This window comes from Schistocerca gregaria, chromosome 10 (assembly GCF_023897955.1).
Source record: "Schistocerca gregaria isolate iqSchGreg1 chromosome 10, iqSchGreg1.2, whole genome shotgun sequence".
Taxonomy (NCBI): domain Eukaryota; kingdom Metazoa; phylum Arthropoda; class Insecta; order Orthoptera; family Acrididae; genus Schistocerca; species Schistocerca gregaria.
In genome coordinates this window covers 60368379-60440467 of record NC_064929.1, presented here as the reverse complement: position 1 = coordinate 60440467, position 72089 = coordinate 60368379, and positions in this window count along the sequence as shown.

The window sequence follows — 72089 nt, the reverse complement described above, 5'->3', positions numbered from 1 at the left end:
GAGACATTACTCCCATATAGAAAACTCTGCACGGTGTCTGTTGTATTCAATCCTGATGCAATTTCTGTGTTTCATCAACACTCTGAAGCTCCACACATTACAGAATGCCTCCAGATGTGCTTCGGAAACTACTACTGGTCTTCCATTGAACGATCAAAGCGTAGAGAGTTTGAGACGTTACTCCTATGGAGAAAAGTCCGCATGGTGCATGTTGTATTCAATCCCGATGCAATTTCTGTGTTTCATCAACACTCTGAAGCTCCACAGATTACAGAATGCCTCCAGATGTGCTTAGGAAACTACTACTGGCCTTCCAGGGAAAGATCAAAGCAAAGACAGTTTGAGACATTACTCCCATGGACTAATCTCCGCATGGTGTCTGTTGTATTCAATCCCGATGCAATTTCTGTGTTTCATCAACACTCTGAAGCTCCACAGATTACAGAATGCCTCCAGATGTGTTTCGGAAACTACTACTGGTCTTCCAGGGAACGATCAAAGCAAAGACAGTTTGAGACATTACACCCATGGAGAAAAGTCCGCATGGTGCCTGTTGTATTCAATCCCGATGCAATTGCTGTGTTTCATCAACACTCTGAAGGTCCACAGATTACAGAATGCCTCCAGATGAGCTTCGGAAAATACTGCTGGTCTTCAGGGAACGATCAAACGAAGACAGTTAGAGACAATAATCCAGTGGAGAAAACTCCGCATGGTGTCTGTTGTATTCAATCCCGATGCAATTTCTGTGCTTCATCAATATTCTGAAGCTCTACAGATTACAGAATGCCTCCAGATGAGCTTCGGGAAATACTGCTGGTCTTCCAGGGAACTATCAAATGAAGACAGTTTGAGACAATACTCCAATGGAAAAAACTCCGCATAGTGTATGTTTTATTCAATCCCGATGCAATTTCTGTGTCCACAGATTACAGCATGACTCCAGATGTGTTTCGGAAACTACTACTGGTATTCGAGGGATCGATCAAAGCGTAGGCAGAATCAGACATTACTCCCATGGGAAAAAGTCCGCATGGTGCCTGTTGTATTCAATCCCAGAGCTATTTCTGTGTTTCATCAACACTCTGAAGCTCCATAGATTGCAGATGCCTCCAGATGTGCTTCGGAAACTACTACTGGTCTTCCAGGGAACGATCAAAGCAAAGACAGTTTGAGACATTACTGCCATGGAGAAAAGTCCGTATAGTGCCTGTTGTATTCAATCCCGATGCAATTTCTGTGTTTCATCAACACTCTGAAGCTCCACAGATTACAGAATGCCTCCAGATGTGCTTAGGAAACTACTACTGGTCTTCCAGGGAACGATCAAGGCAAAGACAGTTTGAGACATTACTCCCATGGACTAATCTCCGCATGGTGTCTGTTGTATTCAATCCCGATTCAATTTCTGTGTTTCATCAACACTCTGAAGCTCCACAGATTACAGAATGCCTCCAGATGTGCTTAGGAAACTACTACTGTTCTTCCGGGGAACGATCAAATCGTAGAAAGTTTGAGACGTTACTTCCATGTAGCTAAGTCCAAATCGTTCCTGTTGTATTTAATCCCGATGCAATTTCAGTGTTTCATCAACACTCTGAAGCTCCACAGATTGCAGAATGCCTCAGGATTTGCTTCGGAAACTACTACTGGTCTTCCAGGGAACGATCAAAGCGAGGACATTTTGAGACATTACTCCCATATAGAAAACTCCGCACGGTGTCTGTTGGATTCAATCCTGATGCAATTTCTGTGTTTCATCAACACTCTGAAGCTCCACTGATTACAGAATGCCTCCAGATGTGCTTCGGAAACTACTACTGGTCTTCCAGGGAACGATCAAAGCAAAGACAGTTTGAGACATTACTCCCATGGAGAAAAGTCCGCATGGTGCCTGTTGTATTCAGTTCCGATGCAATTTCTGTGTTTCATCAACACATGCCTCCAGATGAGCTTCGGAAACTACTACTAGTCCTCCAGGGAACGGTCAAAGCAAAGACAGTTTGAGACATTACTCCCTTGGAGATAAGTCCGCATGGTGCCTGTTGTATTCAATCCCGATGCAATATCTGTGTTTCAACAACACTCTGAAAGTCCACAGATTACAGAATACCTACAGATGTGCTTTGAAAACTACTAATGGTCTTCCAGGAATCGATCAAAATTTAGTCAGTTTGAGACATTACTCCCATGGGGAAAAGTCCCCATGGTGCCTGTTGTATTCAATCTTAGAGCAATTTCTGTGTTTCATCAACACTCTGAAGGTCCAGAGATTACAGCATGCCACCATATGTGCTTCGAAAACTACTACTGGTCTTCCAGGAAACGATCAAAGCGTACACAGTTTGAGACATTACTTCTAAGGAGAAAAGTCCGCATCGTGCATGTTGTATTCAATACTGATGCAATCTCTGTGTCTGATAAACGCTCTGAATGTCCACAGATTACAGAATGCCTCCAGATGTGCTTCGAAAACTACTCTTTTTCTTCCAGGAATCGATCAAAAGGTAGTCAGTGTGAGACATTACTCCCATGGAGAGAACTCCGCATGGTGTCTGTTGTATTCAATCCCGATGGAATTTCTGTGTTTCATCAACACTCTGAAGGTCCACAGATTACAGAATGCCTACCAGATGTGCTTCGGAAACTACTACTGGTCTTCCATTGAACGATCAAAGCGTAGAGAGTTTGAGACGTTACTCCTATGGAGTAAAGTCCGCATGGTGCATGTTGTATTCAATCCCGATGCAATTTCTGTGTTTCAACAACACTCTGAAAGTCCACATATTACAGAATGAGTCCAGATGTGCTTCGAAAACTACTAATAATCTTCCAGGAATCGATCAAAATTTAGTCAGTTTGAGACATTACTCCCATGGGGAAAAGTCCGAATGGTGCCTGTTGTATTCAATCCCAGAGCTATTTCTGTGTTTCATCAACACTCGTAAGCTCCACAGATTACAGAATGCCTCCAGATGTGCTTCGAAAACTACTCTTTTTCTTCCAGGAATCGATCAAAAGGTAGTCAGTGTGAGACATTACTCCCATGGAGAGAACTCCGCATGGTGTCTGTTGTATTCAATCCCGATGGAATTTCTGTGTTTCATCAACACTCTGAAGGTCCACAGATTACAGAATGCCTACCAGATGTGCTTCGGAAACTACTACTGGTCTTCCATTGAACGATCAAAGCGTAGAGAGTTTGAGACATTACTCCTATGGAGAAAAGTCCGCATGGTACATGTTGTATTCAATCCCGATGCAGTTGCTGTGTTTCCTCAACAGTCTGAAGGTCCACAGGTTACAGAATGCCTCCAGATGAGCTTCGGAGAATACTGCTAGTCTTCAGTGAACGATCAAACGAAGACAGTTTGAGACAATAATCCAGTTTAGAAAACTCCGCATGGTGTCTGTTGTATTCAATCCCGATGCAATTTCTGTGTTTCATCAACACTCTGAAGCTCTACAGATTACAGAATGCCTCCAGATGATCTTTGGAAACTACTACTGGTCTTCCAAGGAACGATCAAATCGTTGACAGATTGAGACATTACTCCTATGGAGAAAAGTCCGCATGGTGCATGTTGTATTCAGTCCCGAAGCAATTCTGTGTTTCATCAACACATGCCTCCAGATGTGCTTCGGAAACTACTACTGGTCTTCCAGGGAACGATCAAAGCGTACACAGTTTGAGACATTACTTCTAAGGAGAAAGGTCCGCATGGTGCATGTTGTATTCATTCCCAATGCAATCTCTGTGTTTCATAAACGCACTGAATGTCCACAGATTACAGAATGCCTCCAGATGTGCTTCCAAAACTACTTTTGGTCTTCCAGGAATCGATCAAAAGGTAGTCAGTTTGAGACATTACTCCCATGGACAAAAGTCCGCATGGTGCCTGTTGTATTTAGTGACGATGCTTCTTCTGTGTTTCATCAACACACTGAAGCTCCACAGATTACAAAACGCATCCAGATGTGCTTCGGAAACCACTACTGGTCTTCCAGGGAACGATCAAAGCGAAGACAGTTTGAGACATTACTCCCATATAGAAAACTCCGCACGGTGTCAGTTGTATTTAATCCCGATGCAATTTCCGTGTTTCATCAACACTCTGAAGCTCCACAGATTCCAGAATGCCTCCAGATGTGCTTCGGAAACTACAACTGGTCTTCCAGGGAACGATCAAAGCGAAGACAGTTTGAGACATTACTCCCATGGACTAAACTCCGCATGGTGTCTGTTGTATTCAATCCCGATGCAATTTCTGTGTTTCATCAACACTCTGAAGCTCCACAGATTACAGAATGCCTCCAGATGTGCTTCGGAAACTACTACTGGTCTTCCAGGGAACGATCAAAGCAAAGACAGTTTGCGACATTACACCCATGGAGAAAAGTCCGCATGGTGCCTGTTGTATTCAATCCCGATGCAATTGCTGTGTTTCATCAACACTCTGAAGCTCCACAGATTACAGAATGCCTCCAGATGAGCTTCGGAAACTACTACTGGTCTTCCAGGGAACGATTAAACGAAGACAGTTTGAGACAATACTCCAATGGAGAAAACTCCGCATGGTGTCTGTTGTTTTCAATCCCGATGCAATTTCTGTGTTCCATCAAAACTCCGAAGGTCCACAGATTACAGAATGCCTACCAGATGTGCTTCGGAAACTACTACTGGTTTTCCAGGGAACGATCAAATCGTTGACAGATTGAGACATTACTCCTATGGAGAGAAGTCTGCATGGTACATGTTGTATTCAATCCCGTAGCAATATCTATGTATCATCAACCCTCTGAAGGTCCACAGATTACAGAATGCCTCCAGTTGAGCTTCGGAAAATACTACTGGTCTTCCAGGGAACGATCAAACGAAGACAGTTTGAGACAATACTCCAATGGAGAAAAGTAAGCATGGTGCATGTTATATTCAATCCCGATGCAATTTCTGTGTTTCAACAACACTCTGAAAGTCCACAGATTACAGAATGAGTCTAGATGTGCTTCGAAAACTACTAATAATCTTCCAGGAATCGATCAAATTTTAGTCAGTTTGAGACATTACTCCCATGGGGAAAAGTCCGCATGGTGCCTGTTGTATTCAATCCCAGAACAATTTCTGTGTTTTATCAACACTCTTAAGGTCCACAGATTACAGAATGCCTCCAGATGTGCTTCGGAATATACTACTGGTCTTGCAGGGAACGATCAAATCGTACACAGTATGAGACATAACTTCTAAGGAGAAAAGTCCGCATGGTGCATGTTATATTCAATACCGATGCAATCTCTGTGTTTCATCAACACTCTGAAAGTCCATAGATTACAGAATGCCTCCAGATGTGATTCGAAAACTACTTTTGGTGTTCCAGGAATCGATCAAAAGGTAGTCAGTTTGAGACATTACTCCCGTGGACAAAAGTCCACAAGGTTCCTGTTGTATTTAATGAATATGCTTTTTCTGCGTTTCATTAACACACTGAAGCTCCACAGATTACAAAGCGCATCCAGATGTGCTTCGGAAACTACTAATGGTCTTCCAGGGAACGATCAAAGCAAAGTCAGTTTGAGACATTACACGCATGGAGAAAAATCCGCATTGTGCCTGTTGTATTCAATCCCAATGCATTTGCTGTGTTTCATCAACACTCTGAAGGTCCACAGATTACAGAATGCCTCCAGATGAGCCTCGGGATATACTGCTGGTCTTCCAGGGAACGATCAAACGAAGACAGTTAGAGACAATACTCCAATGGAGAAAAGTCCGCAAGGTGTCTGTTGTATTCAATCCCAATGCAATTTCTGTGTTTCATCAACACTCTGAAGCTCTACAGACTACAGAATGCCTTCAGATGTTCTTCGGAAACTACTACTGGTCTTCCAGGGAACGATCAAATCGTTGACAGATTGAGACATTACTCCTATGGAGAAAAGTCCGCATGGTGCATGTTGTATTCAGTCCCGAAGCAATTTCTGTGTTTCATCAACACTCTGAAGGTCCACAGATTACAGAATGCCTCCAGATGAGCTTCGGAAAATACTACTGGTCATCCAGGGAACGATTAAACGAAGACAGTTTGAGACAATACTCCAATGGAGAAAACTCCGCATGGTGTCTGTTGTATTCAATCCCGATGCAATTTCTGTGTTTCATCTACACTCTGAAGGTCCACAGATTACAGAATGCCTACCAGATGTGCTTCGGAAACTACTACTGGTCTTCCAGGGAACGATCAAAGCGTAGAAAGATTGAGACATTACTCCTATGGAGAAAAGTCCGCATGGTGCATGTTGTATTCAATCCCGATGCAATTTCTGTGTTTCAACAACACTCTGAAAGTCCACAGATTACAGAATGCCTCCAGATGTGATTCGAAAACTACTTTTGGTGTTCCAGGAATCGATCAAAAGGTAGTCAGTTTGAGACATTACTCCAATGGACAAAAGTCCACAAGGTTCCTGTTGTATTTAATGAATATGCTTTTTCTGCGTTTCATTAACACACTGAAGCTCCACAGATTACAAAACGCATCCAGATGTGCTTCGGAAACTACTAATGGTCTTCCAGGGAACGATCAAAGCAAAGACAGTTTGAGACATTACACGCATGGAGAAAAATCCGCATTGTGCCTGTTGTATTCAATCCCGATGCAATTGCTGTGTTTCATCAACACTCTGAAGGTCCACAGATTACAGAATGCCTCCAGATGAGCTTCGGGATATACTGCTGGTCTTCCAAGGAACGATCAAACGAAGACAGTTAGAGACAATACTCCAATGGAGAAAACTCCGCATGGTGTCTGTTGTATTCAATCCCGATGCAATTTCTGTGTTTCATCAACACTCTGAAGGTCCACAGATTACAGAATGCCTACCAGATGTGCTTCGGAAACTACTACTGGTCTTCCAGGGAACGATCAAAGCGTAGAAAGTTTGAGACATTACTCCTATGGAGAAAAGTCCGCATGGTGCATGTTATATTCAATACCGATGCAATCTCTGTGTTTCATCAACACTCTGAAAGTCCACAGATTACAGAATGCCTCCAGATGTGATTCGAAAACTACTTTTGGTGTTCCAGGAATCGATCAAAAGTTAGTCAGTTTGAGACATTACTCCCATGGACAAAGGTCGACAAGGTTCCTGTTGTATTTAATGAATATGCTTTTTCTGCGTTTCATTAACACACTGAAGCTCCACAGATTACAAAACGCATCCAGATGTGCTTCGGAAACTACTAATGGTCTTCCAGGGAACGATCAAAGCAAAGACAGTTTGAGACATTACACGCATGGAGAAAAATCCGCATTGTGCCTGTTGTATTCAATCCCGATGCAATTGCTGTGTTTCATCAACACTCTGAAGGTCCACAGATTACAGAATGCCTCCAGATGAGCTTCGGGATATACTGCTGGTCTTCCAGGGAACGATCAAACGAAGACAGTTAGAGACAATACTCCAATGGAGAAAACTCCGCAAGGTGTCTGTTTTATTCAATCCCGATGCAATTTCTGTGTCCACAGATTACAGAATGACTCCAGATGTGTTTCGAAAACTACTACTGGTATTCGAGGGATCGATCAAAGCGTAGGCAGAATGAGACATTACTCCCATGGAGAAAAGTCCGCAAGGTGTCTGTTGTATTCAATCCCGATGCAATTTCTGTGTTTCATCAACACTCTGAAGCTCTACAGACTACAGAATGCCTTCAGATGTTCTTCGGAAACTACTACTGGTCTTCCAGGGAACGATCAAATCGTTGACAGATTGAGACATTACTCCTATGGAGAAATGTCCGCATGCTGCATGTTGTATTCAGTCCCGAAGCAATTTCTGTGTTTCATCAACACTCTGAAGGTCCACAGATTACAGAATGCCTACCAGATGTGCTTCGGAAACTACTAGTGTTCTTCCAGGGAACGATCAAAGCGTAGAAAGTTTGAGACATTACTCCTATGGAGAAAAGTCCGCATGGTGCATGTTGTATTCAATCCCGATGCAATTTCTGTGTTTCAACAACACTCTGAAAGTCCACAGATTACAGAATGCCTCCAGATGTGATTCGAAAACTACTTTTGGTGTTCCAGGAATCGATCAAAAGGTAGTCAGTTTGAGACATTACTCCCATGGACAAAAGTCCACAAGGTTCCTGTTGTATTTAATGAATATGCTTTTTCTGCGTTTCATTAACACACTGAAGCTCCACAGATTACAAAACGCATCCAGATGTGCTTCGGAAACTACTAATGGTCTTCCAGGGAACGATCAAAGCAAAGACAGTTTGAGACATTACACGCATGGAGAAAAATCCGCATTGTGCCTGTTGTATTCAATCCCGATGCAATTGCTGTGTTTCATCAACACTCTGAAGGTCCACAGATTACAGAATGCCTCCAGATGAGCTTCGGGATATACTGCTGGTCTTCCAGGGAACGATCAAACGAAGACAGTTAGAGACAATACTCCAATGGAGAAAACTCCGCATGGTGTCTGTTGTATTCAATCCCGATGCAATTTCTGTGTTTCATCAACACTCTGTAGGTCCACAGATTACAGAATGCCTACCAGATGTGCTTCGGAAACTACTACTGGTCTTCCAGGGAACGATCAAAGCGTAGAAAGTTTGAGACATTACTCCTATGGAGAAAAGTCCGCAAGGTGCATGTTATATTCAATACCGATGCAATCTCTGTGTTTCATCAACACTCTGAAAGTCCACAGATTACAGAATGCCTCCAGATGTGATTCGAAAACTACTTTTGGTGTTCCAGGAATCGATCAAAAGGTAGTCAGTTTGAGACATTACTCCCATGGACAAAAGTCGACAAGGTTCCTGTTGTATTTAATGAATATGCTTTTTCTGCGTTTCATTAACACACTGAAGCTCCACAGATTACAAAACGCATCAAGATGTGCTTCGGAAACTACTAATGGTCTTCCAGGGAACGATCAAAGCAAAGACAGTTTGAGACATTACACGCATGGAGAAAAATCCGCATTGTGCCTGTTGTATTCAATCCCGATGCAATTGCTGTGTTTCATCAACACTCTGAAGGTCCACAGATTACAGAATGCCTCCAGATGAGCTTCGGGATATACTGCTGGTCTTCCAGGGAACGATCAAACGAAGGGAGTTAGAGACAATACTCCAATGGAGAAAACTCCGCAAGGTGTCTGTTTTATTCAATCCCGATGCAATTTCTGTGTCCACAGATTACAGAATGACTCCAGATGTGTTTCGAAAACTACTACTGGTATTCGAGGGATCGATCAAAGCGTAGGCAGAATGAGACATTACTCCCATGGAGAAAAGTCCGCAAGGTGTCTGTTGTATTCAATCCCGATGCAATTTCTGTGTTTCATCAACACTCTGAAGCTCTACAGACTACAGAATGCCTTCAGATGTTCTTCGGAAACTACTACTGCTCTTCCAGGGAACGATCAAATCGTTGACAGATTGAGACATTACTCCTATGGAGAAATGTCCGCATGCTGCATGTTGTATTCAGTCCCGAAGCAATTTCTGTGTTTCATCAACACTCTGAAGGTCCACAGATTACAGAATGCCTCCAGATGAGCTTCGGAAAATACTACTGGTCATCCAGGGAACGATTAAACGAAGACAGTTTGAGACAACACTCCAATGGAGAAAACTCCGCATGGTGTCTGTTGTATTCAATCCCGATGCAATTTCTGTGTTTCATCAACACTCTGAAGGTCCACAGATTACAGAATGCCTACCAGATGTGCTTCGGAAACTACTAGTGGTCTTCCAGGGAACGATCAAAGCGTAGAAAGTTTGAGACATTACTCCTATGGAGAAAAGTCCGCATGGTGCATGTTGTATTCAATCCCGATGCAATTTCTGTGTTTCAACAACACTCTGAAAGTCCACAGATTACAGAATGCCTCCAGATGTGATTCGAAAACTACTTTTGGTGTTCCAGGAATCGATCAAAAGGTAGTCAGTTTGAGACATTACTCCCATGGACAAAAGTCCACAAGGTTCCTGTTGTATTTAATGAATATGCTTTTTCTGCGTTTCATTAACACACTGAAGCTCCACAGATTACAAAACGCATCCAGATGTGCTTCGGAAACTACTAATGGTCTTCCAGGGAACGATCAAAGCAAAGACAGTTTGAGACATTACACGCATGGAGAAAAATCCGCATTGTGCCTGTTGTATTCAATCCCGATGCAATTGCTGTGTTTCATCAACACTCTGAAGGTCCACAGATTACAGAATGCCTCCAGATGAGCTTCGGGATATACTGCTGGTCTTTCAGGGAACGATCAAACGAAGACAGTTAGAGACAATACTCCAATGGAGAAAACTACGCATGGTGTCTGTTGTATTCAATCCCGATGCAATTTCTGTGTTTCATCAACACTCTGTAGGTCCACAGATTACAGAATGCCTACCAGATGTGCTTCGGAAACTACTACTGGTCTTCCAGGGAACGATCAAAGCGTAGAAAGTTTGAGACATTACTCCTATGGAGAAAAGTCCGCATGGTGCATGTTATATTCAATACCGATGCAATCTCTGTGTTTCATCAACACTCTGAAAGTCCACAGATTACAGAATGCCTCCAGATGTGATTCGAAAACTACATTTGGTGTTCCAGGAATCGATCAAAAGGTAGTCAGTTTGAGACATTACTCCCATGGACAAAAGTCGACAAGGTTCCTGTTGTATTTAATGAATATGCTTTTTCTGCGTTTCATTAACACACTGAAGCTCCACAGATTACAAAACGCATCAAGATGTGCTTCGGAAACTACTAATGGTCTTCCAGGGAACGATCAAAGCAAAGACAGTTTGAGACATTACACGCATGGAGAAAAATCCGCATTGTGCCTGTTGTATTCAATCCCGATGCAATTGCTGTGTTTCATCAACACTCTGAAGGTCCACAGATTACAGAATGCCTCCAGATGAGCTTCGGGATATACTGCTGGTCTTCCAGGGAACGATCAAACGAAGAGAGTTAGAGACAATACTCCAATGGAGAAAACTCCGCAAGGTGTCTGTTTTATTCAATCCCGATGCAATTTCTGTGTCCACAGATTACAGAATGACTCCAGATGTGTTTCGAAAACTACTACTGGTATTCGAGGGATCGATCAAAGCGTAGGCAGAATGAGACATTACTCCCATGGAGAAAAGTCCGCAAGGTGTCTGTTGTATTCAATCCCGATGCAATTTCTGTGTTTCATCAACACTCTGAAGCTCTACAGACTACAGAATGCCTTCAGATGTTCTTCGGAAACTACTACTGCTCTTCCAGGGAACGATCAAATCGTTGACAGATTGAGACATTACTCCCATGGAGAAATGTCCGCATGCTGCATGTAGTATTCAGTCCCGAAGCAATTTCTGTGTTTCATCAACACTCTGAAGGTCCACAGATTACAGAATGCCTCCAGATGAGCTTCGGAAAATACTACTGGTCATCCAGGGAACGATTAAACGAAGACAGTTTGAGACAACACTCCAATGGAGAAAACTCCGCATGGTGTCTGTTGTATTCAATCCCGATGCAATTTCTGTGTTTCATCAACACTCTGAAGGTCCACAGATTACAGAATGCCTACCAGATGTGCTTCGGAAACTACTACTGGTCTTCCAGGGAACGATCAAAGCGTAGAAAGTTTGAGACATTACTCCTATGGAGAAAAGTCCGCATGGTGCATGTTGTATTCAATCCCGATGCAATTTCTGTGTTTCAACAACACTCTGAAAATCCACAGATTACAGAATGAGTCCAGATGTGCTTCGAAAACTACTAATAATCTTCCAGGAATCGATCAAAGTTTAGTTAGTTTGAGACATTACTCCCATGGGGAAAAGTTTGCATGGTGCCTGTTGTATTCAATCCCAGAGCTATTTCTGTGTTTCATCAACACTCTGAAGCTCCACAGATTACAGAATGCCTCCAGATGTGCTTAGGAAACTACTACTGGTCTTCCAGGGAACGATCAAAGCAAAGACAGTTTTAGACATTACTCCCTTGGACTAATCTCCGCATGGTGTCTGTTGTATTCAATCCCGATGCAATTTCTGTGTTTCATCAACAATCTGAAGGTCCACAGATTACAGAATGCCTCCAGATGTGCTTTGAAAACTACTTTTGGTCTTCCAGGAATCGATCAAAAAGTAGTCAGTGTGAGACATTACTCCCATGGACAAAATTCCGCATGGTGCCTGTTGTATTTAATGACGATGGTTTTTCTGTGTTTCCTCAACACACTGAAGCTCCACAGATTACAAAACGCATCCAGATGTGCTTCGGAAACTACTACTGGTCTTCCAGCGAACGTTAAAATCGTAGACAGTTTGAGACGTTTCTCCCATGTAGAAAAGTCCAAATCGTGCCTGTTGTATTTAATCCCGATGCATTTTCAGTGTTTTATCAACACTCTGAAGCTCCACAGATTAAAGAATGCCTCCAGTTGTGCTTCAGAATCTACTACTGGTCTTCCAGGGAACGATCAAAGCGAAGACAGTTTGAGACATTACTTCCATGGAAAAACACCGCATGGTGTCTGTTGTATTCAATCCCGATGCAATTTCTGTGTTTCATCAACACTCTGAAGCTCCACAGATTACAGAATGCCTACCAGATGTGCTTCGGAAACTACTACTGGTCTCCCATTGAACGATCAAAGCGTAGAGAATTTGAGACGTTACTCCTATGGAGAAAAGTCCGCATGGTGCATGTTGTATTCAATCCCGATGCAATTTCTGTGTTTCAACAACACTCTGAAAGTCCACAGATTACAGAATGAGTCCAGATGTGCTTCGAAAACTACTAATAATCTTCCAGGAATCGATCAAAATTTAGTCACTTTGAGACATTACTCCCATGGGGAAAAGTCAGCATGGTGCCTGTTGTATTCAATCCCAGAGCTATTTCTGTGTTTCATCAACACTCTGAAGCTCCACAGATTACAGAATGCCTACAGATGAGCTTCGGATAATACTTCTGGTCTTCAGGGGACGATCAAACGTAGACAGTTTGAGACAATAATCAAATCAAGAAAACTCCGCATGGTGTCTGTCGTTTTCAATCCCGATGCAATTTCTGTGTTTCATCAACACTCTGAAGCTCTACAGATTACAGAATGATTCCAGATGTTCTTCGGAAACTACTACTGGTTTTCCAGGGAACGATCAAATCGTTGACAGATTGAGACATTACTCCTATGGAGAGAAGTCTGCATGGTACATGTTGTATTCAATCCCGAAGCAATTTCTGTGTTTCATCAACACTCTGTAGGTCCACAGATTACAGAATGCCTCCAGATGAGCTTCGGAAAATACTACTGGTCTTCCAGGGAACGATTAAACGAAGACAGTTTGAGACAATACTCCAATGGAGAAAAGTAAGCATGGTGCATGTTGTATTCAATCCCGATGCAATTTCTGTGTTTCAACAACACTCCGAAAGTCCACAGATTACAGAATGAGTCTAGATGTGCTTCGAAAACTACTAATAATCTTCCAGGAATCGATCAAATTTTAGTCAGTTTGAGACATTACTCCCATGGGGAAAAGTCCGCATGGTGCCTGTTGTATTCAATCCCAGAACAATTTCTGTGTTTCATCAACACTCTTAAGGTCCACAGATTACAGAATGCCTCCAGATGTGCTTCGGAATATACTACTGGTCTTGCAGGGAACGATCAAATCGTACACAGTTTGAGACATAACTTCTAAGGAGAAAAGTCCGCATGGTGCATGTTATATTCAATACCGATGCAATCTCTGTGTTTCATCAACACTCTGAAAATCCACAGATTACAGAATGAGTCCAGATGTGCTTCGAAAACTACTAATAATCTTCCAGGAATCGATCAAAGTTTAGTCAGTTTGAGACATTACTCCCATGGGAAAAAGTTGGCATGGTGCCTGTTGTATTCAATCCCAGAGCTATTTCTGTGTTTCATCAACACTCTGAAGCTCCACAGATTACAGAATGCCTCCAGATGTGCTTAGGAAACTACTACTGGTCTTCCAGGGAACGATCAAAGCAAAGACAGTTTTAGATATTACTCCCATGGACTAATCTCCGCATGGTGTCTGTTGTATTCAATCCCGATGCAATTTCTGTGTTTCATCAACACTCTGAAGCTCCACAGATTACAGAATGCCTCCAGATGTGCTTCGGAGACTACTACTGGTCTTTCAGGGAACGATCAAAGCAAAGACAGTTTGAAACATTACACCCATGGAGCAAAGTTCGCATGGTGCATGTTGTATTCAATCCCGATGCAATTGCTGTGTTTTATCAACACTCTGAAGGTCCACAGATTACAGAATTAATCCTAATGAGCTTCGGGAAATACTGCTGGTCTTCCAGGGAACGATCAAACGAAGACAGTTTGAGACAATACTCCAGTGGAGAAAACTCAGCATGGTGTCTGTTTTATTCAATCCCGATTAAATTTCTGTGTCCACAGATTACAGAATGACTCCAGATGTGTTTCGGAAACAACTACTGGTATTCGAGGGATCGATCAAAGCGTAGGCAGAATGTGACATTACTCCCATGGAGAACAGTCAACAAGGTGTCTGTTGTATTCAATCCCAATGCAATTTCTGTGTTTCATCAACACTCTGAAGGTCCACAGATTACAGAATGCCTCCAGATCTGCTTCGAAAACTACTTGTGATCTTCCAGGAATCGGTCCAAAGGGAGTCAGTTTGAGACATTACCCCCAAGGACAAAAGTCCGCATGGTGCCTGTTGTATTTAATGACGATGCTTTTTCTGTGTTTCATCAACACACTGAAGCTCCACAGATTACAAAACGCATCCAGATGTGCTTCGGAAACTAGTACTGTTCTTTCAGGGAACGATCTAATCGTAGACAGTTTGAGACGTTACTCCCATGTAGCTAAGTCCAAATCGTGCCTGTTGTATTAACCCCGATGCAATTTCAGTGTTTCATCAACACTCTGAAGCTCCACAGATTACAGAATGCCTCCTGATGTGCTTCGGAAACCACTACTGGTCTTCCAGGGAACGATCAAAGCGAAGACAGTTTGAGACATTACTCCCATATAGAAAACTCCGCACCGTGTCTGTTGTATTCAATCCTGATGCAATTTCTGTGTTTCATCAACACTCTGAAGCTCCACAGATTACAGAATGCTTCCAGATGTGCTTCGCAAACTACTACTGGTCATCCATTGAACGATCAAAGGAAAGACAGTTTGAGACATTACTCCCATGGAGAAAAGTCCGCATGGTGCCTGTTGTATTCAATCCGAATGCAGTTTCTGTGTTTCATCAACACATGCATCCAGATGTGCTTCGGATACTACTACTGGTCTTCCAGGGAACGATCAAAGCGTACTCAGTTTGAGACATTACTTCTAAGGAGAAAGGTCCGCATGGTGCATGTTGTATTCAATACCGATGGAATCTCTGTGTTTCATAAACGCACTGAATGTCCACAGATTACAGAATGCCTCCAGATGTGCTTCGAAAACTACTTTTGGTCTTCCAGGAATCGATCAAAAGGTAGTCAGTTTGAGACATTACTCCCATGGACAAAAGTCCGCATGGTGCCTGTTGTATTTAATGACGATGCTTTTTCTGTGTTTCATCAACACACTGAAGCTCCACAGATTACAAAACGCATCAAGATGTGCTTTGGAAACTACTACTGGTCTTCCAGGGAACGATCAAAGCGAAGACAGTTTGAGACATTACTCCCATGGACTAAACTCCGCATGGTGTCTGTTGTATTCAATCCCGATGCAATTTCTGTGTTTCATCAACACTCTGAAGCTCCACAGATTACAGAATGCCTCCAGATGTGCTTCGGACACTACTACTGGTCTTCCAGGGAACGATCAAAGCAAAGATAATTTTCGACATTACACCCATGGAGAAAAGTCCGCATGGTGCCTGTTGTATTCAATCCCGATGCAATTGCTGTGTTTCATCACACTCTGAAGGTCCACAGATTACAGAATGCCTCCAGATGAGCTTCGGAAAATACTGCTGGTCTTCCATTGAACGATCAAAGCAAAGACAGTTTCAGACATTACTCCCATGGAGTAAAGTAAGCATGGTGCCTGTTGTATTCGATCTTAGAGCAATTTCTGTGTTTCATCAACACTCTGAAGGTCCACAGATTACAGAATGCCTCCAGATGTGCTTCGGAAACTACTACTGGACTTCCAGGAAACGATCAAAGCGTACACAGTTTGAGACATTTCTTCTAAGGAGAAAAGTCCACATGGTGCATGTTGTATTCAATACCGATGCAATCTCTGTGTTTCATAAACACTCTGAAAGTCCACAGATTACAGAATGCCTCCAGATGTGCTTTGAAAACTACTTCTGGTCTTCCAGGAATCGATCAAAAAGTAGTCAGTATGAGACATTACTCCCATGGACAAAATTCCGCATGGTGCCTGTTGTATTTAATGACAATGGTTTTTCTGTGTTTCCTCAACACACTGAAGCTCCACAGATTACAAAACGCATCCAGATGTGCTTCGGAAACTACTACTGGTCTTCCAGCGAACGTTAAAATCGTAGACAGTTTGAGACGTTTCTCCCATGTAGAAAAGTCCAAATCGTGACTGTTGTATTTAATCTCGATGCATTTTCAGTGTTTCATCAACACTCTGAAGCTCCACAGATTACAGAATGCCTCCAGTTGTGCTTCGGAATCTACTACTGGTCTTCCAGGGAACGATCAAAGCGAAGACAGTTTGAGACATTACTCCCATGGACAAAACACCGCATGGTGTCTGTTGTATTCAATCCCGATGCAATTTCTGTGTTTCATCAACACTCTGAAGCTCCACAGGTTACAGAATGCCTCCAGATGAGCTTCGGAAACTACTACTGGTCTTCCAGGGAACGATTAAACGAAGACTGTTTGAGACAATACTCCAATGGAGAAAACTCCGCATGGTGTCTGTTGTATTCAATCCCGATGCAATTTCTGTGTTTCATCAACACTCCGAAGGTCCACAGATTACAGAATGCCTACCAGATGTGCTTCTGAAACTACTACTGGTCTTCCATTGAACGATCAAAGCGTAGAGAGTTTGAGACGTTACTCCTATGGAGAAAAGTCCGCATGGTGCATGTTGTATTCAATCCCGATGCAATTTCTGTGTTTCAACAACACTCTGAAAGTCCACAGATTACAGAATGAGTCCAGATGTGCTTCGAAAACTACTAATAATCTTCCAAGAATCGATCAAAATTTAGTCACTTTGAGACATTACTCCCATGGGGAAAAGTCAGCATGGTGCCTGTTGTATTCAATCCCAGAGCTATTTCTGTGTTTCATCAACACTCTGAAGCTCCACAGATTACAGAATGCCTCCAGATGAGCTTCGGAAAATACTGCTGGTCTTCAGGGAACGATCAAACGTAGACAGTTTGAGACAATAATCCAAAGGAGAAAACTCCGCATGGTGTCTGTCGTATTCAATCCCGATGCAATTTCTGTGTTTCATCAACACTCTGAAGCTCTACAGATTACAGAATGATTCCAGATGTTCTTCGGAAACTACTACTGGTCTTTCAGGGAACGATCAAGTCTTTGACAGATTGAGACATTACTCCTATGGAGAAAAGTCCGCATTGTGCATGTTGTATTCAATCCCGATGCTATTTCTGTGTTTCAACAACACTCTGAAAGTCCACAGAATACAGAATGAGTCTAGATGTGCTTCGAAAACTACTAATAATCTTCCAGGAATCGATCAAAATTTAGTCACTTTGAGACATTACTCCCATGGGGAAAAGTCCGCATGGTGCCTGTTGTATTCAATCCCAGAACAATTTCTGTGTTTCATCAACACTCTGAAGGTCCACAGATTACAGAATGCCTCCAGATGTGCTTCGAAAACTACTTTTGGTGTTCCAGGAATCGATCAAATGTAGTCAGTTTGAGACATTACTCCCATGGACAAAAGTCCGCATGGTTCCTGTTGTATTTAATGACGATGCTTTTTCTGTGTTTCATCAACACACTGAAGGTGAAGGCTGCCGGTCTTGCTTACGAGGTGAAGGCAGAGCTCACCATCTGCAGCATCGTTGACAGAACCGACTGCGGACCTTTGGTGCAGAGCCGGGTGGAGGGTCTGAATCAGAGGCTCAGACGGTTTTGCGACCGTATTGGCTGCAGATTCCTTGACTTGCGCCATAGGGTGGTGGGGTTTCGGGTTCCGCTGAATAGGTCAGGAGTTCACTACACTCAGCTGGCGGCTACACGGGTAGCGGAGGCTGTGTGGCGTGGACTGGGCGGTTTTTTAGGTTAGAAGGCCTCGGGAAAGTGCGGGATGGGCTGCAATGTCAAAGGGTGCTTGGCAATTACAGGACGTGCTTGGATCAAGGAACAGTCGGAATTATAATTGTAAATTGTTGTAGTTGCGCTGGAAAAGTCCCTGAGCTTCAAGCGCTAATAGAAAGCACAGAAGCTGATATCGTTATAGGTACAGAAAGCTGGCTAAAGCCTGAAATAAGTTCTGCAGAAATTTTTACGAAGTCTCAGACGGTGTTCAGGAAAGATAGATTAGGCAGAATTGGTGGTGGAGTGTTGGTGTCTGTCAGTAGTGGTTTATCTTGTAGTGAAGTCGAAGTAGATACTCTGTGCGAATTGGTGTGGGTGGAGGTTATACTTAACAGCCGAATTAAGTTAATAATTGGCTCCTTCTACCGACCCCCAGACTCCGATGATACAGTTGCGGAACAGTTCAGAGAAAGTTTGAGTCTCGTAACAAATAAATACCCCACTCATACGGTTATAGTTGGTGGGGACTTCAACCTACCCTCGGTATGTTGGCAAAAATACTTGTTCAAAACCGGTGGTAGGCACAAAACGTCTTCCGAGATTGTCCTAAATGCATTCTCCGAAAATTATTTAGAGCAGTTAGTCCACGAACCCACGCGAATTGTAAATGGTTGCGAAAACACACTTGACCTCTTGGCCACAAACAATCCAGAGCTGATAGAGAGCATCATGACTGATACAGGGATTAGTGATCACAAGGTCATTGTAGCTAGGCTCAATACCATTTCTTCCAAATCCATCAGAAACAAACGCAAAATAATTTTATTTAAAAAAGCGGATAAAGTACACCTAGAAGCCTTCCTAAAAGACAATTTCCATTCCTTCCGAACTGACTATGCGAATGTAGACGAGATGTGGCTCAAATTCAAAGATATAGTAGCAACAGCAATTGAGATATTCATACCTCATAAATTGGTAAGAGATGGAACGGATCCCCCGTGGTACACAAAAAAGGTCCGAACGCTGTTGCAGAGGCAACGGAAAAAGCATGCGAAGTTCAGAAGAACGCGAAATCCTGAAGATGGGCTAAAATTTACAGACGCGCGAAATTTGGCACGTACTTCGATGCGAGATGCCTTTAATAGGTTCCACAACGAAACATTGTCTCGAAATTTGGTAGAAAATCCGAAGAAATTCTGGTCGTATGTAAAGTACACAAGTGGCAAGACGCAGTCAATACCTTCGCTGCGCAGTGCCGATGGTACTGTTATCGACGACTGCGCCGCTAAAGCGGAGTTATTGAACGCAGTTTTCCGAAATTCCTTCACCAGGGAAGACGAATGGAATATTCCAGAATTTGAAACACGAACATCTGCTAGCATGAGTTTCTTAGAAGTAGATACCTTAGGGGTTGCGAAGCAACTCAAATCGCTTGATACGGGCAAGTCTTCAGGTCCAGATTGTATACCGATTAGGTTCCTTTCAGATTATGCTGATACTATAGCTCCCTACTTAGCACTCATATACAACCGCTCGCTCACCGATAGATCTGTACCTACAGATTGGAAAATTGCGCAGGTCGCACCAGTGTTCAAGAAGGGTAGTAGGAGTAATCCATTTAACTACAGACCTATATCATTGACGTCGGTTTGCAGTAGGGTTTTGGAGCATATACTGTATTCAAACATTATGAATCACCTCGAAGGGAACGATCTATTGACACGTAATCAGCATGGCTTCAGAAAACATCGCTCTTGTGCAACGCAGCTAGCTCTTTATTCGCACGAAGTAATGGCCGCTATCGACAGGGGATCTCAAGTTGATTCCGTATTTCTAGATTTCCGGAAAGCTTTTGACACCGTTCCTCACAAGCGACTTCTAATCAAGCTGCGGAGCTATGGGGTATCGTCTCAGTTGTGCGACTGGATTCGTGATTTCCTGTCAGGAAGGTCGCAGTTCGTAGTAATAGACGGCAAATCATCGAGCAAAACTGAAGTGATATCAGGTGTTCCCCAGGGAAGCGTCCTGGGACCTCTACTGTTCCTGATCTATATAAATGACCTGGGTGACAATCTGAGCAGTTCTCTTAGGTTGTTCGCAGATGATGCTGTAATTTACCGTCTAGTAAGGTCATCCGAAGACCAGTATCAGCTGCAAAGCGATTTAGAAAAGATTGCTGTATGGTGTGTCAGGTGGCAGTTGACGCTAAATAACGAAAAGTGTGAGATGATCCACATGAGTTCCAAAAGAAATCCGTTGGAATTCGATTACTCGATAAATAGTACAATTCTCAAGGCTGTCAATTCAACTAAGTACCTGGGTGTTAAAATTACAAACAACTTCAGTTGGAAGGACCACATAGATAATATTGTCGGGAAGGCGAGCCAAAGGTTGCGTTTCATTGGCAGGACACTTAGAAGATGCAACAAGTCCACTAAAGAGACAGCTTACACTACACTCGTTCGTCCTCTGTTAGAATATTGCTGCGCGGTGTGGGATCCTTACCAGGTGGGATTGACGGAGGACATCGAGAGGGTGCAAGGAAGGGCAGCTCGTTTTGTATTATCGCGTTATAGGGGAGAGAGTGTGGCAGATATGATACACGAGTTGGGATGGAAGTCATTACAGCATAGACGTTTTTCGTCGCGGCGAGACCTTTTTACGAAATTTCAGTCACCAACTTTCTCTTCCGAATGCGAAAATATTTTGTTGAGCCCAACGTACATAGGTAGGAATGATCATCAAAATAAAATAAGAGAAATCAGAGCTCGAACAGAAAGGTTTAGGTGTTCGTTTTTCCCGCTCGCTGTTCGGGAGTGGAATAGTAGAGAGATAGTATGATTGTGGTTCGATGAACCCTCTGCCAAGCACTTAAATGTGAATTGCAGAGAAGTCATGTAGATGTAGATGTCATGTAGATGAAGCTCCACAGATTACAAAACGCATCCAGATGTGCTTCGGAAACTACTACTGGTCTTCCTGGGAACGATCAAAGCAAAGACAGTTTGAGACATTACACCCATTGAGTAAAGTCCGCATGGTGTATGTTGTATTCAGTCCCGAAACAATTTCTGTGTTTCATCAACACTCTGAAGGCCCACAGATTACAGAATGCCTCCAGATGAGCTTCGGAAAATACTACTGGTCTTCCAGGGAACGATTAAACGAGGACAGTTTGAGACAACACTCCAATGGAGAAAGTTCCGCATGGTGTCTGTTGTATTCAATCGCGATGCAATTTCTGTGTTTCATCAACACTCTGAAGGTCCACAGATTACAGAATGCCTACCAGATGTGCTTCGGAAACTACTACTGGTCTTCCAGGGAACGATCAAAGCGTAGAAGGTTTGAGACATTACTCCTATGGAGAAAAGTCCGCATGGTGCATGTTGTATTCAATCCCAATGCAATTTCTGTGTTTCAACAACACTCTGAAAGTCCACAGATTACAGAATGAGTCCAGATGTGCTTCGAAAACTACTAATAATCTTCCAGGAATCGATCAAAGTTTAGTCAGTTTGAGACATTACTCCCATGGGGAAAAGTCCGCATGGTGCCTGTTGTATTCAATCCCGATGCAATTTCTGTGTTTCAACAACACTCTGAAAGTCCACAGATTAGAGAATACCTCCAGATATGCTTCGAAAACTACTATTGGTCTTCCAGGAATCGATCAAAATTTAGTCAGTTTGAGAAATTACTCGGATGGGGAAAAGTCCTCATGGTGCCTGTTGTATTCAATCCTAGAGCAATCTCTGTGTTTCATCAACACTCTGAAGCTCCACAGATTACAGAATGCCTCCAGATGTGCTTCGGAAACTACTACTGGTCTTCCAGGGAACGATCAAAGCGAAGACAGTTTGAGACATTACACCCATGGAGAAAAGTCCGCATGGTGCCTGTTGTATTCAATCCCGATGCAATTGCTTTGTTTCATCAACACTCTGAAGGCCCACAGATTACAGAATGACCCCAGATGAGCTTCGGAAAATACTGCTGGTCTCCCATTGAACGATCAAAGCAAAGACAGTTTCAGACATTACTCCCATGGAGAAAAGTCCGCATGGTGCCTGTTGTATTCAATCCCGATGCAATTTCTGTGTTTCAACAACAATCTGAAAGTCCACAGATTAGAGAATACCTCCAGATGTGCTTCGAATACTACTTTTGGTCTTCCAGGAATCGATCAGAAAGTAGTCAGTTTGAGACTTTACTCCCATGGACAAAATTCCGCATGGTGCCTGTTGTATTTAATGACGATGGTTTTTCCGTGTTTCATCAACACACTGAAGCTCCACAGATTACAAAACGCATCCAGATGTGCTTCGGAAACTACTACTGGTCTTCCAGGGAACGATCATATCGTAGACAGTTTGAGACGTTTCTCCCATGTAGAAAAGTGCAAATCGTGCCTGTTGTATTTAATCCCGATGCATTTTCAGTGTTTCATCAACACTCTGAAGCTCCACAGATTACAGAATGCCTCCAGTTGTGCTTCGGAAACTACTACTGGTCTTCCAGGATACGATCAAGGCGAAGACAGTTTGAGACATTACTCCCATGGACTAAATTCCGCATGGTGTCTGTTGTATTCAATCCCGATGCAATTTGTGTGTTTCATCAACACTCTGAAGCTCCACAGATTACAGAATGCCTCCAGATGTGCTTCGGAAACTACTGCTGGTCTTCCAGGGAACGATCAAAGCAAAGACAGTTTTAGACATTACTCCCATGGACTAATCTCCGCTTGGTGCCTGTTGTATTCAATCCCGATGCAATTTCTGTGTTTCTTCAACACTCTGAAGATCCGCAGATTACAGAATGCCTCCAGATGTGCTTCGGAAACTACTACTGGTCTTGCAGGGAAGGATCAAAGCGTAGACAGTTTGAGACATTACTCCCATGGAGAAAAGTCAGCATGGTGCCTGTTGTACTCAATCCCGATGCAATTTCTGTGTTTCACCAACTCACTGAAGGACCACAGTTGACAGAACGCCTCAAGATGTGCTTCGGAAACTACAACTGGTCTTCCAGGGAACGATCAAAGCGTAGACAGTTTGAGACATTACTTCCATGGAGAAAAGTCCGCATGGTGAATGTTGTATTCAATCCCGATGCAAATTCTCTGTTTCATCAACACCCTGAAGGTCCACAGATTACAGAACGCCTCCAGATGAGCTTCGGAAACTACTACTGGTCTTCCATGAATCGATCAAAGCGTAGTCAGTTTGAGACATTGCTCCCATGGTGAAAATTCCGCATGGTGACTGTTGAATTGAATCCCGATGCAAATTCTCTCATCAACACTATGAAAGTCCAGAGATTACAGAACGCCTCCAGATGTGCTTCGGAAACTACTACTGGTCTTCCAGGAATCGATCAAAGCGTAGACAGTTTGAGACATTACTCCCATGGAGAAAAGTCCGCATGGTGCCGGTTGTATTCAATCCCGATGCAATTTCTGTGTTCCGTCAAACCCTCTGAAGGACCACGGTTTAAAGAACGCCTCAAGATGTGCCCCGGAAACTACTACTGGTCTTTCAGGAATCGGTCAAAGCGTAGACAGTTTGAGACATTACTCCCATGGAGTAAAGACCGCATGGTGCCTGTTGCATTCAATCCCGATGTAGTTTCTGTGTTTCACCAACTAACTGAAGGTCCACAGATTAAAGATTGCCTCCAGATGTGCTCGGAAAATACTACTGGTCTTCCTGGAATCAATCAAATCGTAGACAGTTTGAGACATTACTCCCATGGATAAATGTTCGCATGGTGCCTGTTGTATTCAAGCCGATGCAATTTCTGTGTTTCATCAACACTCTGAAAGCCCACAGAATACAGAACGCCTCCAGATGTGCTTCGGAAACGACTACTGGTCCTCCAGGAAACGATCAAAGCGTACGCAGTTTGAGACATAACTCCCATGGAGAAAAGGCTGCATGGAGCCTGTTGTATTCAATCCCGTATCAATTTCTGTGCTCCATCAAAACTTCTGAAGGTCCACAGATTACAGAAAGCCTCCAGATGTGCTTCGGAAACTACTACTCGTCTTCCAGGGAACTATTAAAGCGTAGACAGTTTGAGACATTACTCCCATTTGAGGAAAGTCCGCATGGTGCCTATTGTATTCAATCCCAATGCAATTTCTGTATTTCATCAACACTCTGGATGTCAAGGGATTACAATATGCCTCCAGATGTGCTTCGGAAACTGCTACTGGTCTTCCAGGGAGCGATCAAAAGTCAAAAGGTAGACAGTTTGAGACTTTACTCCCATGGAGATAAGTCCGCACGGTGTCTGTTGTATTCAATCCCCATGCAATTTCTCTGTTTCATCAACACTCTGAAGGACCACAGATAACAGAACGCCTCCAGATGAGCTTCGTAAACTACTACTGCTCTTCCAGGAATCGATCAAAGCGTAGACAGTTTGAGACATTGCTCCTATGGAGAAAAGTCCGCATGGTGCCTGTTGTATTCAATTACGATGCAATTTCTGTGTTTCATCAACACTCTGAAGGTCCACAGATTACAGAATGCCTCCAGATGTGCCCTGGAAACTACTACTGGTCTTCCAGGGAACGATCAAAGCATAGACAGTTTGAGACAATAATCCAATGGAGAAAAGTGCGCATGGAGCCTGTTGTCATCAATTCCGATGAAATTTCTACTTTTCATCAACATTCTGAAGGTAAACAGATTACAGAATGTCTCCAGATGTGTTCGGAAATTACTACTGGACATCCAGGGAACTATCAAAGCATAGACATTTTGTGATAATACTCCAATGGGAAAAAGTCCGCATGGTGCCTGTAGTATTCAATCCCGACGCAATTTCTGTGTTTCATCAACACTCTGAAGGTGCACATATTAAAGAATGCCTATAGATGTGCTTCGGGAACTACTACTGGTCTTCCAAGGAACGATCAAAGCGTAGACCCTTTGAGACATTACTAACATGAAGAAAATTCCGCATGGTGCCTGTTGTATACAATCCCGATGCAATTTCTGTGTTTCGTCAACACTCTGAAAGTCCACAGATAACAGATCGATTATAGATGTGCTTCGGAAACTACTACTGGTCTTCCAGGTAACGATCAAAGCATAGACAGTTTGAGACATTACTCCCATGGAGAAAAAACCGCATTTTTCATGTTGTAATCAATCCCGATGCAATTCCTGTGTTTCATCAACACTTTGGAGGTCCACAGATTACAGAATGAGTCCAGATGTGCTCCGAAAATACTATAGCTCCTCCAGGGAACGATCAAAGCGTAGACAGTTTGAGAGATTACTCCCACTGAGAAAATTCCGCATGGTGCCTGTTGTATTCAATCCCGTTGCAATTTGCTGTTTCATCAACACCCTGAAGGACCACAGATTACAGAACGCCTCCAGATGTGCTTCGGAAACTACTACTGGTCTTCCAGGAATCGATCAAAGCGTAGACAGTTTGAGACATTACTCCCATGGAGAAAAGTCCGCATGGTGCCGGTTGTATTCAATCCCGATGCAATTTCTGTGTTCCGTCAAACCCTCTGAAGGACCACGGTTTAAAGAACGCCTCAAGATGTGCCCCGGAAACTACTACTGGTCTTTCAGGAATCGGTCAAAGCGTAGACAGTTTGAGACATTACTCCCATGGAGAAAAGTCCGCATGGTGCCTGTTGTATTCAATCACGAAACTATTTCTGTGTTTCATCAACACTCTGTAGGTCGACAGATTACAGAATGCCTCCAGATGTACTTCGGGAACTACTACTCGTCGTCCAGGGAACGATCAAAACGTAGATTGTCTGAGACATTACTCCCATGGAGTAAAGACCGCATGGTGCCTGTTGCATTCAATCCCGATGTAGTTTCTGTGTTTCACCAACTAACTGAAGGTCCACAGATTAAAGATTGCCTCCAGATGTGCTCGGAAAATACTACTGGTCTTCCTGGAATCAATCAAATCGTAGACAGTTTGAGACATTACCCCCATGGATAAATGTTCGCATGGTGCCTGTTGTATTCAAGCCGATGCAATTTCTGCGTTTCATCAACACTCTGGATGTCAAGGGATTACAATATGCCTCCAGATGTGCTTCGGAAACTACTACTGGTCTTCCAGGGAGCGATCAAAAGTCAAAAGGTAGACAGTTTGAGACTTTACTCCCATGGAGAAAAGTCCGCACGGTGTCTGTTGTATTCAATCCCCATGCAATTTCTCTGTTTCATCAACACTCTGAAGGACCACAGATAACAGAACGCCTCCAGATGAGCTTCGTAAACTACTACTGCTCTTCCAGGAATCGATCAAAGCGTAGACAGTTTGAGACATTGCTCCTATGGAGAAAAGTCCGCATGGTGCCTGTTGTATTCAATTACGATGCAATTTCTGTGTTTCATCAACACTCTGAAAGCCCACAGAATACAGAACGCCTCCAGATGTGCTTCGGAATCTACTACTGGTCCTCCAGGAAACGATCAAAGCATAGACAGTTTGAGACAATACTCCAATGGAGAAAAGTACGCATGGAGCCTGTTGTCATCAATTCCGATGAAATTTCTACTTTTCATCAACATTCTGAAGGTAAACAGATTACAGAATGCCTCCAGATGTGTTCGGAAATTACTACTGGACATCCAGGGAACTATCAAAGCATAGACATTTTGTGACAATACTCCAATGGGAAAAAGTCCGCATGGTGCCTGTAGTATTCAATCCCGATGCAATTTCTGTGTTTCATCAACACTCTGAAAGTGCACATATTAAAGAATGCCTATAGATGTGCTTCGGGAACTACTACTGGTCTTCCAAGGAACGATCAAAGCGTAGACCCTTTGAGACATTACTAACATGAAGAAAATTCCGCATGGTGCCTGTTGTATACAATACCGATGCAACTTCTGTGTTTCATCAACACTCTGAAAGTCCACAGATAACAGATCGATTATAGATGTGCTTCGGAAACTACTACTGGTCTTCCAGGTAACGATCAAAGCATAGACAGTTTGAGACATTACTCCCATGGAGAAAAAACCGCATTTTTCATGTTGTAATCAATCCCGATGCAATTCCTGTGTTTCATCAACACTCTGGAGGTCCACAGATTACAGAATGAGTCCAGATGTGCTCCGAAAATACTATAGCTCCTCCAGGGAACGATCAAAGCGTAGACAGTTTGAGAGATTACTCCCACTGAGAAAATTCCGCATGGTGCCTGTTGTATTCAATCCCGTTGCAATTTGCTGTTTCATCAACAGCCTGAAGGACCACAGATTACAGAACGCCTCCAGATGTGTTTCGGAAACTACTACTGGTCTTCCAGTGAGCGATCAAATGTCAAAAGGTAGACAGTTTGAGACTTTACTCCCATGGAGAAAAGTTCGCATGGTGCCTGTTGTATTCAATCCGATGCAATTTCTGTATTTCATCAACACTCTGAAAGCCCACAGAATACAGAACGCCTCCAGATGTGCTTCGGAAACTACTACTGGTCTTCCAGGAAACGATCAAAGCGTACGCAGATTGAGACATAACTCCCATGGAGAAAAGGCCGCATGGAGCCTGTTGTATTCAATCCCGATGCAATTTCTGTGCTCCATCAAAACCTCTGAAGGTCCACAGATTACAGAATGCGTCCAGATGTGCTTCGGAAACTACTACTGGTCTTCCAGGGAGCGATCAAAAGTCAAAATGTAGACAGTATTATACTATACTCCCATGGAGAAAAGTCGCATGGTGTCTGTTGTATTCAAACCCCATGCAATTTCTCTGTTTCATCAACACTCTGAAGGACCACAGATTACAGAACGCCTCCAGATGAGCTTCGGAAACTACTCTGGTCTTCCAGGAATCGATCAAAGCGTAGACAGTTTGAGACATTAATCCCATGTACAAAAGTCCGCATGGTGCCTGTTGTAGTCAATCCCGATGCAAATTCTCTGTTTCATCAACCCTCTGAAGGTCCACAGATTAAAGAACGCCTACAGATGTGCTTCGGAAACTACTACTGTTCTTCCAGGAATCGATCAAAGCGTAGACTGTTTGAGACGTTACTCTCATGGAGAAAAGTCCGCATGGTGCCTGTTGTATTCAATCCCGATGCAATTCCTGTGTTCCATCAAACCCTCTGAAGGTCCACAGATTACAGAACGGCTCCAGATGTGCTTCGGAAACTACTACTGGTCTTCCAGGAATCGATCAAAGCGTAGCCAGATTGAGGCATTATTCCCAAGGAAAAAAGTCCGAATGGTGCCTGTTGTATTGAATCCCCATGCAATTACTATGTTTTATCAAAACTCTGATTGTCCACAGATTACAGAACGACGCCAGATGTGCTTCGGAAACTACTACCGGTCTTCCAGGGAACGATCAAAGGGTAGTCATATTGAGGCATTATTCCCAAAAAGAAAAGTCCTAATGGTGTTGTTTTCAACCCCATGCAATTATTATGTTTTAGCAACACTCTGAAGGTCCACAGATTACAGAACGCTTACACATGTGCTTCTGAAAGTACTACTGGTCTTCCCGGGAACGATCAAGGCGAAGACAGTTTGAGACATTATTCCCATTGGAGAAAAGTCCGCATGGTGCCTATTGTAATCAATCAAGATGCACTTTCTGTGTTTCACCAACACTCTGAAGGTCCACAGATTACAGAATGCCTCCAGATGTGCTGGGAAAATACTACCGGTCTTCCAGGAATCGATAAAAGCGTAGAGAGTTTGAGACATTACTCCCATGGAGAAAAGTCCGCATGGTGCCCATTGTATTCAATCCCGATGCAATATCTGTATTCACAAACACTCTCAATGTCCACAGATTACACTACGCCGCCAGATGTGCTTCGGAAACTACAACTTTTCTTCCAGGAACGATCAAAGCTTTGGCAGATTGAGACATTTCTCAAATGGGGAAAAGTACGCATGGAGCCTGTTGTATTCAATTCCGATGCAATTTCTGTGTTTCATCAACACTCTGAAAGTCAACAAATTACAGAACGCAACCAGATGTGCTTCGGAACTACTACTGGTCTTCCAGGGAACGATCACAGCGTAGACAGTTTGAGACATTACTCCCATGGAGAAAAGTCCGCATGGTGCCTGTTGTATTCAATCTAGCTGCAATGTCTGTGTATCATCAACAATCTGTAGGTCCAGATTACAGAGTGCCTCCAGATGTGCTTCGGAATCTACTACTGGTCTTCCAGGAATCGAACAAAGCGTAGACAGTTTGAGACATTACTCCCATGGAGAAAAGTCCGCATGCTGATTATTGTATTCAATTTCCGATTCAATTTCAGTGTTTCAGCAACACTCTGAAGCACCACAAATTACAGATGGCCTCCAAATGTGCTTCGCAAGCTACTACTGGTTTTCCAGGGAACGATCAATGCGTAGACAGTTTCAGACATTACTCCTACGGAGAAATGTCCACATGGTGCCTGTTGTATTCAATCCAGATGCAATTTCTGTGTTTCATCCACACTCTGAAGGTCCCCAGATTACAGAATGCCCTTAAATGAGCTTCAGAAACTACTACTGGTCTTCCAGGGAACGATCAAAGGGTTGACAGTTTGAGATATTTATCCCATGGAGAAAAGTCTGCATGGTGCCAGTTTGAGATATTTCTCCCATGGAGAAAAGTCCGCATGGTGCCAGTTTGAGATATTTCTCCCATGGAGAAAAGTCCGCATGGTGCCAGTTTGAGATATTTATCCCATGGAGAAAAGTCCGCATGGTGCCAGTTTGAGATATTTATCCCATGGAGAAAAGTCCGCATGGTGCCAGTTTGAGATATTTCTCCCATGGAGAAAAGTCCGCATGGTGCCTGTGGTCATCCCTCCCGATGCAATTTGTGCGTTTCGTCACACTCTGCAAGTCCACAGATTACAGAATGCCTCCAGATGTTCTTCAGAATCTACTACTGGTCTTCCAGGAATCAATCAAAGCGTAGATAGTTTCAGACATTACTCCCCTGGAGAAAAGTCACATGTTGCCTGTTATAATCACTCCCGATGACATTGCAGTGTTTCATCAACACTCTGATGGTCGACAGATTACAGAATACCTCTAGATGAACTTCGGTAACTACTACTAGTCTTCCACTGAACAATCAAAGCGTAAACAGTTTGAGACATTACTCTTATGTAGAAAAGTCCGCATGGTGACTGTTGCATTTAATCCCGATGCATTTTCTGTGTTACATCAACACTCTGTAGGTCCACAGATTACAGATCGATACCTGATGAGCTTCGGAAACTACTACGGGTCTTCCAGGTAACGAGCACAACGTAGGCGGTTTGAGACATTACTCCCAAGGAGAAACGTCCGCATGGTGCCCTTTGTATTCAATACCGATGCAATTTCTGTGTTTCACCCACTCTCTGAAGGTCCCCAACCTACAGAATGCCTCCAGACGTGCTTCGGAAACTACTACTGGTCTTACAGGATTCGATCCAAGCATAGACATTTCGAGACATTACTCCCATTTGGAAAACTCCGCATGGTGCCGGTTGCATTTAATCCCGATGCTTTTTCTGTGTTTCACCAACACTCTGAAGGTCTACAGACTACAGAATGCCTTTGAATGTGCTTCGGAACTACTACTGGTCTTCCAGGGAACGATGAAAGCGTTGACAGTTTGAGATGTTACTCCCATGGAGAAAAGTCAGCATGGTGCCTGTTGTATTCAATCCCTCTGCAATTTCTGTGTTTCATCAACAATCTGAAGGTCCACAGATTACAGAGTGCCTCCAGACGTGCTTCGCAAACTACTACTGGTTTTCCAGGGAACGATAAAAGCGTAGACAGTTTCAGACATTACTCCCATGGAGAAATGTAAACATTGTGCCTGTTGTATAAAATCCCGATGCAATTTCTCTGTTTCATCAACACTCCGAAGGTCCACAGATTGCAGAACGCCTCCAGATGTGCTTCGGGAAATACTACTGGTGTTCCAGGAATTTATCAATGCGTAGACAGTTTGAAACATTACTTCCATGCAGAAAAGTCCGCATGGTGCCTGTTGTATTCAATCACGATGGAATTTCGGGCAGAACGCCACCAGATGTGCTTCGGAAGCTGCAACTGGTCTTCCAGGGAACGATCAAAGCTTAGGCATATTGAGACATTACTACCAATGGGGAAAAGTACGCATAGAACTTGTTGTATTCAAACCCGATGGAATTTCTGTGTTTCATAAACACTCTGAAGGTCCACAAATTACAGAACGCCTCCAGATGTGCTTAGGAAACTACTACTGGTCTTCCAGGGAACGATCAAAGCATAGACAATTTTAGACAATACTCCAATGGAGAAAAGTACTCATGGAGCCTGTTGTACTCAATTCCGATGCAATTTCTATGTTTCATCAACCCTCTGAATTTCCACAGATTACAAAATGCCTCTAGATGTGCATCGGGAACTAATGCTGGTCTTCCAGGAATCGATTAAAGGGTGGACAGTTTGAGACATTACTCCCATGGAGAAAAGTTTGCATTGTGCCTGTAGTATTCAATCAAGATGAAATTTCTGTGTTTCTTCAACACTCTGAAGGTCCACAGATTAAAGAATGCCTTCAGATTTACTTCGGGAACTACTACTGGTCTTCCAGGGAACGATCAAAGCATAGACATTTTGAGACAATAATCCTTTGGAGAAAAGTCCGCATGCTGCTTGTTGTAATCAATCACGATGAGATTTCTGTGTTTCATCAACACTCTGAAGGTCCACAGATTAAAGAATGCCTCCAGATTTACTTCGGGAACTACTACTGGTCTTCCAGGGAACGATCAAAGCATAGACATTTTGAGACAATACTCCTTTGGAGAAAAGTCCGCATGGTGCTTGTTGTAATCAATCACGATTAAATTTCTGTGTTTCATCAACACTCTGAAGGTCCACAGATTACAGAATGCTTCCAGATGTGCTACGGCAACTACAACGAGTCTTCCAGGGAACGATCATATCGTAGAAAATTTGAGACAATACTCCCATATAGAACAGTCCGCATGGTGCCTGTTGCATTTAATCCCGATGCAATTTCTGTGTTTCATCAACACTCTGACGTTCCACAGATTATAGAATGCCTCTAGATATGCATCGGAAACTATGACTGGTCTTTCCGGAACCGTCAAAGCCTAGTCAGTTTGAGACATTACTCCTTTGGAGAAAAGTCCACATGGTGCCTGTTGTAATCAATCACGATGCAATTTCTGTGTTTCATCAACACACTGAAGGTCTACAGATTACGGAATACCTCCAGATGTGCTTCGGAAACTACTACTTGTCTTCCAGGGAACGATCAAAGCATAGACAGTTTGAGATAATACTCCAATGGAGAAAAGTACGCACGGACCCTGTGGTTTTCAATTCTGATGAAATTTCTATGTTTCATTAACACTCTCAAGGTCCACAGATTACAGAATGCCTCCAGATGTGCTTCAGAAATTACTACTGGTCTTCCAGGGAACGATCAAATCATAGACATTTTGAGACAATACTCCAATGGGGAAAAGTCCACATGGTGACTGTCGTATTCAATCCCGAGCAATTTCTATGTTTCATCAACTAACTAAAGGTCCACAGATAACAGAACGCCTCCAGATGTTCTTCGGAAACTACTACTTGGCTCCCAGGGAACGATCAAAACGTAGGCAGTTTGAGACATTACTCCCATTGGAGAAAAGTCCGCATGGTGCCTGTTGTATTCAATCCCGATGCAATTTCTGTGTTCCATCAACACTCTGAAGGTCCATAGATTACAGAACGAAACCAGATGTGCTTCGGAAACTACTACCGGTCTTCCAGGTAACGATCAAAGCCTAGCCAGATTGAGGCATTATTCCCAAGGAGAAGTGTACGCATGGTGCCTGTTGTATTGAATCCCCATGCAATTACTATGTTTTATCAACACTCTGAAGGTCCACATATTACAGAACGCTTACTCATGTTCTTCAGAAACTACTACTGGTCTTCCCGGTAACGATCAAAGTGAAGACAGTTTGAGACAATACTCTCATGGAGAAAAGTCCGCATGGTACCTGTTGTATTCAATCTCGATGCAATTTCTGTGTATCATCAACTCACTGAAGGTCCACAGATAACAGATCGCCTCCAGATGTTCTTCGGACACTACTACTGGGCTTCCAGGGAACGATCAAAACCTAGGCAGTTTGAGACATTACTCCCATTGGAGAAAAGTCAGCATGGTGCCTATTGTATTCACTCCCGATGGAATTTCTGTGTTTCATCAACAGTATGACGGTCCACAGATTAGAGAATGCCTCCAGATTTGCTTCGGAATCTACTACTGGTCTTCCAGAAATCAATCAAAGCGTAGAAAGTTTGAGACATTACTCCCATGGAGAAAAGTCTGCATTGTGCTTGTTGTTTTCAATCCCGATGCAATTTCTCAGGTTCTTCAAAATTCTGAAGGTCTACAGATTACAGAACACCTCCAGATGTGCCTCGGAAACTACTACTGGTCTTCCAGGAATCGATCAAAGTGTACACAGCTTAAAACATTACTCCCATGGAGAAAAGTACGCATGGTGCCTGTTGTATACAATCCCGATGCATATCCTCTGTTTCATCAACACTCCGAAGGTCCACAGATTGCAGAACGCCTCCAGATGTGCTTCGGGAAATACTACTGGTCTCCCAGGAATTTATCAATGCGTAGACTGTTTGAGACATTACTTCCATGGAGAAAAGTCCGCATGGTGCCTGTTGTATTCAATCCCGATGGAATTTCCGGCAGAACGCCACCAGATGTGCTTAGGAAGCTACTACTGGTCATCCAGGAAACGATCAAATCGTAGGCAGATTGAGACATTACTCCCAATGGGGAAAAGTACGCATAGAACCTGTTGTATTCAATCCCGATGGAATTTCTGTGTTTAATAAACACTCTGAAGGTCCACAAATTACAGAACGCCAGCAGATGTGCTTCGGAAACTACTAATGGTCTTCCAGGGAACGATCAAAGCATAGACAATTTTAGACAATACTCCAATGGAGAAAAATACCCGTGGAGATTGTTGTATTCAATTGCGATGAAATTTCTATGTTTCATCAACACTCTAAAGGTCCAAAGTTTACAGAATGCCTCCAGTTGTGATCGGAAATTACTACTGGACTACCAGGGAACGATCAAAGCATAGACATTTTCAGACAATACTCCTTTGGAGAAAAGTCCGCATGGTGCTTGTTGTAATCAATCACGATGAAATTTCTGTGTATCATCAACACTCTGAAGGTCCACATATTACAGAACGGCTCGACATGTGCTACAGAAACTACAACGAGTCTTCCAGGGAACGATCATATCGTAGACAATTTGAGACAATACTCCCATATAGAAAAGTCCGCATGGTGCCTGTTCTATTCAATCCAGATGCAATTTCTGTGTTTCATTACACTCTGAAGGTCCACAGACCACAGAATGCCTCCAGATGTGTTTCGGAATCTACTACAGGTCTTTCCGGAATCGTCAAAGCCTAGACAGTTTCAGACATTACTCCATTGGAGAGAAGTCCGCATGGTGCCTGTTGTAATCAATCACGATTCAATTTATGTAATTCATCAACACTCTGAAGGTACACAGATTACGGATGCCATGCAGATGTGTTTCGGAAACTACTACTGGTCTTAAAGGGAGCGATCAAAGCGTAGGCAGTTTGAGACGTTACTCCAACGGAGAATAGTCAGCATGGTGCCTTTTGTAATCAATCCCGCTGCTATTTCTGTGTTTCATCAACAATCTGAAGGTATACGGATTACAGAGTGCCTCCAGATGCGCTTCGGAATCTACTACTGGTCTTCCAGGAATCGATAAAAGCGAAGACAGTTCGAGACATTACTTCTATGGAGAAAAGTCCGCAGGCTGCCTATTATATTCAATTTCCGATGCAATTTCACTGTTTCATCAACACACTGAAGGACCACAAATTACAGCTCACCTCCAAATGTGCTTCACAAACTTCTACTGGTCTTCCAGGGAACGATCAAAGCGTAGACAGTTTCAGACATTACTCACATGGAGAAAAGTCCGCATGGTGCCTGTTGTAATCACTCCCGATGGAATTTCTGTGTTTCATCAACACTCTGAAAGTCCTCAGATTACAGAATGCCTCCAGATTTGCTTCGGAATCTACTACTGGTCTTCCAGGAATCAATCAAAGAGTAGAAAGTTTGAGACATTACTCCCATGGAGAAAGGTCGGCATTGTGCTTGTTGTGTTCAATCCCGATGCAATTTCTGTGTTTCATCAACACTCTCAAGTTTCACAGATTACAGACTGCCTCCAGATGTTCTTCGGAAACTACTACTGGTCTTCTAGGGAACGATCAAAGCGTTGACAGTTTGGGACATTACTCCCATGGAGAAAAGTCCGCATGGTGTCTGTTGTATTCAATCCCGCTGCAATCTCTGTATTTCATCAACAATCTGAAGGTCCACAGATTACAGAGTGCCTCCAGATGTGCTTCGGTATCTACTACTGGTCTTCCATTAATCGATTAAAGCGTAGACAGTTTGAGACATTCATAACATGGAGAAAAATCCGCATGGTGAATGTTGTAATCATTCCCGATGCAATTTCAGTGTTTCATCAACACTCTGATGGTTCACAGATTACAGAATGCCTCCAGATGAGCTTCGGTAACTACTACTGGACTTCCAGGGAACGATCAAAGCGTAGACAGTTTCAGACATTACTCCCATGGAGAAAAGTCCGCATGGTGCCTGTTGTATTCAATCCCGCTGCAATCTCTGTGTGTCATCAACAATCTGAACGTCCACAGATTACAGAATGCCTCCAGATGTGCTTCGGAATCTTCTACTGGTCTTCCTGGAGTCGATCAAAGCGTAGACAGTTTGAGACATTACTCCCATGGAGAAAAGTCCACATGCTGCCTATTGTATTCAACTTCCGATGCAATTTCAGTGTTTTATCAACACACTGAAGGACCACAAATTACAGTTCACCGCCAAATGTGCTTCGCAAACTACTACAGGACTTCCAGAGAACCATCAAAACGTAGACAGTGTCAGACATTACTCCCATGGAGAAAAGTACGCATGGTGCCTTTTGTAATCATTCCCGATGCACTTTCTGTGTTTCATCAACACTCTGAAAGTCCACAGATTACAGAATACCTCCAGATGAGCTTCGGTAACTACTACAAGTCTTCCATTGAACAATCAAAGTGTAACCAGTTTGAGACATTACTCTCATGTAGAAAAGTTCGCGTGGTGCCTGTAGTATTCAATCCCGATGCAATTTCTGTGTTTCATCAACAATCTGAAGGTCCACAGATTACAGAGTGCCTCCAGATGTGCTTCAGAATCTACTACTGGTCTTCCAGGAATCGATCTAAGCATAGACAGTTTGAGACATTACTGCCATGTAGAAGACACCGCATGGTGCCTGTCGTATTCAATGCCGATGCAATTTCTTTGTTTCATGAAACCTCTGAATTTCCACAGATTACAAAATGCCTCTAGATGTGCTTCGGAAACTAATGCTGGTCGTCCAGGAATCGATTAAAGTGTGGACAGTTTAAGACATTACTCCCATGGAGAAAAGTCTGCATTGTGCCTGTTGTTTTCAATCCCGATGCAATTTCTGTGTTACATCAACACTCTGAAGGTCCACAGATTACAGAATGCCTCCAGATGTGCTTCGGAAACTACTACTGGTCTTCCAGGGAACGATCACAGCGTAGACTGTTTGAGACATTTCTCCCATGGAGAATAGTCAGCATGGTGCCTGTAGTATTCAATCCCGATGCAATTTCTGTGTTTCATCAACAATCTGAAGGTCCACAGATTACAGAGTGCCTTCAAATGTGCTTCGGAACTACTACTGGTCTTCCAGGGAACGATCAAAGCGTTGACAGTTTGAGACATTTCTCCCATGGAGAAATGTCCGCATGGTGCCTGTGGTAATCACTCCTGATGCAATTTCTGCGTTTCATCAACACTCTACAAGTTTACAGATTACACAGTGCCTCCAGATGTGCTTCGGAATATACTACTGGTCTTCCAGGAATCAATCAAAGCGTAGGCAGTTTCAGACATTACTCCCATGGAGAAAAGTCCGCATGCTGAATATTGTATTCAATCCAGATGCAATTTCTGTGTTTCATCCACACTCGGAAGGTCCCCAGATTACAGAGTGCCTTTAAATGATATTGAGAAACTACTACTGGTCTTCCTGGTAACGATCAAAGCGTTGACAGTTTGAGACATTTCTCCCATGGATAAAAGTCCGCATGGTGCCTGTGGTAATCACTCCCGTTGCAATTTCTGCGTTTCATCAACACTCTGCAAGTTTACAGATTACAGAATGCCTCCAGATGTGCTTCGGAATATACTACTGGTCTTCCAGAAATCAATCAAAGCGTAGGCAGTTTCAGACACTACTCCCATGGAGAAAAGTTCGCATGGTGCCTGTTGTAATCTCTCCCGATGACATATCAGTGTTTCATCAACACTCTGATGGTCCACAGATTACAGAATACCTCCAGATGAGCTTCGGTAACTACTACTAGTCTTCCATTGAACAATCAAGGAGTAACCAGTTTGAGACATTACTCTCATGTAGAAAAGTTCGCATGGTGCCTGTAGTATTCAATCCCGATGCAATTTCTGTGTTTCATCAACAATCTGAAGGTCCACAGATTACGGAGTGCCTCCGGATGTGCTTCGGAATCTACTACTGGTATTCCAGGAATCGATCTAAGCATAGACAGTTTGAGACATTACTCCCATGGAGAAAAGTCTGCATTGTGCCTGTTGTTTTCAATCCCGATGCAATTTCTGTGTTACATCAACACTCTGAAGGTCCACAGATTACAGAATGCCTCCAGATGTTCTTCGGAAACTACTACTGGTCTTCCAGGGAACGATCAAAGCGTAGACAGTTTCAGACATTACTCCCATGGAGAAAAGTCCGCATGGTGCCTGTTGTATTCAATCCCGCTGCAATCTCTGTGTGTCATCAACAATCTGAACGTCCACAGATTACAGAATGCCTCCAGATGTGCTTCGGAATCTTCTACTGGTCTTCCTGGAGTCGATCAAAGCGTAGACAGTTTGAGACATTACTCCCATGGAGAAAAGTCCACATGCTGCCTATTGTATTCAACTTCCGATGCAATTTCAGTGTTTTATCAACACACTGAAGGACCACAAATTACAGTTCACCGCCAAATGTGCTTCGCAAACTACTACAGGACTTCCAGAGAACCATCAAAACGTAGACAGTGTCAGACATTACTCCCATGGAGAAAAGTACGCATGGTGCCTTTTGTAATCATTCCCGATGCACTTTCTGTGTTTCATCAACACTCTGAAAGTCCACAGATTACAGAATACCTCCAGATGAGCTTCGGTAACTACTACAAGTCTTCCATTGAACAATCAAAGTGTAACCAGTTTGAGACATTACTCTCATGTAGAAAAGTTCGCGTGGTGCCTGTAGTATTCAATCCCGATGCAATTTCTGTGTTTCATCAACAATCTGAAGGTCCACAGATTACAGAGTGCCTCCAGATGTGCTTCAGAATCTACTACTGGTCTTCCAGGAATCGATCTAAGCATAGACAGTTTGAGACATTACTGCCATGTAGAAGACACCGCATGGTGCCTGTCGTATTCAATGCCGATGCAATTTCTTTGTTTCATGAAACCTCTGAATTTCCACAGATTACAAAATGCCTCTAGATGTGCTTCGGAAACTAATGCTGGTCGTCCAGGAATCGATTAAAGTGTGGACAGTTTAAGACATTACTCCCATGGAGAAAAGTCTGCATTGTGCCTGTTGTTTTCAATCCCGATGCAATTTCTGTGTTACATCAACACTCTGAAGGTCCACAGATTACAGAATGCCTCCAGATGTGCTTCGGAAACTACTACTGGTCTTCCAGGGAACGATCACAGCGTAGACTGTTTGAGACATTTCTCCCATGGAGAATAGTCAGCATGGTGCCTGTAGTATTCAATCCCGATGCAATTTCTGTGTTTCATCAACAATCTGAAGGTCCACAGATTACAGAGTGCCTTCAAATGTGCTTCGGAACTACTACTGGTCTTCCAGGGAACGATCAAAGCGTTGACAGTTTGAGACATTTCTCCCATGGAGAAATGTCCGCATGGTGCCTGTGGTAATCACTCCTGATGCAATTTCTGCGTTTCATCAACACTCTACAAGTTTACAGATTACACAGTGCCTCCAGATGTGCTTCGGAATATACTACTGGTCTTCCAGGAATCAATCAAAGCGTAGGCAGTTTCAGACATTACTCCCATGGAGAAAAGTCCGCATGCTGAATATTGTATTCAATCCAGATGCAATTTCTGTGTTTCATCCACACTCGGAAGGTCCCCAGATTACAGAGTGCCTTTAAATGATATTCAGAAACTACTACTGGTCTTCCTGGTAACGATCAAAGCGTTGACAGTTTGAGACATTTCTCCCATGGATAAAAGTCCGCATGGTGCCTGTGGTAATCACTCCCGTTGCAATTTCTGCGTTTCATCAACACTCTGCAAGTTTACAGATTACAGAATGCCTCCAGATGTGCTTCGGAATATACTACTGGTCTTCCAGAAATCAATCAAAGCGTAGGCAGTTTCAGACACTACTCCCATGGAGAAAAGTTCGCATGGTGCCTGTTGTAATCTCTCCCGATGACATATCAGTGTTTCATCAACACTCTGATGGTCCACAGATTACAGAATACCTCCAGATGAGCTTCGGTAACTACTACTAGTCTTCCATTGAACAATCAAAGAGTAACCAGTTTGAGACATTACTCTCATGTAGAAAAGTTCGCATGGTGCCTGTAGTATTCAATCCCGATGCAATTTCTGTGTTTCATCAACAATCTGAAGGTCCACAGATTACGGAGTGCCTCCGGATGTGCTTCGGAATCTACTACTGGTATTCCAGGAATCGATCTAAGCATAGACAGTTTGAGACATTACTCCCATGGAGAAAAGTCTGCATTGTGCCTGTTGTTTTCAATCCCGATGCAATTTCTGTTTTACATCAACACTCTGAAGGTCCACAGATTACAGAATGCCTCCAGATGTTCTTCGGAAACTACTACTGGTCTTCCAGGGAACGATCACAGCGTAGACTGTTTGAGACATTTCTCCCATGGAGAATAGTCAGCATGGTGCCTGTTGTATTCAATCCCGCTGCAATTTCTGTGTTTTATCAACAATCTGAAGGTCCACAGATTACAGAGGGCCTCCAGGTGTGCTTCGGTATCTACTACTAGTCATCCAGGAATCGATCAAAGCGTAGACAGTTTGAGACATTACTAACATGGAGAAAAGTCCGCATGGTGCCTATTGTATTCAATTTCCAAAGCAATTTCAGTGTTCCATTAACACACTGAAGGATCACAAATTACAGATCGCCTCCAAATGTGCTTCGCAAACTTCTACTGGTCTTCCAGGGAACGATCAAAGCATAGACAGTTTCAGACATTACTCCCATGCAGAAAAGTCCGCATGTCGCCTGTTGTCATTACTCCCGATGCAATTTCTGTGTTTCATCAACACTCTGAAGGTCCACAGATTACAGAATGCTTCCAGATGTGCTTCGGAAACTACTACTAGTCCTCCAGGGAACGATCAAAGCGTAGACAGTTTGAGACATTATACATATGGATAAAAGTCCGCATGGTGCGTGTTGTATTCAATCCCGACGCAATTTCTGTGTTTCATCAACACTCTGAAGGTCCACAGATTACAGAACGGCTCGACATGTGCTACGGAAACTACAACGAGTCTTCCAGGGAACGATCATATCGTAGACAATTTGAGACAATACTCCCATCTAGAAAAGGCTGCATGGTGCCTGTTTTATTCAATCCCGATGCAATTTCTGTGTTCCATCAACACTCTGAAGGTCCATAGATTACAGAACGAGGAAAGATGTGCTTCGGAATTTACTACCGGTCTTCCAGGTAACGATCAAAGCCTAGCCAGACTGAGGCATTATTCCCAAGGAGAAAAGTACGCATGGTGCCTGTTGTATTGAATCCCCATGCAATTACTATATTTTATCAACACTCTGAGGGTCCACATATTACAGAACGCTTACTCATGTGCTTCAGAAACTACTACTGGTCTTCCCAGTAACGATCAGAGTGAAGACAGTTTGAGACAATACTATCATGGAGAAAAGTCCGAATGGTACTTGTTGTATTCAATCTCGATGCAATTTCTGTGCATCATCAACTCACTGAAGGTCCACAGATAACATAACGCCTCCAGATGTTCTTCGGAAACTACTACTGGGCTTCTAGAAATCAATCAAAGCGTAGAAAGTTTGAGACATTACTCCCATGGAGAAATGTCTGCATTGTCCTTTTTTGTTTTCAATCCCGATGCAATTTCTCTGTTTCTTCAACACTCTGAAGGTCTACAGATTACAAAACACCTCCAGATGCGCTTCGGAAACTACTACTGGTCTTCCAGGAATCGATCAAAGTCTACACAGCTTAAAACATTACTCCCATGGAGAAAAGTCCGCATGGTGCCTGTTGTATACAATCCCGATGCATTTTCTCTGTTTCAACAACACTCCGAAGGTCCACAGATTGCAGAACGCCTCCAGATGTGCTTCGGGAAATACTACTGGTCTCCCAGGAATTTATCAATGCGTAGACTGTTTGAGATATTACTTCCATGGAGAAAAGTCCGCATGGTGCCTGTTGTATTCAATGCCGATGGAATTTCGGGCAGAACGCCACCAGATGTGCTTCGGAAGCTACTACTGGTCATCCAGGAAACGATCAAATCGTAGGAGATTGAGACATTACTCCCAATGGGTAAAAGTACGCATAGAACCTGTTGTATTCAATCCCGATGGAATTTCTGTGTTTCATAAACACTCTGAAGGTTCACAAATTACAGAACGCCTCCAGATGTGCTTCGGAAACTACTAATGGTCTTCCAGGGAACGATCAAAGCATAGACAATTTTAGACAATACTCCAATGGAGAAAAGTACCCATGGAGCCTGTTGTATTCAATTCCGATGAAATTTCTATGTTTCATCAACACTCTAATGGTCCAAAGTTTACAGAATGCCTCCAGATGTGTTCGGAAATTACTACTGGATTACCAGGGAACGATCAAAGCATACACATTTTGAGACAATACTCCTTTGGAGAAAAGTCGGCATGGTGCTTGTTGTAATCAATCACGATGAAATTTCTGTGTTTCATCAACACTCTGAAGGTCCACAGATTACAGAATGCTTCCAGATGTGCTTCGGAAACTACTACTAGTCCTCCAGGGAAAGATCAAAGCGTAGACAATTTGAGACATTATTCATATGGATAAAAGTCCGCATGGTGCGTGTTGTATTCAATCCCGACGCAATTTCTATGTTTCATCAACACTCTGAAGGTCCACAGATTACAGAACGGCTCGACATGTGCTACGGAAACTACAAAGGGTCTTCCAAGGAACGATCATATAGTAGACAATTTCAGACAATACTACCATATAGAAAAGTCCGCATAGTGCCTGTTTTATTCAATCCCGATGCAATTTCTGTGTTTCATCAACACTCTGAAGGTCCACAGATTACAGATTGCCTCCAGATGTGTTTCGCAATCTACTACTGGTCTTTCCGGAATCGTCAAAGCCTAGACAGTTTGAGACATTACTCCATTGGAGAGAAGTCCGCATGGTGCCTGTTGTAATCAATCACGATTCAATTTCTGTAATTCATCAACACTCTGAAGGTACACAGATTACGGAATGCCTCTAGATGTGCTTCGGAAACTAATGCTGGTCGTCCAGGAATCGATTAAAGGGTGGACAGTTTGAGACATTACTCCCATGGAGAAAAGTCCGCATTGTGCCTGTTGTTTTCAATCCCGATGAAATTTCTGTGTTACATCAACACTCTGAAGGTCCACAGATTACAGAATGCCTCCAGGTGTGCTTCGGTATCTACTATTAGTCATCCAGGAATCGATCAAAGCGTAGACAGTTTGAGCCGTTACTAACATGGAGAAAGTCCGTATGGTGCCTATTGTATTCAATTTCCGATGCAATTTCAGTGTTTCATCAACACACTGAAGGACCACAAATTACAGATCGCCTCCAAATGTGCTTCGCAAACTACTACAGGTCTCCCAGGGAACGATCAAAGCGTAGACAATTTCAGACATTACTACCATGGAGTAAAGTCCGCATGGTGCCTGTTGCCATCACTCCCGATGCAATTTCTGTGTTTCATCAACACTCTGAAAGTCCACAGATTACAGAATGCCTCCAGATGTGGTTCGGAATCTACTACTGGTCTTCCAGGAATCAATCAAAGCTTAGGCAGTTTCAGACATTACTCCCATGGAGAAAAGTCCGCATGCAGAATATTGTATTCAATCCAGATGCAATTTCTGTGTTTCATCCACACTCGGAAGTTCCCCAGATTACAGAGTGCCTTTAAATGAGCTTCAGAAACTACTACTGGTCTTCCGGGGAACAATCAAAGCGTTGACAGTTTGAGACATTTCTCCCATGGAGAAAATTCCGCATGGTGCCTGTGGTAATCACTCCCGATGCAATTTCTGCGTTTCATCAACACTCTGCAAGTTTACAGATACAGAATGCCTCCAGATGTACTTCGGAATGTACTACTGGTCTTCCAGGAATCAATCAAAGCGTAGGCAGTTTCAGACATTACTCCCATGGAAAAAAGTTCGCATGGTGCCTGTTGTAATCTCTCCCGATGCCATATCAGTGTTTCATCAACACTCTGATGGTCCACAGATTACAGAATACCTCCAGATGAGCTTCGGTAACTACTACTGGTCTTCCAGGAATCAATCAAAGCATAGAAAGTTTGAGACATTACTCCCATTGAGAAAGGTCTGCGTTGTGCCTGTTGTATTCAATCCCGATGCAATTTCTGTGTTTCATCAACACTCTCAAGTTTCACAGATTACAGAATGCCTCCAGATGTGCTTCGGAAACTACTACTGGTCTTCTAGGGAACGATCAAAGCGTTGACAGTTTGAGACATTACTCCCATGGAGAAAAGTCCGCATGGTGCCTGTTGTATTCAATCCCGCTGCAATCTCTGTATTTCATCAACAATCTGAAGGTCCACAGATTACAGAGTGCCTCCAGATGTGCTTCGGTATCTACTACTGGTCTTCCATTAATCGATTAAAGCGTAGACAGTTTGAGACATTAATAACATGGAGAAAAGGCCGCATGGTGAGTGTTGTAATCATTCCCGATGCAATTTCAGTGTTTCATCAACACTCTGATGGTTCCTAGATTACAGAATGCCTCCAGAAGAGCTTCGGTAACTACTACTGGTCTTCCAGGGAACGATTAAAAGCGTATACAGTTTCAGACATTACTCCCAAGGAAAAGTCCGCATGGTGCCTGTTGTATTCAATCCCGCTGCAGTCTCTGTGTTTCATCAACAATCTGAACGTCCACAGATTACAGAATGCCTCCAGATGTGCTTCGGAATCTTCTACTGGTCTTCCAGGAGTCGATCAAAGCGTAGACAGTTTGAGACATTACTCCCATGGAGAAAAGTCCACATGCTGCCTATTGTATTCAACTTCCGATGCAATTTCAGTGTTTCATCAACACTCTGAAGGACCACAAATTACAGTTCTCCGCCAAATGTGCATCGCAAACTACTACAGGTCTTCCAGAGAACGATCAAAATGTAGTCAGTTTCAGACATTACTACCATGGAGAAAAGTACGAATGGTGCCTTTGGTAATCACTACCCGACCCACTTTCTGTGTTTCATCAACACTCTGAAAGTCCACAGATTACAGAATGCCTCCAGATGTGCTTCGGAAACTACTACTGGTGTTCCAGGAATCGAACAAAGCGTAGACAGATTGAGAAATTACTCCCATGGAGAAAAGTCCGCATGCTGAATAATTTATTCAATCCAGATGCAATTTCTGTGTTTCATCCACACTGGGAAGGTCCCCAGATTACAGAGTGCCTTTAAATGAGCTTCAGAAACTACTACTGGTCATCCTGGGAACGATCAAACCGTTGACAGTTTGAGACATGTCTCCCATGGAGAAAAGTCCGCATGGTGCCGGAGGTAATCACTCCCGATGCAATTTCTGCGTTTCATCAACACTCTGCAAGTTTACAGATTACAGAATGCCTCCAGATGTGCTTCGGAATATACTACTTGTCTTCCAGGAATCAATCAAAGCGTAGGCAGTTTCAGACATTACTCCCATGGAGAAAAGTTCGCATGGTGCCTGTTGTAATCTCTCCCGATGCCATATCAGTGTTTCATCAACACTCTGATGGTCCACAGAATACAGAATACCTCCAGATGAGCTTCGGTAACTACTACTAGTCTTCCATTGAACAATCAAAGAGTAACCAGTTTGAGACATTACTCTCATGTAGAAAAGTTCGCATGGTGCCTGTCGTATTCAATGCCGATACAATTTCTTTGTTTCATGAAACCTCTGAATTTCCACAGATTACAAAATGCCTCTAAATGTGCTTCGGAAACTAATGCTGGTCGTCCAGGAATCGATTAAAGGGTGGACAGTTTGAGACATTACTCCCATGGAGTACAGTCTGCATTGTGCCTGTTGTTATCAATCCCGATGCAATTTCTGTGTTACATCAACACTCTGAAGGTCCACAGATTACAGATCGATTCCTGACGAACTTCGGAAACTACTACTGCTCTTCCAGGAAACGAGCACAGCGTAGGCTGTTTGAGACATTACTCCCAAGGAGAAACGTCCGCATGGTGCCTGTTGTATTCAATACCGATGCAATATCTGTGTTTCAACCACACTCTGATGGTCCCCAACCTACAGAATGCCTCCAGATGAGCTTCGGATACTACTTCTGGTCTTCCAGGAATCGATCTAAGCATAGACAGTTCGAGACATTACTCCCATTTGGAAAACTCCGCATGGTGCCTGTTGCATTTAATCCCGATGCTTTTTCTGTGTTTCACCAACACTCTGAAGGTCCACAGACTACAGAATGCCTTTAAATATCCTTCAGAACTACTACTGGTCTTCTAGGGAACGATCAAAGCGTTGACAGTTTAGACGTTACTCCCACGGAGAAAAGTCCGCATGGTGCCTGTGGTAATCACTCCCGATGCAATTTCTGCGTTTCATCAACCCTCTGCAAGTTTACAGATTACAGAATGCCTCCAGATGTGCTTCGGAATATACTACTGGTCTTCCAGGAATCAATCAAAGCGTAGGCAGTTTCAGACATTACTCTCATGGAGAAAAGTTCGCATGGTGCCTGTCGTATTCAATGCCGATGCAATTTCTTTGTTTCATGAAACCTCTGAATTTCCACAGATTACAAAATGCCTCTAGATGTGCTTCGGAAACTAATGCTGGTCGTCCAGGAATCGATTAAAGGGTAGACAGTTTGAGACATTACCTCCATGGAGAAAGGTCTGCATTGTGTCTGTTGATTTCAATCCCGATGCAATTTCTGTGTTACATCAACACTCTGAAAGTCCACAGTTTACAGAATGCCTCCAGATGTTCTTCGGAAACTACTACTGGTCTTCCAGGGAACGATCACAGCGTAGACTGTTTGAGACATTTCTCCCATGGAGAATAGTCAGCATGGTGCCTGTTGTATTTAATCCCGATGCAATTTCTGTGTTTTATCAACAATCTGAAGGTACACAGATTACAGAGGGCCTCCAGGTGTGCTTCGGTATCTACTACTAGTCATCCAGGAATCGATCAAAGTGTAGACAGTTTGAGACATTACTAACGTGGAGAAAAGTCCGCATGGTGCCTATTGTATTCAATTTCCGATGCAATTTCAGTGTTTCATCAACACACTGAAGGACCACAAATTACAGATCGCCTCCAAATGTGCTTCGCAAACTACTACAGGTCTTCCAGAGAACGATCAAAATGTAGTCAGTTTCAGACATTACTCCCATGGAGAAAAGTACGAATGGTGCCTTTGGTAATCACTACCCGACCCACTTTCTGTGTTTCATCAACACTCTGAAAGTCCACAGATTACAGAATGCCTCCAGATGTGCTTCGGAAACTACTACTGGTCTTCCAGGAATCGAACAAAGCGTAGACAGTTTGAGACATTACTCCCATGGAGAAAAGTCCGCATGCTGAATAATTTATTCAATCCAGATGCAATTTCTGTGTTTCATCCACACTGGGAAGGTGCCCAGATTACAGAGTGCCTTTAAATGAGCTTCAGAAACTACTACTGGTCATCCTGGGAACGATCAAAGCGTTGACAGTTTGAGACATTTCTCCCATGGAGAAAAGTCCGCATGGTGCCTGAGGTAATCACTCCCGATGCCATTTCTGCGTTTCATCAACACTCTGCAAGTTTACAGATTACAGAATGCCTCCAGATGTGCTTCGGAATATACTACTTGTCTTCCAGGAATCAATCAAAGCGTAGGCAGTTTCAGACATTACTCCCATGGAGAAAAGTTCGCATGGTGCCTGTTGTAATCTCTCCCGATGCCATATCAGTGTTTCATCAACACTCTGATGGTCCACAGAATACAGAGTGCCTCCAGATGTGCTTCGGAACCTACTACTGGTCTTCCAGGAATCGAACAAAGCGTAGACAGTTTGAGACATTACTCCCATGGAGAAAAGTCCGCATGCTGAATATTGTATTCAATCCAGATGCAATTTCTGTGTTTCATCCACACTGGGAAGGTACCAAGATTACAGAGTGAGTTTAAATGAGCTTCAGAAACTACTACTGGTCTTCCTGGGAACGATCAAAGCGTTGACAGTTTGAGACATTTCTCCCATGGAGAAAAGTCCGCATGGTGAATGTGGTAATCACTCCAGATGCACTTTCTGTGTTTCATCAACACTCTGCAAGTTTACAGATTACAGAATGCCTCCAGATGTGCTTCGGAATATACTACTGGTCTTCCAGGAATCAATCAAAGCGTAGGCAGTTTCAGACAATACTCTCATGGAGAAAAGTTTGCATGGTGCCTGTCGTATTCAATGCCGATGCAATTTCTTTGTTTCATGACACCTCTGAATTTCCACAGATTACAAAATTCCTCTAGATGTGCTTCGGAAACTAATTCTGGTCGTCCAGGAATCGATTAAAGGGTAGACAGTTTGAGACATTACCTCCATGGAGAAAGGTCTGCATTGTGTCTGTTGATTTCAATCCCGATGCAATTTCTGTGTTACATCAACACTCTGAAGGTCCACAGTTTACAGAATGCCTCCAGATGTTCTTCGGAAACTACTATTGGTCTTCCAGGGAACGATCACAGCGTAGACTGCTTGAGACATTTCTCCCATGGATAATAGTCAGCATGGTGCCTGTTGTATTTAATCCCGCTGCAATTTCTGTGTTTTATCAACAATCTGAAGGTACACAGATTACAGAGGGCCTCCAGGTGTGCTTCGGTATCTACTACTAGTCATCCAGGAATCGATCAAAGTGTAGACAGTTTGAGACATTACTAACATGGAGAAAAGTCCGCATGGTGCCAATTGTATTCAATTTCCGATGCAATTTAAGTGTTTCATCAACACACTGAAGGACCACAAATTACAGATCGCCTCCAAATGTGCTTCGCAAACTTCTACTGGTCTCCCATGGAACGATCAAAGGACAGACAGTTTCACACATTACTCCTATGGAGAAAAGTCCGCATGGTGCCTGTTGTCATCACTCCCGATGCAATTTCTGTGTTTCATCAACACTCTGATGGTCCACAGATTACAGAATGACTCCAGATGTGCTTCGGAAACTACTACTGGTATTCCAGAGAACGATCAAAGCGTAGACAGTTTGAGACATTACTCCCATGTAGAAAAGTCCGCATGGTGCCGTAATCACTCCCGAAGGAATTTGAGTGTTTCATCAACACTCTGATGGTTCACAGGTTACAGATTGCTTCCAGATGAGCTTCAGTACTACTACTGGTCTTCCAGGGGGACGACCACAGCGTAGACAGTTTGAGACATTACTCCCAAGGAGCATTGTCCAAAAAGTGCCTGTTGCATAAAATCCCGATGCAGTGTCTGTGTTTCATCAACAATCTGACGTTCCACAGAATAGAGAATGCCACCAGATGTGCATCGGAAACTACAGCTGTTCTTCCATTGACCGATCAAATCGCAGACAGTTTTAGACATGAGTCCCATGGAGAAAAGTCCGCATGGTGCCTATTTTATTCAATTTCCGACGCAATTTCAGTGTTTCATTTACACACTGAAGGTCCATAAATTACAGATCGCCACCAAATGTGCTTCGCAAACTACTACTGGTCTTCCAGGGAACGATCAAGACGTAGACAGTTTCAGACATTACTACCATGGAGAAAAGTCCGCATGGTGTCTGTTGTCATTACTCCCGATGCAATTTCTGTGTTTTATCAACACTTTGAAAGTCCACAGATTACTGAATGCCTCCAGATGTGCTTCGGAACCTACTACTGGTCTTCCAGGAATCGATCAAAGCGCAGACAGTTTGAGACAGTACTCCCATGGAGAAAAGTGCGATTGCTGCCTATTGTATTCAATTTCCGATGCAATTTCAGTGTTTCATCAACACACTGAAGGACCACAAATTACAGATCACCGCCAAATGTGCTTCGCAAACTACTACAGGTCTTCCAGGGAACGATCAAAGCGTAGACAGTTTCAGACATTACTCCGAACAGGAAAAGTCCGCGTGGTGCCTCTTGCATTTAATCGCGATGTAATTTCTGTGTTTCATCGACACTCTGAAGGTCCACAGAGTTGCGAAAGCCTCCAGATGTGCTTCGTAAACTACTACTGGTGTTTCCGGAATCGTCAAAGTGTAGGCAGTTTGAGACATTACTCCCTTGGACAAAAGGTACTCAAGTTGCCAGTTGTAATCAATCTCGATGAAATTTCTGTGTTTCATCAACACTCTGAAGGTCCACAGATTACAGAATGCTTTCAGATGTGCTTCGGAAACTGCTACTAGTCTTCCAGGGAACGATCAAATCGTAAACAGACTGAGACATTACTCCCATGTAGAAAAGACCGCATGGTGCCTGTCGTATTCAATGCCGATGCAATTTCTATGTTTCATCAACCCTCTGAATCTCCACAGATTACTAAATGCCTCTAGATGTGCTTCGGAAACTAAAGTTGGTCTTCCAGGAATCGATTAAAGGGTGGATAGTTTGAGACATTACTCACATGGAGAAAAGTCTGCATTGTGCCTGTTGTTTTCAATCCCGATGCAATCCTGTGTTACATCAACACACTGAAGGACCACAAATTACAGATCGCCTCCAAATGTGCTTCGGAAACTACTACTGGTCTTCCAGGGAACGATCAAAACGTAGATAGTTTCAGACATTACTCCCATGGAGAAAAGTCCGCATGGTGCCTGTTGTCAACACTCCCGATGCAATTTCTGTGTTTCATCAACACTCTGAAAGTCCAGTGATAACAGAATGCCTAAAGATGTGCTTCGGAATCTACTACTGGTCTTCCGGAAATCGATCAAAGCGTAGACAGTTTGAGACATTACTCCCATGGAGGCAAGTCCGCATGCTGCCTATTGTATTCAATTTCCGATGCAATTTAAGTGTTTCATCAACACACTGAAGGACCACAAATTACAGATAGCCTCCAAATGTGCTTCGCAAACTACTACTGGTCTTCCAGGAAACGATCAAAGCGTAGACAGTTTCAGACATTAGTCCCATGGAGAAAAGTCCGCATGGTGCCTGTTGTAATCACTCCCGACGCAATTTCAGATTTTCATCAACACTCTGATGGTTAACAGATTACAGAATGCCTCCAGATGTGCTTCGTAAACTACTACTGGTCTTCCAGGGAACGACCACAGCGTAGACAGTTTGAGTCATTTCTCCCATGGAGAAAAGTATGCATGGAGCCTATTGTATTCAATCTTGATGCCATTTCTGTGTTTCAGCAACACGCTGAATGTCCACAGATTACAGATCGATTCCAGATGAGCTTCGGAAACTACTACTGGTCTCCCAGGAAACGAGCACAACGTAGACAGTTTGAGACATTACTCCCATGGAGAAATGGCCAAATGGTGCCTGTTGTTGTCAATCACGATGCAATGTCTTTGTGTCATCAACCCTCTGAAGGTCAACAGATTACAGAATGCCTCCAGATGTGATTCGGAATCTACTACTGGTCTTCCAGGAATCGAGCAAAGCATAGACAGTTTCAGACATTACTCCCATGGAGAAAAGTCTGCATTCTGCCTGTTGTATTCAATTCCGATGCAATTTCTGTGTTTCATCAACGCTCTGAGTTTCCACAGATTACAGAATGAATCCAGATGTGCTTCGGAAACTACTACTGGTCTTCCAGGGCACGATCACAGCGTAGACTGTTTGAGACATTACTCCCGTGGAGAAAAGTCCGCGTGGTGCCTGCTGTATTCAATCCCACTGCAATATCTGTGTTTCATCAACAATCTGAAGGTCCACACATTAAAGAGTGCCTCCAGATGTGCTTTGGAAACTACAACTGGTCTTCCTTGAATCGAACAAAGCGTAGACAGTTTGAGACATTACTCCCATGGAGACAAGTCCGCATGCTGCCTATTGTATTCAATTTCCAAAGCAATTTCAGTGTTTCATCAACACACTGAAGGACCACAAATTACAGATCGCCTCCAAATGTGCTTCGCAAACTGCTACTGGTTTTCCAGGGAACGATCAAAGCGTAGACAGTTTCAGACATTACTCCCATGGAGAAAAGTCCGCATGGTGCCTGTTGTATTCAATCCCGATGCAATTTCCGTGTTTCATCAACACTCTGAAAATAGACAGATTACAGAATGTCTCAAGATTTGCTTCGTAATCTACTACTGGTCTTCCAGGATTCAATCAAAGCGTAGACAGTTTGAGACATTACTCCCATGGAGAAAAGTCTGCATTCTGCCTGTTGTATTCAATCTCGATACAATTTCTGTGTTTTATCAACACTCTCAAAGTTCACAGATTACAAAATGCCTCCTGATGTGCTTCGGAAACTACTACTGGTCTTCCAGGGAACGATCAAAGCGTTGACAGTTTGAGACATTACTCCCATGGAGAAAAGTCCGTATGGTTCCTGTTGTATTCAATCCCGCTGCAATCTCTGTGTTTCATCAACAATCTGTAGGTCCACAGATTACAGAGTGCCTCCAGATGTGCTTCGGTATCTACTACTGGTCTTCCAATAATCGATCTAAGCGTAGAGAGTTTGAAACAATACTAATATGGAGAAAAGGCCGCATGGTGCCTGTTGTAACCACTCCCGATGCAATTTAAGTGTTTCATCAACACTCTGATGGTCCACAGATTACAGAATGACTCCAGATGTCCTTCGGAAACTACTACTAGTCTTACAGGGAACGATCAAGCGTTGACAGTTTCAGACATTACTCCGATGGAGAAAAGTCCGCATGGTGCCTGTTGTAATCACTCCCGATACAATTTCAGTGTTTCATCAACACTCTGATTGTCCACAGATTACAGATTGCCTCCAGATGAGCTCCGGTAACAACTACTAGTCTTCCAGGGAACGATAAATGCGTAAACAGTTTGAGACATTACTCCCATGTAGAAAAGTCCGCATGGTGCCTGTTGTAATCACTCCCGATGGAATTTCAGTGTTTCATCAACAATCTGATGGTCCACAGATTACAGATTGCCTCCAGATGAGCTTCGGTAACTACTACTGGTCTTCCAGGAACGATCAAAGCGTAGACTGTTTGAGACATTATTCCCATGGATAAAAGTCCGCATGCTGCCTATTGTATTCAATTTCCGATGCAATATCAGTGTTTCATTAACACACTGAAGGACCACAAATTACAGATCGCCTCCAAATGTGCTTCGCAAACTACTACTGGTTCTTCAGTGAACGATCAAAACGTAGATAGTTTCAGACATTACTCCCATGGAGATAAGTCCGCATGGTGCCTGTTGTCATCACTCCCGATGCAATTTCTGTGTTTCATCAACACTCTGAAAGTCCAGTGATAACAGAATGCCTAAAGATGTGCTTCGGAATCTACTACTGGTCTTCCGGAAATCGATCAAAGCGTAGACAGTTTGAGACATTAATCCCATGGAGGCAAGTCCGCATGCTGCCTATTGTATTCAATTTCCGATGCAATTTCAGTGTTTAATCAACACACTGAAATACCACAAATTACAGATAGCCTCCAAATGTGCTTCGCAAACTACTACTGGTCTTCCAGGGAACGATCAAAACGTAGATAGTTTCAGACATTACACCCATGGAGAAAAGTCCGCATGGTGCCTGTTGTCATCACTCCCGATGCAATTTCTGTGTTTCATCAACACTCTGAAAGTCCAGTGATAACAGAATGCCTAAAGATGTGCTTCGGAATCTACTACTGGTCTTCCAGGAATCGATCAAAGCGCAGACAGTTTGAGACAGTACTCCCATGGAGAAAAGTCCTATTGCTGCCTATTGTATTCAATTTCCGATGCAATTTCAGTGTTTCATCAACACACTGAAGGACCACAAATTACAGATCACCGCCAAATGTGCTTCGCAAACTACTACAGGTCTTCCAGGGAACGATCAAAGCGTAGACAGTTTCAGACATTACTCCCAATAGGAAAAGTCCGCGTGGTGCCTGTTGCATTTAATCGCGATGTAATTTCTGTGTTTCATCGACACTCTGAAGGTCCACAGAGTTGCGAATGCCTCCTGATATGCTTCGTAAACTACTACTGGTCTTTCCGGAATCGTCAAAGTGTAGACAGTTTGAGACATTACTCCCTTGGACAAAAGGTACTCAAGTTGCCAGTTGTAATCAATCTCGATGAAATTTCTGTGTTTCATCAACACTCTGAAGGTCCACAGATTACAGAATGCTATCAGATGTGCTTCGGAAACTGCTACTAGTCTTCCAGGGAACGATCAAATCGTAAACAGACTGAGACATTACTCCCATGTAGAAAAGACCGCATGGTGCCTGTCGTATTCAATGCCGATGCAATTTCTATGTTTCATCAACCCTCTGAATCTCCACAGATTACTAAATGCCTCTAGATGTGCTTCGGAAACTAATGTTGGTCTTCCAGGAATCGATTAAAGGGTGGATAGTTTGAGACATTACTCACATGGAGAAAAGTCTGCATTGTGCTTCTTGTTTTCAATCCCGATGCAATTCCTGTGTTACATCAACACTCTGAAGGTCCACAGATTACAGAATGACTCCAGATGTGCTTCGGAAACTACTACTGGTCTTACAGGGAACGATCAAGCGTTGACAGATTCAGACATAACTCCCATGGAGAAAAGTCCGCATGGTGCCTGTTGTAATCACTCCCGATGCAATTTCAGTGTTTCATCAACACTCTGATTGTCCGCAGATTACAGATTGCCTCCAGATGAGCTCCGGTAACAACTACTAGTCTTCCAGGGAACGATCAAAGCGTAAACAGTTTGAGACATTACTCCCATGTAGAAAAGTCCGCATGGTGCCTGTTGTAATCACTCCCGATGGAATTTCAGTGTTTCATCAACAATCTGATGGTCCACAGATTACAGAGTGCCTCCAGATGAGCTTCGGTAACTACTACAGGTCTTCCAGGAACGATCAAAGCGTAGACTGTTTGAGACATTATTCCCATGGATAAAAGTCTGCATGCTGCCTACTGTATTCAATTTCCGATGCAATTTCAGTGTTTCATTAACACACTGAAGGACCACAAATTACAGATCGCCTCCAAATGTGCTTCGCAAACTACTACTGGTCTTCCAGGGAACGATCAAAACGTAGATAGTTTCAGACATTACACCCATGGAGAAAAGTCCGCATGGTGCCTGTTGTCATTACTCCCGATGCAATTTCTGTGTTTCATCAACACTCTGAAAGTCCAGTGATAACAGAATGCCTAAAGATGTGCTTCGGAATCTACTACTGGTCTTCCAGGAATCGATCAAAGCGCAGACAGTTTGAGACAGTACTCCCATGGAGAAAAGTCCTATTGCTGCCTATTGTATTCAATTTCCGATGCAATATCAGTGTTTCATCAACACACTGAAGGACCACAAATTACAGATCACCGCCAAATGTGCTTCGCAAACTACTACAGGTCTTCCAGGGAACGATCAAAGCGTAGACAGTTTCAGACATTACTCCCAATAGGAAAAGTCCGCGTGGTGCCTGTTGCATTTAATCGCGATGTAATTTCTGTGTTTCATCGACACTCTGAAGGTCTACAGAGTTGCGAATGCCTCCAGATATGCTTCGTAAACTACTACTGGTCTTTCCGGAATCGTCAAAGTGTAGACAGTTTGAGACATTACTCCCTTGGACAAAAGGTACTCAAGTTGCCAGTTGTAATCAATCTCGATGAAATTTCTGTGTTTCATCAACACTCTGAAGGTCCACAGATTACAGAATGCTATCAGATGTGCTTCGGAAACTGCTACTAGTCTTCCAGGGAACGATCAAATCGTAAACAGACTGAGACATTACTCCCATGTAGAAAAGACCGCATGGTGCCTGTCGTATTCAATGCCGATGCAATTTCTATGTTTCATCAACTCTCTGAATCTCCACAGATTACTAAATGCCTCTAGATGTGCTTCGGAAACTAAAGTTGGTCTTCCAGGAATCGATTAAAGGGTGGTTAGTTTGAGACATTACTCACATGGAGAAAAGTCTGCATTGTGCTTGTTGTTTTCAATCCCGATGCAATTCCTGTGTTACATCAACACTCTGAAGGTCCACAGATTACAGAATGACTCCAGATGTGCTTCGGAAACTACTACTGGTCTTACAGGGAACGATCAAGCGTTGACAGATTCAGACATAACTCACATGGAGAAAAGTCCGCATGGTGCCTGTTGTAATCACTCCCGATGCAATTTCAGTGTTTCATCAACACTCTGATTGTCTGCAGATTACAGATTGCCTCCAGATGAGCTCCGGTAACAACTACTAGTCTTCCAGGGAACGATCAAAGCGTAAACAGTTTGAGACATTACTCCCATGTAGAAAAGTCCGCATGGTGCCTGTTGTAATCACTCCCGATGGAATTTCAGTGTTTCATCAACAATCTGATGGTCCACAGATTACAGATTGCCTCCAGATGAGCTTCGGTAACTACTACAGGTCTTCCAGGAACGATCAAAGCGTAGACTGTTTGAGACATTATTCCCATGGATAAAAGTCCGCATGCTGCCTACTGTATTCAATTTCCGATGCAATTTCAGTGTTTCATTAACACACTGAAGGACCACAAATTACAGATCGCCTCCAAATGTGCTTCGCAAACTACTACTGGTCTTCCAGGGAACGATCAAAACGTAGATAGTTTCAGACATTACTCCCATGGAGAAAAGTCCGCATGGTGCCTGTTGTATTCAATCCCGATGCAATTTCTGTGTTTCATCAACACTCTGAAAGTCCAGTGATAACAGAATGCCTAAAGATGTGCTTCGGAATCTACTACTGGTCTTCCAGAAATCGATAAAAGCGTAGACAGTTTGAGACATTACTCCCATGGAGGCAAGTCCGCATGCTGCCTATTGTATTCAATTTCCGATGCAATTTCAGTGTTTCATCAACACACTGAAGGACCACAGATTACAGATCGCCTCCAAAAGTGCTTCGCAAACTACTACTCGTCTTCCAGGGAACGATCAAAGCGTAGACAGTTTCAGACATTAGTCCCATATAGAAAAGTCCGCATGGTGCCTGTTGTCATCACTCCCGATGCAATTTCTGTGTTTCATCAACACTCTGAAAGTCCAGTGATAACAGAATGCCTAAAGATGTGCTTCGGAATCTACTACTGGTCTTCCGGAAATCGATCAAAGGGTAGACAGTTTGAGACATTACTCCCATGGAGGCAAGTCCGCATGCTGCCTATTGTATTCAATTTCCGATGCAATTTCAGTGTTTCATCAACACACTGAAATACCACAAATTACAGATAGCCTCCAAATGTGCTTCGCAAACTACTACTGGTCTTCCAGGGAACGATCAAAGCGTTGACAGTTTGAGACATTACTCCCATGGAGAAAAGTCCGTATGGTTCCTGTTGTATTCAATCCCGCTGCAATCTCTGTGTTTCATCAACAATCTGAAGGTCCACAGACTAAGAGTGCCTCCAGATGTTCTTCGGTATCTACTACTGGTCTTCCAATAATCGATCAAAGCGTAGAGAGTTTGAAACAATACTAATATGGAGAAAAGGCCGCATGGTGCCTGTTGTAACCACTCCCGATGCAATTTAAGTGTTTCATCAACACTCTGATGGTCCACAGATTACAGAATGACTCCAGATGTCCTTCGGAAACTACTACTAGTCTTACAGGGAACGATCAAGCGTTGACAGTTTCAGACATTACTCCGATGGAGAAAAGTCCGCATGGTGCCTGTTGTAATCACTCCCGATACAATTTCAGTGTTTCATCAACACTCTGATTGTCCACAGATTACAGATTGCCTCCAGATGAGCTCCGGTAACAACTACTAGTCTTCCAGGGAACGATCAAAGCGTAAACAGTTTGAGACATTACTCCCATGTAGAAAAATCCGCATGGTGCCTGTTGTAATAACTCCCGATGGAATTTCAGTGTTTCATCAACAATCTGATGGTCCACAGATTACAGATTGCCTCCAGATGAGCTTCGGTAACTACTACTGGTCTTCCAGGAACGATCAAAGCGTAGACTGTTTGAGACATTATTCCCATGGATAAAAGTCCGCATGCTGCCTATTGTATTCAATTTCCGATGCAATATCAGTGTTTCATTAACACACTGAAGGACCACAAATTACAGATCGCCTCCAAATGTGCTTCGCAAACTACTACTGGTCTCCCAGGGAACGATCAAAACGTAGATAGTTTCAGACACTACTCCCATGGAGATAAGTCCGCATGGTGCCTGTTGTCATCACTCCCGATGCAATTTCTGTGTTTCATCAACACTCTGAAAGTCCAGTGATAACAGAATGCCTAAAGATGTGCTTCGGAATCTACTACTGGTCTTCCGGAAATCGATCAAAGCGTAGACAGTTTGAGACATTACTCCCATGGAGGCAAGTCCGCATGCTGCCTATTGTATTCAATTTCCGATGCAATTTCAGTGTTTAATCAACACACTGAAATACCACAAATTACAGATAGCCTCCAAATGTGCTTCGCAAACTACTACTGGTCTTCCAGGGAACGATCAAAACGTAGATAGTTTCAGACATTACACCCATGGAGAAAAGTCCGCATGGTGCCTGTTGTCATCACTCCCGATGCAATTTCTGTGTTTCATCAACACTCTGAAAGTCCAGTGATAACAGAATGCCTAAAGATGTGCTTCGGAATCTACTACTGGTCTTCCAGGAATCGATCAAAGCGCAGACAGTTTGAGACAGTACTCCCATGGAGAAAAGTCCTATTGCTGCCTGTTGTATTCAATTTCCGATGCAATTTCAGTGTTTCATCAACACACTGAAGGACCACAAATTACAGATCACCGCCAAATGTGCTTCGCAAACTACTACAGGTCTTCCAGGGAACGATCAAAGCGTAGACAGTTTCAGACATTACTCCCAATAGGAAAAGTCCGCGTGGTGCCTGTTGCATTTAATCGCGATGTAATTTCTGTGTTTCATCGACACTCTGAAGGTCCACAGAGTTGCGAATGCCTCCAGATATGCTTCGTAAACTACTACTGGTCTTTCCGGAATCGTCAAAGTTTAGACAGTTTGAGACATTACTCCCTTGGACAAAAGGTACTCAATTTGCCAGTTGTAATCAATCTCGATGAAATTTCTGTATTTCATCAACACTCTGAAGGTCCACAGATTACAGAATGCAATCAGATGTGCTTCGGAAACTGCTACTAGTCTTCCAGGGAACGATCAAATCGTAAACAGACTGAGACATTACTCCCATGTAGAAAAGACCGCATGGTGCCTGTCGTATTCAATGCCGATGCAATTTCTATGTTTCATCAACCCTCTGAATCTCCACAGATTACTAAATGCCTCTAGATGTGCTTCGGAAACTAAAGTTGGTCTTCCAGGAATCGATTAAAGGGTGGATAGTTTGAGACATTACTCACATGGAGAAAAGTCTGCATTGTGCCTGTTGTTTTCAATCCCGATGCAATTCCTGTGTTACATCAACACTCTGAAGGTCCACAGATTACAGAATGACTCCAGATGTGCTTCGGAAACTACTACTGGTCTTACAGGGAACGATCAAGCGTTGACAGTTTCAGACATAACTCCCATGGAGAAAAGTCCGCATGGTGCCTGTTGTAATCACTCCCGATGCAATTTCAGTGTTTCATCAATACTCTGATTGTCCGCAGATTACAGATTGCCTCCAGATGAGCTCCGGTAACAACTACTAGTCTTCCAGGGAACGATCAAAGCGTAAACAGTTTGAGACATTACTCCCATGTAGAAAAGTCCGCATGGTGCCTGTTGTAATCACTCCCGATGGAATTTCAGTGTTTCATCAACAATCTGATGGTCCACAGATTACAGATTGCCTCCAGATGAGCTTCGGTAACTACTACAGGTCTTCCAGGAACGATCAAAGCGTAACTGTTTGAGACATTATTCCCATGGATAAAAGTCCGCATGCTGCCTATTGTATTCAATTTCTGATGCAATTTCAGTGTTTCATTAACACACTGAAGGACCATAAATTACAGATCGCCTCCAAATGTGCTTCGCAAACTACTACTGGTCTTCCAGGGAACGATCAAAACGTAGATAGTTTCAGACATTACTCCCATGGAGAAAAGTCCGCATGGTGCCTGTTGTATTCAATCCCGATGCAATTTCTGTGTTTCATCAACACTCTGAAAGTCCAGTGATAACAGAATGCCTAAAGATGTGCTTCGGAATCTACTACTGGTCTTCCGGAAATCGATCAAAGCGTAGACAGTTTGAGACATTACTCCCATGGAGGCAAGTCCGCATGCTGCCTATTGTATTCAATTTCTGATGCAATTTCAGTGTTTCATTAACACACTGAAGGACCACAAATTACAGATCACCGCCAAATGTGCTTCGCAAACTACTACAGGTCTCCCAGGGAACGATCAAAGCGTAGACAATTTCAGACATTACTCCCATGGAGTAAAGTCCGCATGGTGCCTGTTGCCATCACTCCCGATGCAATTTCTGTGTTTCATCAACACTCTGAGGGTCCACAGATTACAGAATGCCTCCAGATGTGCTTCGGAAACTACTACTGGTCTTCCAGGGCACGATCACAGCGTAGACTGTTTGAGACATTACTCCCGTGGAGAAAAGTCCGCATGGTGCCTGCTGTATTCAATCCCACTGCAATATCTGTGTTTCATCAACAATCTGAAGGTCCACACATTAAAGAGTGCCTCCAGATGTGCTTCGGAATCTACTACTGGTCTTCCTTGAATCGAACAAAGCGTAGACAGTTTGAGACATTACTCCCATGGAGACAAGTCCGCATGCTGCCTATTGTATTCAATTTCTGATGCAATTTCAGTGTTTCATTAACACACTGAAGGACCACAGATTACAGATCGCCTCCAAATGTGCTTCGCAAACTACTACTGGTTTTCCAGGGAACGATCAAAGCGTAGACAGTTTCAGACATTACTCCCATGGAGAAAAGTCCGCATGGTGCCTGTTGTATTCAATCCCGATGCAATTTCCGTGTTTCATCTACACTCTGAATATAGACAGATTACAGAATGTCTCCAGATTTGCTTCGGAATCTACTACTGGTCTTCCAGGAATCAATCAAAGCGTAGACAGTTTGAGACATTACTCCCATGGAGAAAAGTCTGCATTCTGCCTGTTGTATTCAATCTCAATACAATTTCTATGTTTTATCAACACTCTCAAAGTTCACAGATTACAAAATGCCTCCTGATGTGCTTCGGAAACTACTACTGGTCTTCCAGGGAACGATCAAAGCGTTGACAGTTTGAGACAGTACTCCCATGGAGAAAAGTCCGTATGGTTCCTGTTGTATTCAATCCCGCTGCAATCTCTGTGTTTCATCAACAATCTGCAGGTCCACAGATTACAGAGTGCCTCCAGATGTGCTTCGGTATCTACTACTGGTCTTCCAATAATCGATCAAAGCGTAGAGAGTTTGAAACAATACTAATATGGAGAAAAGGCCGCATGGTGCCTGTTGTAACCACTCCCGATGCAATTTAAGTGTTTCATCAACACTCTGATGGTCCACAGATTACAGAATGACTCCAGATGTGCTTCGGAAACTACTACTAGTCTTACAGGGAACGATCAAGCGTTGACAGTTTCAGACATTACTCCGATGGAGAAAAGTCCGCATGGTGCCTGTTGTAATCACTCCCGATACAATTTCAGTGTTTCATCAACACTCTGATTGTCCACAGATTACAGATTGCCTCCAGATGAGCTCCGGTAACAACTACTAGTCTTCCAGGGAACGATCAAAGCGTAAACAGTTTGAGACATTACTCCCATGTAGAAAAGTCCGCATGGTGCCTGTTGTAATCACTCCCGATGGAATTTCAGTGTTTCATCAACAATCTGATGGTCCACAGATTACAGATTGCCTCCAGATGAGCTTCCGTAACTACTACTGGTCTTCCAGGAACGATCAAAGCGTACACTGTGTGAGACATTATTCCCATGGATAAAAGTCCGCATGCTGCCTATTGTATTCAATTTCCGATGCAATATCAGTGTTTCATTAACACACTGAAAGACCACAAATTACAGATCGCCTCCAAATGTGCTTCGCAAACTACTACTGGTCTTCTAGGGAACGATCAAAACGTAGATAGTTTCAGACATTACTCCCATGGAGAAAAGTCCGCATGGTGCCTGTTGTCATCACTCCCGATGCAATTTCTGTGTTTCATCAACACTCTGAAAGTCCAGTGATAACAGAATGCCTAAAGATGTGCTTCGGAATCTACTACTGGTCTTCCGGAAATCGATCAAAGGGTAGACAGTTTGAGACATTACTCCCATGGAGAAAAGTCTGCATGCTGCCTATTGTATTCAATTTCCGATGCAATTTCAGTGTTTCATCAACACACTGAAATACCACAAATTACAGATAGCCTCCAAATGTGCTTCGCAAACTACTACTGGTCTTCCAGGGAACGATCAAAGCGTAGACAGTTTCAGACATTAGTCCCATGGAGAAAAGTCCGCATGGTGCCTGTTGTAATCATTCCCGACGCAATTTCAGATTTTCATCAACACTCTGATGGTTCACAGATTACAGAATGCCTCCAGATGTGCTTCGTAAACTACTACTGGTCTTCCAGGGAACGACCACAGCGTAGACAGTTTGAGACATTTCTCACATGGAGATAAGTATGCATGGAGCCTATTGTGTTCAATCTTGATGCCATTTCTGTGTTTCAGCAAAACTCTGAAGGTCCACAAATTACAGATCGATTCCAGATGAGCTTCGGAAACTACTACTGGTCTTCCAGGAAACGAGCACAGCGTAGAAAGTTTGAGACATTACTCCCAAGGAGAAATGTCCAAATGGTGCCTGTTGTTGTCAATCACGATACAATGTCTTTGTGTCATCAACCCTCTGAAGGCGCACAGATTACCGAATGCCTCTGGATGTGCTTCGGAAACTACTACTTGTTTTCCATTGAACGATCAAAGCGTAGACAGATTGAGACATAACTCCCATGGAGAAAAGTCCGCATGGTGCCTATTGTATTCAATTTCCGATGCTATTTCAGTGTTTCATCAACACACTGAACGACCAAAAATTACAAATCACCCACAAATGTGCTTCGCAAACTACTACTGGCCTTCCAGGGAACGATCAAGTCGTAGACAGTTTCAGACATTACTCCCATGGAAAAAAGTCCGCATGGTTCCTGTTGCCATCACTACCGATGCAATTTCTGTGTTTCATCAACACTCTGCAAGTCCACCGATTACAGAATGCCTCCAGATATGCTTCGGAAACTACTACTGGACTTCCATTGAACGATCAAAGCGTTGACAGTTTGAGATATTACTCCCATGGAAAAAAGTCCGCATGGTGCCTGTTGTATTCAATCCCGCTGCAATCTCTGTGTTTCATCAACAATCTGAAGGTCCACAGATTACAGAGTGCCTCCAGATGTGCTTCGGTATCTACTACTGGTCATCCAGGAATCGATCAAAACGTAGACAATTTGAGACATTACTAACATTCAGAAAAGGCGCATGGTGAATGTTGTAATCATTCCCGATGCAATTTCAGTGTTTCATCAACACTCTGATGGTCCACAGATTACAGAATGGCTCCAGATGTGCTTCGGAAACTACTACTGGTCTTCCAGGGAGCGATCAAAGCGTTGACAGTTTCAGACATTACTCCCATGGAGAAAAGTCCGCATGGTGCTTTAAGTAATCACTCCCGATGCAATTTCAGTGTTTCATCAGCACTCTGATGGTCCACAGATTACAGATTGCCTCCAGATGAGCTTCGGTAACTACTACTAGTCTTCCAGGGAACGATCAAAGCGTTAACTGTTTGAGACATTACTCCCATGTAGAAAAGTCCTGATGGTGCCTGTTGTAATCACTCCCGATGCAATTTCAGTGTTTCATCAACACTCTGCAAGTCCACCGATTACTGAATTGCTCCAGATGTACTTCGGAAACTACTACTGGTCTTCCAGGGAACGATCAAAGCCTTGACAGTTTGAGACATTACTCTAATGGAGAAAAGTCCGCATTGTGCCTATTGTATTCAATTTACGATGCAATTTCAGTGTTTCATTAACACACTGAGGGACCACAAATTACAGATCGCCTCCAAATGTGCTTCGCAAACTACTACTGGTCTTCCGGCGAACAATCAAAACGTAGACAGTTTCAGACATTACTCCCTTGGAGAAAAGTCCGCATGGTGCCTGTTGTAATCACCCCCGATGAAATTTCAGATTTTCATCAACACTCTGATGGTCCACAGATTACAGAATGCCTCCTGATGTGCTTTGTAAACTACTACTGGTCTTTCAGGGTACGATCGCAGCGTAGACAGTTTGAGACATATCTCCCATGGATAAAAGTACGCATGGTGTCTGTTGTATGCAATCCCGATGCAATTTCTGTGTTTCAGCATCACTCTGAAGGTCCACAGATTACAGATCGATTCCAGATGTGCTTCGGAATCTACTACTGGTCTTCCAGGAATCAATCAATGCGTAGACAGTTTGAGACATTACTCCCATGGAGAAAAGTCTGCATTCTGCCTGTTGTATTCAATCTCGATTCAATTTCTGTGTTTCATCAACACTCTCAAAGTTCACAGAATACAGAATGCCTCCTGATGTGCTTCGGAAACTACTACTGGTCTTCCAGGGAACGATCAAAGCGTTGACAGTTTGAGACATTACTCCCATGGAGAAAAGTCCGTATGGTTCCTGTTGTATTCAATCCCGCTGCAATCTCTGTGTTTCATCAAGAATCTGAAGGTCCACAGACTACAGAGTGCCTCCAGATATGCTTCGGTATCTACTACTGGACTTCCAATAATCGATCAAAGCGTAGACAGTTTGAAACAATACTAACATGGAGAAAAGGCCGCATGGTGCCTGTTGTAACCACTCCCGTTGCAATTTCAGTGTTTCATCAACACACTGATGGTCCACAGATTGCAGAATGACTAAAGATGTGCTTCGGAAACTACTACTGGTCTTACAGGGAACGATCAAGCGTTGACAGTTTCAGACATTGCTCCTATGGAGAAAAGTCCGCATGGTGCCTGTTGTAATCACTCCCGATGCAATTTAAGTGTTTCATCAACACTCTGATTGTCCACAGATTACAGATTGCCTGCAGATGAGCTCCGGTAACAACTACTAGTCTTCCAGGGAACGATGAAAGCGTAAACAGTTTGAGACATTACTCCCATGTAGAAAAGTCCGCATGGTGCCTGTTGTAATCACTCCCGATGGAATTTCAGTGTTTCATCAACAATCTGATGGTCCACAGATTACAGATTGCCTCCAGATGAGCTTCGGTAACTACTACTGGTCTTCCAGGAACGATCAAAGCGTACACTGTTTGAGACATTATTCCCATGGACAAAAGTCCGCATGCTGCCTACTGTATTCAATATCCGATGCAATTTCAGTGTTTCATTAACACACTGAAGGACCACAAATTACAGATCGCCTCCAAATGTGCTTCGCAAACTACTACTGGTCTTCCAGGGAACGATCAAAACGTAGATAGTTTCAGACATTACTCCCATGGAGAAAAGTCCGCATGGTGCCTGTTGTCATCACTGCCGATGCAATTTCTGTGTTTCATCAACACTCTGTAAGTCCAGTGATAACAGAATGCCTAAAGATGTGCTTCGGAATCTACTACTGGTCTTCCGGAAATCGATCAAAGCGTAGACAGTTTGAGACATTACTCCCATGGAGGCAAGTCCTCATGCTGCCTATTGTATTCAATTTCCGATGCAATTTCAGTGTTTCATCAACACACTGAAGGACCACAAATTGCAGATAGCCTCCAAATGTACTTCGCAAACTACTACTGGTCTTCCAGGGAATGATCAAAGCGTAGACAGTTTCAGACATTAGTCCCATGGGGAAAAGTCCGCAATGTGCCTGTTGTAATCACTCCCGACGCAATTTCAGATCTTCATCAACACTCTGATGGTTCACAGATTACAGAATGCCTCCAGATGTGCTTCGTAAACTACTACTGGTCTTCCAGAGAACGAGCACAGCGTAGACAGTTTGAGACATTACTCCCAAGGAGAAATGTCCAAATGGTGCCTGTTGTTGTCAATCACGATGCAATGTCTTTGTGTCATTAACCCTCTGAAGGTCCACAGATTACCGAATGCCTCTGGATGTGCTTCGGAAACTACTACTTGTTTTCCAGGGAACGATCAAAACGTAGACAGATTGAGACATAACTCCCATTGAGGAAAGTCCGCATGGTGCCTGTTGTATTCAATCCCGCTGCAATCTCTGTGTTTCATCAACAATCTGAAGGTCCACAGATTAAAGAGTGCCTCCAGACGTGCTTCGGTATCTACTACTGGTCATCCAGGAATCGATCAAAACGTAGACAATTTGAGACATTACTAACATGGAGAAAAGGGCGCATGGTGAATGTTGTAATCATTCCCGATGCAATTTCAGTGTTTCATCAACACTCTGATGGTCCACAGATTACAGAATGCCTCCAGATGTGCTTTGTAAACTACTACTGGTCTTTCAGGGTACGATCGCAGCGTAGACAGTTTGAGACATATCTCCCATGGAGAAAAGTACGCATGGTGTCTGTTGTTTGCAATCCCGATGCAATATCTGTGTTTCAGCAACACTCTGAAGGTCCACAGATTACAGATCGATTCCAGATGAGCTTCGGAAACTACTACTGGCCTTCCAGGAAACGAGCACAGCGTAGACAGTTTGAGACATTTCTCCCAAGGAGAAAAATCCACATGGTGCCTGTTGTATTCAATCCAGATGCAATTTCTGTGTTTCATCCACACTCGGAAAGTCCACAGATAACAGAATGCCTCCAGATGTGTTTCGGAATCTACTACTGGTCTTCCAGGGAACGATCAAAGCGTAGACAGTTTCAGACATTAGTCCCATGGAGAAAACTCCGCATGGAGTCTTTTGTAATCACTCCGGACGCAATTTCAGACATTTATCAACACTCTGATGGTCCACAGATTACAGAATTCTTCCAGATGTGCTCCGTAAACTACTACTGGTCTCCAGGGAACGACCACAGCGTAGGCAGTTTGAGACATTTCTCCCATGGAGAAAAGTATGCATGGAGCCTATTGTATTCAATCTTGATTCCATTTCTGTGTTTCAGCAACACTCTGAAGGTCCACGGATTACAGATCGATTCCAGATGAGCTTCGGAAACTATTACTGGACTTCCAGGAAACGAGCACAGCGTAGACAGTTTGAGACATTACTCCCAAGGAGAAATGTCCAAATAGTGCCTGTTGCATTAAATCCCGATGCAGTGTTTGTGTTTCATCAACAATCTGACGTTCCACAGAATAGAGAATGCCACCAGATGTGCATCGGAAGCAGCTGCAGTTCATCCATTGACGATCAAATCGTAGACAGTTTTAGCCATTACTCCCATGGAGAAAAGTCCGCATGGTGCCTATTTTATTCAATTTCCGATGCAATTTCAGTGTTTCATCAACACACTGATGGACCACAAATTACAGATAGCCTCCAAATGTGCTTCGCAAACTACTACTGGTCTTCCAGGGAACGATCAAAGCGTAGACAGTTTAGGACATTAGTCCTAATGAGAACAGTCCGCATGGTGCCTGTTGTAATCAATCCCGATGCAACTTCAGATTTTCATCAACACTCTGATGATCCACAGATTGCAGACTGCCTCCAGATGTGCTTCGTAAACTACTACTGGTCTCCCAGGAACAATCACAGCGTAGACAGTTTGAGACATTACTCCCATGGAGAAAAGTCCTCATGGTGCCTGTTGTAATCACTCCCGATGCAGTTTCAGTGTTTCATCAACACTCTGTTGGTCCACAGATTACAGATCGCCTTCAGATGATGTACGGTAAATACTACTGGTCTTCCAGGGAACGACCAAAGTGTTGACAGATTGAAACATTACTCCCATGGAGAAAAGTCGGCATAGTGCCTGTTGTAATCCCTCCCGATGCAATTTCTGCATTTCATCAACACTCTGAAAGTCCACAGATTACAGAATGCCTCCAGATGTGCCTCGGAATCTACTACCTGTCTTCCGGAAATCGATCAAAGTATATACAGTTTAAGACATTACTTCAATGGAGACAAGTCCGCATGCTGCCTATTGTATTCAATTTCCGATGCAATTTCAGTGTTTCATCAACACACTGATGGACCACAAATTACAGATAGCCTCCAAATTTGCTTCGCAAACTACTACTGGTCTTCCAGGGAACGATCAAAGCGTAGACAGTTTAGGACATTAGTCCCAATGAGAACAGTCCGCATGGTGCCTGTTGTAATCAATCCCGATGCAACTTCAGATTTTCATCAACACTCTGATGGTCCACAGATTACAGACTGCCTCCAGATGTGCTTCGTAAACTACTACTGGTCTCCCAGGAACAATCACAGCGTAGACAGTTTGAGACATTACTCCCATGGAGAAAAGTCCTCATGGTGCCTGTTGTAATCACTCCCGATGCAATTTCAGTGTTTCATCAGCACTCTGTTGGTCCACAGATTACAGATTGCCTTCAGATGAACTTCGGTAACTACTACTGGTCTTCCAGGGAATGACCAAAGTGTTGACAGATTGAGACATTACTCCCATGGAGAATAGACCCCATGGTGCCTATTGTATTCAATTTCCGATGCAATTTCAGTGTTTCATTAACACACTCAGCGACCACAAATTACAGATCGCCTACAAATGTGTTTCGCAAACTACTACTGGTCTTTAAGGGAACGAACAAAACGTAGACAGTTTCAGACATTACTCATATGGAGAAAAGTCCGCACAGTGCCTGTTGTCATCACTCCAGTTGCAATTTCTGTGTTTCATCAACACTCTGAAAGTCCACAGATTACAGAATGCCTCAAGATGTTCTACGGAATCTACTACTGGTCTTCCAGGAATCGGTCAAAGCGCAGACAGTTTGAAACATTACTCCCATGGAGAAAAGTCTGCGTGCTGCCTATTGTATTCAATTTCCGATGCTATTTCAGTGTTTCATCAACACACTGAAGGACCACAAATTACAGATCACCGCCAAATGTGCTTCGCAAACTACTACAGGTCTTCCAGGGAACTTTAAAGCGTAGACAGTTTCAGACATGACTCCCATGGAGAAAAGTCCGCATGGTGCATGTTGTAATCACTCCCGATGCAATTTCAGTGTTTCCTCAACACACTGAAGGACCACAAATTACAGATCGCCACCAGATGTGCTTCGCAAACTACTACTGGTCTTCCCGGGAACAATCAAACCGTAGACAGTTTCAGACATTACTACCATGGATTAAAGTCCGCATGGTGCCTGTTCTCATCACTCCTGATGCAATTTCTGTGTTTCATCAACACTCTCAAAGTCTACAGATTACAGAATGCCTCCAGATGTGCTTCGGAATCTACTACTGGTCTTCCAGGAATCGATCAAAGCGTAGACAGTTTGAGACATTACTCCCATGGAGAAAAGTCCCGATGCTGCCTATTGTATTCAATTTCCGATGCAATTTCAGTGTTTCCTCAACACACTGAAGGACCACAAATTACAGATAGCCTCCAAATGTGCTTCGCAAACTACTACAGGTCTTCCAGGGAACGATCAAAGCGTAGACAGTTTCAGACATTACTCCCATGGAGAAAAGCCCGCATAATGCCTGTCGTAATCTCTCCCGTTGCAATTTCTGCGTTTCATCAACACTCTGAAAGTCCACAGATTACAGAATGCCTCCAGAAGAGCTTAGGTAACTACTACTGGTCTTCCAGGGAACGATCAAAGCGTAGACAGTTTCAGACATTACTCCCATGGAGAAAAGTCCGCATGGTGCCTGTTGTCATCACTCCCGATGCAATTTCTGTGTTTCATCAACACTCTGAAAGTCCACAGATTACAGAATTACTCCAGATGTGCTTCGGAATCTACTACTGGTCATCCAGGAATCGATCAAAGCGTAGACAGTTTGAGACATTACTCCAATGGAGAAAAGTCCGCATGCTGATTGTTGTATTCAATTTCCGATGCAATTTCTGTGTTTCATCAACACTCTGAAAGTCCACAGATTACAGAATGCCTACAGATGTGCCTCATAATCTACTACTGGTCTTCCGGAAATCGATCAAAGCGTAGACAGTTTGAGACATTACTCCCATGGAGACAAGTCCGCATGGTGCCTATTGTATTCAATTTCCGATGCAATTTCAGTGTTTCATCAACACACTGAAGGACTAAAAATTACAGATAGCCTCCAAATGTGCTTCGCAAACTACTACTGGTCTTCCAGGGAACGATCAAACCGTAGACAGTTTAGGACATTAGCCCCAATGAGAAAAGTCCGCATGGTGCCTGTTGTAATCACTGCCGATGCAATTTCAGTGTTTCATCAACACTCTGTTGGTCCACAGATTACAGATTGCCTTCAGATGAGCTTCGGTAACTACTTCTGGTCTTCCAGGGAACGAGCAAAGTGTTGACAGATTGAGACATTACTCCCATGGAGAAAAGACCCCATGGTGCCTATTGTATTCAATTTCCGATGCAATTTCAGTGTTTCATTAACACACTGAGGGACCACAAATTACAGATCACCGCCAAATGTGCTTCGCAAACTACTACAGGTCTTCCAGGGAACTTTAAAGCGTAGACAGTTTCAGACATTACTCCCATGGAGAAAAGTCCGCATGGTTATTGTTGTAAACACTCCCGATGCAATTTCTTTGTTTCATCAACACTCTGAAAGTCCACAGATTACAAAATGCCTCCAGATGTGCCTCGGAATCTACTACTGGTCTTCCGGAAATCGATCAAAGAATAGACAGATTCAGACATAACTCCCATGGAGACACGTCCGCATGCTGCCTATTGTATTCACTTTCCGATGCTATTTCAGTGTTTCATGAACACACTGTAGGACCACAAGTTACAGATAGCCTCCAAATGTGCTTCGCAAACTACTACTGGTCTTCCAGGGAACGATCAAAGCGTAGACAGATTCAGACTTTACTCCCATGGAGAAAAGTCCGCATGGTGCATGTTGTAATTACTCCCGATGCAATTTCAGTGTTTCCTCAACACACTGAAGGACCACAAATTACCGATCGCCACCAAATGTGCATCGCAAACTACTACTGGTCTTCCCGGGCACAATCAAACCGTAGACAGTTTCAGACATTACTACCATGGATTAAAGTCCGCATGGTGCCTGTTCCCATCACTCCTGATGCAATTTCTGTGTTTCATCAACACTCTGAAAGTCTACAGATTACAGAATGCCTCCAGATGTGCATCGGAATCTACTACTGGTCTTCCAGGAATCGATCAAAGCGTAGACAGTTTGAGACATTACTCCCAACGAGAAAAGTCCGCATGCTGCCTATTGTATTCAATTTCCGATGCAATTTCAGTGTATCCTCAACACACTGAAGGACCACAAATTACAGATCACCGCCAAATGTGCTTCGCAAACTACTACAGGTCTTCCAGGGAACGATCAAAGCGTAGACAGTTTCAGACATTACTCCCATGGAGAAAAGCCCGCATAATGCTTGTCGTAATCTCTCCCGTTGCAATTTCTGCGTTTCATCAACACTCTGAAAGTCCACAGATTACCGAATGCCTCCAGATGTGCCTCGGAATCTACTACCGGTCTTCCGGAAATCGATCAAAGCATAGACAGTTTGAGACATTACTCATATGGAGAAAAGTCCTCATGGTGCCTGTTGTAATCACTCCCGATGCAGTTTCAGTGTTTCATCAACACTCTGTTGGTCCACAGATTACAGATTGCCTTCAGAAGAGCTTCGGTAACTACTACTGGTCTACCAGGGAACGATCAAAACGTAGACAGTTTCAGACATTACTCCCATGGAGAAAAGTCCGCATGGTGCCTGTTGTCATCACTCCCGATGCAATTTCTGTGTTTCATCAACACTCTGAAAGTCCACAGATTACAGAATTACTCCAGATGTGCTTCGGAGTCTACTACTGGTCATCCAGGAATCGATCAAAGCGTAGACAGTTTGAGACATTACTCCAATGGAGAAAAGTCCGCATGCTGATTGTTGTATTCAATTTC